Source organism: Manis javanica, chromosome 12, assembly GCF_040802235.1.
Source record: "Manis javanica isolate MJ-LG chromosome 12, MJ_LKY, whole genome shotgun sequence".
Lineage (NCBI taxonomy): Eukaryota > Metazoa > Chordata > Mammalia > Pholidota > Manidae > Manis > Manis javanica.
This window is the reverse complement of record NC_133167.1, coordinates 82,485,079-82,557,167: the sequence shown is the minus strand read 5'-3', so window position 1 is coordinate 82,557,167 and position 72,089 is coordinate 82,485,079. Positions and strand designations below refer to the sequence as shown.

The window sequence follows — 72,089 nt, the reverse complement described above, 5'->3', positions numbered from 1 at the left end:
CAAAGATATCCTGAGAAGGAAGAATAAAACAGGGGGGATCTTGCTTCCCAACTTCAAGCTCTACTACAAAGCCACAGTAATCAAAAGAATTTGGTACTGGCACAAGAACAGACCCATAGATCAATGGAACAGAACAGAGAGCCCAGATAATAAATAAACACATATATGGCCAATTAATATATGATAAAGGAGCCATGGACATACAATGGGGAAATGACAGCCTCTTCAACAACTGGTATTGGCAAAAGTGGACAGCTACATGCAAGAGAATGAAACTGGATCACTGTCTAACTCCTACACAGAAGTAAACTGGAAATGGAACAAAGGCCTGAACATACATCATGACAGCATAAAACTCACAAAAGAGAAAACATAGGAAAAAATCTCTTGAATATAAACATGAGCAACTTTTTCCTGAACACATCTCCTCAGGCAAGGGAAACAAAATCAAAAGTGAACAAGTGGGACTATATCAACTAAAAAGATTCTGTACAGCAAAGGACACCATCAGCAGAACAAGAAGGCATCCTACATTATGGGAGAATATATTTGTAAACGACTTGTCTAATAAGGGGTTCACATCCAAAATATATAAAGAGCTCATTACCAAACTGTTAGGGAGGACAGAGTGCCTCAACAACCCCAAAACAAATAACCCTATTAAAAAATGGGCAGAGGAGGTAGAGAAAGACAAATGCTAAATGATTTCCGTCATTTGTGGAGTATAACAATGAAGCAAAACTAAAGGAACAAAATGGCAGCAGACTCAGAGACTCCAAGAAGGGACTAGTGGTTACCAAAGGGAAGAGGTGCAGGAGGGTGGGTGGGGAGGGAGGGAGAAGGGGACTGAGGGGTATTATGTTTAGTACACATGTTACGGGGGATCACGGGGAGAACAGTGTAGGACAGAGAAGGCACATAGTGGATCTGTGGCATCTTACTACACTGATGGACAGTGACTGCATTGGGGTATGGGTGGGGACTTGATAATATGGGTAAATGTAGTAACCACATTGTTTTTTCATGTGAAACCTCCATAAGAGTGTATATCAATCATACCTTAATAAAAATTTTTTTTTAAATAAAAAATGGGCAGAGGATCTGCACAGACACTTCTCCTAATAAGAAATTCACATGGCCAAACAGGCACATGAAAAGATGCTCCACATCGCTAATCAACAGGGAAATGCAAATTAAAACCACAATGAGGTATCTCCTTACACCAGTTAGGATGCCCAATATCCAAAAGACAAGGAACAACAAATGGTGGTGAGGACGCAGAGAAAGGGGAACCCTCTACACTGTTGATGGGAATGTGAATTGGTTCAACCATTGTGGAAAGCAGTATGGAGGTTCCTCATAAACCTAAAAATAGAAATGCCATTTGACCCAGGAACTCCACTCCTAGGGATTTACCTGAAGACAACAAGATCCCTGATTCTAAAAGACATACGCACCCCTGTGTTTATAGCAGCACTATTCACAATAGCCAAGACATGGAAGCAACTTAAGTGTCCAACAGTAGATGAATGGATAAAGACATGGTACATATACACAATGTAGTGTTATTCGGCCATGAGAAGAAAACAAATCCTACCATTTGCAACAACATGGATAGATCTAGAAGGTATTAAGCTCAGTGAAATAAGCCAGATGGGAAAGACAGGTACCAAATGATTTCACACATTGGTGGAGTAAAATAACAAAGCAAAACTGAAGGAACAAAACAGTGGCAGACTCCAAGAAGGGACTAACTGTTACCAAAGGGAAGGAGTTGGGGAGGGTGGGTGGGGAGGGAAGGAGAAAGGGATTAAGGAGCATTATGATTAGCACACACAATACAGGTAGGTAACGGGGAGGGCGGCATAGCATTCAAAGACAAGTAGTGACTCTATAGCATGGACAGTCATTGCAATGGGTGGGGGCTGGTGAGGACTCGATAATAGGGTGAATGTTGAAATCACAATGTTGCTCATGTGAAACATCCATAAGATTGTATATGAATAATACTTTAATTTTTTTAAAAAAGATGATGTTTTAAAGATTATATAGTCCCTTATAGTTATAACTATTTATTAAACCAATACGAATTTTTCTAACCATGAGGTTCAACAAAATGTTGGTTCTTTGTAACTGGAAGTTACTCCTCATATGATGAATCCTTAAGGTACTTGGATGGCATTCAATAACCATCCCCATTATAGCAGCACTAAATTTATATATGTGCAATTACACTCCTATAACAATGAGCACAACTAGTACCAAATTTTGGTTTCAAGCTACCACTAAGAAAAGCACAAGTGCTACTTGGAGAAATAACTGATTCAAGGTACTGGAGAGAGAAAGTGTAAGATGAGCTGGAAGAGCTTAGTGTGCCAGAAAGTAAGATGCTCAAAATGCAGTGGGCAATATGGCAACTAATAAGTGTGAAAGGAATGAAAGGGGAATTAGAAAATTTTTCAACCATATAGTAATAATTGATTCATACAAGAATCATTAATGGGTGATTATCATGAGAAAATTTGTTGGGATATTCACACACTTTCAAAGTGTCTCCCTAGTGAAATATCTTTCCAAGTATTTGTTCAATTCCAAAGGGAAAATGGTATTTACAATGAAGAAGGCTGACAGATAACCCCTTAACCAAGGGATCAAAGTCAACAGCACTAACAGCAGTAGAAACTGACATGGCCCAGATGATGCACGGAGCAGAGCGCAACATCACATACACAACTCCTGCCAAAAATGCACAGCCTGAATCTACATGAGGACCCACTTCAAAAATGGTGATGCTATGAAAGCAGAAGTGAAGTGAGGAAATCTCCTAAATAAAGAAGACAAAGAGATTTGACAATTAAATGCAATGTGTGATACTGGCATCAGATCCTCAATTGGAAACAAAAGGTTATTAAGAATGTTATTCCTATTATTTGGAAATATTTTATTATAGACCATATACATTAGATACTAATAATGTAGTAATGCTAAGATTTATGAATGTGATATTTGTGATTAGGTAAAAAGGTAAAATAATGTCCCTGTTCTTAGAAAACACATGCTGAAATACTTTGTGGTAGGGTCATTAAGCCTGAAATTTAATCTAAAATGATTTCATGATTTAGATAATAATATTAATGATTTTATAGGAACACTTATATATGAGAGAAGGAAAACTAATGTGGAAATTGTAAACACCTGGTGAATATAGGTAAAGGGTGTATAGGAATGAGGAATGTGAGTTCTTGGAAGAATAAAGGGCTAGTATTGTCCACCACTTTTAATTTGACAAAACACCTGAAATACATTTCTCTTTGGATTCATGTGTTTTACTCATTTTTCCAATTTACTGCAGTATACTACTTAGAGAGTAATATATAGTACTATACAGTAACATATACACATATACATATGTATGTACAATATATATATACTGTATTTATATATATACACACATGACATATAGTATCATGTCATACTATATACATACTATATACTGTATATAGGATATGTTGCAATATCCCACTTAGAGAACGAAGTTTAATTAAGCATCACTTTTTGCTACATTGATTGGATACGTTACTTTACAGACTTTTCTCCTGACAATATGTCAGCACTGTTGGCACTTCTTTGTGGTATGTTCTTCCTCCATTTTCAGTTTTAGCTGAAATAGAAGCTCCTCTGCGATCCTACCCTGTCTCCTCCAAAAGACTTCGTGTGCTCCCACGAACCTTCAAATAATATTCTGACACTGCTGTTTCTCCTTCTGCCTACATGTGCCTATCTGTGATGGTGTTTCTGAACTACCATCCAACATTCCTTTTCCCGACCCATAATTTGGAAACAGGAGTAGGGGATTTATTTTCCTTCAGATTATATCTCCTCCCTGCTGACTTCTCTCACCTCACCACTGCCTCAGAATATCCAGACAAGACAACCGGCTGCGGCATCTCACCCCAGTTCAGACCCGGTGCTCCCACCAGCCAGGTGGGTGGCTGTGGATGTTTACGGCTCTACCTCTCAGTCTTCTCATCAGTAAAACTGTAAACTGTCCTTCACATAGTTGTAGTCAGCATCACATAAGTTAACAAATGTCAAACTCTTAGCACCCTGACTAGCAAAAAAATGTAAAATGAATGTTACCTGCTGTCATCACCATCAATGCTACAGCAGCGCAATCAGCAGCTGTCCAGAGACAGAAAATCAGAACTAATGAAATGTAAATGTTTCTAGTCGCTGACATTAAGGTGTGTTTAATGAGGTATGTACCATAGTTAACTCTTATGACCAAAGTTTCAGAGAGTCTCATAGAGGGAAAGTCACAGTAATTTTAGTCCTGAGTTCACAAAAAGCAACCATTAATTCTTAACCTAATTAATGACATTAACTTTCACAATAATATGTTCCAAAAGCAGAGAAATCTATTAACCAAATAAAAGTATGACTCATATATTCATGGGTCCATTCTTTAGCTGGCATTCATGGGGCATCTACCATCTATCAGGTACTCTTCTGAGTCTTGGTGACATTGCAATAAACAGAGTAGACAAATTCCGTGCTTCCATGAAACTCACATTGAATGAACATACAGTCATTCAATGCAAAAATAAATTCTGTATGTTATACATCACATAGTGATAAATGCAAAGGCCAAAAGGGTCAGAAAGAGACAGAGAATAATGAGGAAGGTGCTACTTAAATTGGTAAGTCAGAGAAGGCCTCCCCCAGGAGTTATCACTTTGGAAATTCCTGATTAATTTCATCTTCTTATGTTTTGAATAATATAGATATTAAGTCTGCCAATATACAACAAACTCATATCCTTCATTGTGTAAAATCTTGCCCAAGATCACTGTGTCCAGATTTTTAAACAGAGGAACATTCTTGGCTAGTTATGGATTAATTCCGATCCATAGCATACCTGCAGCTGTTGAGCACACACACCAACTTCAATTAGTTCCAGCCTGGGAAGCACCACTTAGCTCCCAGTGAAACAGAGATGTCAGCTTCGGGTGACTAGTTTATGCTAGCCTGAGCTACATTTAGGCAATTTATGGGACATAGTTTACTCCAGACTCATTTATCAGTCTACAAAAACCATTGTATTCTGAGTTCTGTGTCTGTTCAGGATGCTAATGGTTAGTGGTTCTCTTCTGTGATTAGAGTGTGGCTGTGACATTTCTTTTTCTTCCCCACCCCACCTTTCTTGGTTAACCCTCACTTCAAGTATACTGCAAATCATTAAAAGTCTCTACCTTTTTCCAAAAATACATAATATCAATTATTCTATTTTTGAGGGTCACATCATATTCTATAAGGAATCTCCTCCATTTCATGTGGTCAATGATTCTGTGATACGCTGCCCAGACTCACCTTTAAGAATGAAGGACCTAGTCTCGCCCTCAGCCCTATTCTGGAAGAGCCTTGGTTGAAGAGAGCTATGTTGCCCAAGGTTACTTCCCTGGACATCCTGCATCTAATGACTGGTCAGACATAGGCATATAAAGGCCCAGTCCCCTCTCCTCAACTCAGGACCACTCTACAAGGCCTGTCCACACCAAGATCTCCCCGTGGGCCACTGTGGCATTCACTGAGCTCACATCCCAGCCCAACCATTCCTGCTGCCCAGTCTCACTTCTTTCTCTTATCTTCCATGGATCCTTCCTCCAGAGCACTCTCTAATGCGCTATCACATTCCAGGGAGACTAGCATAAATTCAATGCTTCCATTAAAGACCTAAGGGATGCAAAGGTGTTGATCCCCATCATATCTCCATAATTCACCAGTCACTCACCTTAGATGGACTGTGAAGAATAACAATGGATTACCTCAAACTCAACTAGGCAGTAGTAGCCCAATTGCAGCTGCCTACCAAATACATCATCTTTGCTCATACAAATTATGACAACTCAGGCACATGACTTGTCAAACACATTTTTTTCTTAGCCTCATAAACACAGAGAACAGACTGGTGGTTGCCAAAGGGGTGGGGGTGTGGGGGATGGATGAAATAGGTGAAGGGGATAAAGAGGTACAAACTTCCAATTATAAAACACATTAACCACAGGGATAAAATTACAGCATAGAGAATATAGTCGATAATATTGCAGTATCTTTGAATGTTGACAGACGGTAACGATACTTAACATGGTGAGCATTTAGTAATGTATATAATTGTCAAATCACTATGCTGTACACCTGAAACCAATATAATATTGCATGTCAACTGTAGTTCAATAAAAAATACATTACTTTCTAGCCATAAAAGAAAAGAAGATCAGAAAGAGTTCTGGAAATAGATAAGAGAAGACATATGCAGTCCTGCCCAGGAGTTACATTAATTCTTCTTCCATGCCATAATATAGTTTTAAGAGACATTGACTGACTAGGCACATCACAGAAAATCTTACTGGTCCATTATCCCTGAGAGAGCATGCAGACTGGATCAGATGAAAAAAAAAGTGACAAACACACTGCAGGCCTAGGTGAAATACATGGATGCCAGAGGGTGGGAGATAAACCCTATGAGCATTCAGGTCCAGCCATATCAGTAACATTTTTAGGAGTTTCATGGTCGTAAGCATGTTGGGACATTCATTCCAAAGAAAGGACAGATTGTTGCAACTTGAACATCCTACCACAAAGAAGGAAGAAAGAAGTACACACAGAAGGTGTTTCCATGTCTGGGAATTTCCATAGCCAGGAATACTGCACCAAATCGTGTGCCAGGCAGCATTAAAGATTTCCAGCTTTGAGTAAAAACCAAAGCAGGAAAAGAATGTATACAATGCAGACTGGTACAAGTACCCCTGTCACTTGAGTAACATAACCCACCAGTATGCATCGCATTAGGGTTATCTGCAATGGGAAAGGTGCCGTATGGTATTTATAGCAAGCCCAAATGAAGAGTCACAACACAGATAGATGTTCAGGGTTTTGGAGTAAGGCCATGCCATCTACAGCAGATATTTATACATCTTTCAAGAAGTAGATCCTGTTATTCTATTGGGTCCAGGGTGAAATGCAGTGCCTGACCATGGACACCAAGTAGCCAGGAGGCCTGAACTTCTCATAAGCTGGGTACTGTCAGACTACAAAGTCATCAGGTCAGATAGTTCTAGGACTCACACATCATGAGATGGACACAGCAGACCCAAGACCAAGCATTAACAGGACCAGGAGACACAAGACAGCTACATGAGCAGGTAGCTTAAATCCTGAAGTAATCTACCGTTGTAGCATTTGGCCTATCATACCCATCACCATACTGGGGATCCATCACAGGGTTGATGCAAAGGAAGACAACAGACACATGTTCTGGGTTTGGATTCGGCTTTTTCTTGGAAAAATATCCACGTTTGGTTATAAATGGGTTTGCCCTATGTGTGGATAAAAGCTGAAAACAGAGGGAGGTTATATTATAGCCTGACTTAGATGAGGCTCTTAAGAGTGACAGAGGAAAATCCTTCCAATAAGCAGAGCTTAAGGCAATGCGTTTGGTCATGTTCTTTGTTTGAAAAGAGAAGTATCCCAATGTGCAGGGACCGCTGAGCAGTAGCAAATGGCTTGACTTAGAAGCTCAGTAGTCAAGAAGAATAAAAGCTGGGAGGGCAGGAAAAGGAGCCCTGGGTTAGCAGGATTTGGATGGACATGAAGTGTGAAGATCTTTGTGTCAAATGTTAATACCTGTAAAAGAGCATCCATCATGGAAGATACACGAAATAATCAGGTAGACAATGCAATCAAGCCCGTTGATGTCAGCCAATTTCTGTAATCAACCTCCCTGGCACTAGCACAATGGACACTGGAAAGAAACAGCTATATTGGCAGGGATAGAAGCTATGCACGGGCTCAACACTTTATCTCCATTTACCAAGGCTGATCAAGCTAGTGATCTGACTGAACGTTCAATCTGCTAGAAGCCGAAACCAATGTTAACTGCCCAGAAAAGCACCGTCCCTGCAGGAGCCAAACAGCCACCTGGCTGCTTGTTGAATATATGGGCCCTTTCACCTGAGAAGAAGCTGTAATGCATTTGACAGGAACGGACACATGTTCTGGGTTTGGGTTTTCTGCCTGGAGCACACCAGTCATCAGTCTGAGCACTTAAAGCATTCGATTTATCAGTGTCATCCTACATGACACAGCGTCAGACCAAGGGGACCATGTCAAAGACAGCAGGTGCAAGAACGGGCACCTGGACCTGAGCATGAGACCATTTGTCATATGACCTAGCACACCAATAAAAAGCTGCAGGCCCCACGGAGTAATGGGGTGGCCTGTTGAAGGCACAGCTGAAGGGGCAGCTTAAATGTGATACTGTCAATGTGGGGTTCCAGCCTCAAAAAGATATTGCGCACTCCAATTCAATGATACTTAGGTTGTGCTACGTTTCTGCTGTTCGAGTACATGGGCTCAGGACCAGATATACAGAAGCAAGAGTGGAGCCGCCGCTCACCACTCCCAGTGGTCAGTGCGGATGCTTCATGCTTCCCATTCCTGCATCTCTGGGACCTGCATTATACTTGAGGCCCTGTTTTCCAAAGGAAAAATGGTTTCACTATGGAAGCAAAAAGATTCTAGTTGTAGTATAAGCTTTGGCTGACATCTTAGTCATTTTAGGCTCTTTGAGCCAAGAGAGAAGCTTATAAAAGAAAGAGCCGCATCTTGGCCATGGTAATGAACCCTGATCATTGGGAGAAGGTAGGCCTTCTTTTTTCTACACAATGGGGACACAAGATGTGATCCACTTGCCTGAGCTTGATGGCAAATGGAGGAGGGCAAGGGAGGCTCAGGGTGCGCAGGGTCAGGCCGCCGAGACTGGCGGGGCACACGGGGAACGGCTCTGGTCCTTAGTCCTGCACTAAGCAGAGGTTGACTTCCAGAGTGGAGGTTAATTGATTTTATGGCCTTGGGAATATCACTCGGAGTCTCTGGTCCCATCTCTAAAATGAGGTAGACTAAATGATCTTTAATGTCCTTTAGAGCTCTAAAAGCCTGACATCTAAATATATAAATCCCAAAATCATTATTTCTGTGACATGGCATTTAAGAGGGACATCTCTGTTTTATTGTTAATTTTGTTACCAAGAAAAAAAAATGTTAAGTCCGTATGAAAAAAATCTCAGGTCCTTGCCCCCCCAAAAAATGTTTTTTAAGTCCTATTAGTTCATTGTTTCTCGCCCCTTTGTTCCTTCCTTATTGACCTTTAAAAATTTTTTTTGTGTGTGTATACAGTTATATAATCATCACCCAGATCAAGATATCAAACATTCTCACTAATTTTTCCCTCTTCACCTATTTCACCGTTTTTTAAAAATCCTTTTCTGGCATGTACCTTTTTCTCCCGCCCCTAGGAGGCTTTGAACAAATGACGGTACTCAGCACCGACACACGACTCTTGTAATGAATGATTTCAAACATTTCATGTTTCTCCTCCCTGTTTCGCTTCTTTGCGATCTCTGTTGCATCAGACAGACTTTCTGTCTTGTTCTCCTTATTCAGTATTCATAATTCAGTTTATGACTAGAGCTCCTCAGAAATACATGCATGTTCTCACCAAATGCTTTTCCTTCCCTAACGCGCATGCTCTACCACCTTCCTGCCCCATTCCATTCAGCCGGCATGCCTTTCTCAGCATTCTTGTAGAGGTTGCCTAAAACGACCCCTGTTCCCTTTCCTATCCCTCCCTGCTAGCATCCAACAGGCCCACACATTTGCATGAAGAAGAAAAGACATGCCCACACATTGCACAGGAGCAATTAGGAATGAGCCATTCTGGACGTCTGAAGAGGAGCCCCAAATAGACATGAGCTGAGTGTGTTCAGGGCTCACTCTGCCAGAGGAGTTCCCTCAGTTAGTTCTCCCAGGCTGTATTTTCAGAGTCATCTGTCACAGCTCCCAGGCCAGAACTCATAACTCATGTGCTGTGCTCTCCATCAAGACACAGTTAATGTCAGAAAGGGGTTACTCTCTAAAGGAGATCTTGACTCATGTCCTGACTGCCAGGCCACAGAGCCGCTGAAAGGAAGAGCATACGGCTCACCTGCATCAAAGCTACAGTGACAACCTTCCACACTGTACAATACATGTATATCTCCTCTTCTCAGGCCATCCCTCCAAACCAGTAATGTACTTTTAAATGAGGGATGTTAACAATAAATACGTATTGCCATGTATGGTGGACTCCAATGCTATGTGAAACAGAGACATCGTGGCAGAGGGAGAAAGTGAGAGTTGGTAGGTTCCTACATTAGTGTCTCCCACATGCTCCTGGTTGCTTGTCCGCTTCTGGAAATGTGTTTATTCCTTGTCAGTCAATGAATGAATGTCAAAGATAGTTTTGGGGTTGTTTTTCAGATCCTCCCATTAAATCATACTGAATCTGTAAGAGAATAAACCCCAACTCCTTTAAACCAAAATACCATGATTTGGAGTATTCTTTTTCCTAACCTTGTTAACTGCCAAATGTTCTCAATGCCTGGTTCTTAGTTTTAAGATGAAAGCATTTTCCTCTCCTTTTCCTCTCAGAAGGTCAATTTACTAATCCAGAATTGTTTACCTTCTTTGCTTATTGACACGTCACATCACAACGGGTTCACCTACTCTGTTGTCAGAGCACTGAACACAGACATGAAGGTGGGAAGGTAACATTCATGCCATAGTATGTGCCAGCAAACAAACAGGAATGCTGGCTATGAAATTCCTTGAGGATGAGAAAATGTGCACCTGTGTGCCTCAAAGCCTTGTGTCTCGAACTGCCGCTCCCCTCCTGTCAACCTTGCACAGTGAGGGGAAGAAGGTTGGGAATGTCTCCAAAGCTCTCAGAACAGCACAAAATGGGACAGCAGTGCCACCAAGGGACAGAGAGAGCAGCAACTAATAAAAACCAGTACACAATGCCTTACACACAGAGGATGCTGGGTTAATCACCATCAACCTACAGTTTAAAATATACTGGCTGCAATGTCGATTTGAGAGACCAGAGAGGTGTTGCGTTCCAACCATCTCTTTGAAATTCACACCCAACTTCTTCCATGGATTGTGGCCCCAGGATGCAGGTGTTAGAAAGGTTTACATTTGGTGCTAACTGAAAAATTGGGTCTCTCAGTCCTATGGAGAATATAATGTCTGCAAGAACAAAGATGATGAATGGACCGAGTGTGTTCCTTCACCCTACCAGGCTCACATGCTCTCATGTGACAGTGAAGGGAAATGACAGCAATTCCTTTAACTACTGACAAGAAACTGTGGTCATGGGAGTACCATCCTGGGCAGAGCAGATGATACCATAACCCCCTCACTCTGCCATCCCCCCTCCCTGGGGAAATGCCCTGTGCTTTTCGCCATGAGAGAGCCATGTCTAACAGGACACTGACAGCAGCACATTATATCCTGAAAAATCACGAGCTGTAATGTGGCCAAGCACCGTAAGGAATCACCACAGGGTGCCACTTTCTGCTACTAGTTAGGCATGAGCCTTACCCAGCAATGATGTAACACTTTTTAGAGTTTTAAGAATCTGTCAACCACCCAACACTCTCTATCATCCATAACAGCATTTCATGGCATTTGCATATTTGTATAATACAAATACAGTTTTCAAACTGCCTGCAGATATATTCTTGATTAAATTCATTCAATATTGTTTAAGACCTTACAATAAGCCAGGAAAATAACCCTCACACATAAACATACAACAGCAAATTAGGTATTATTAGCTCCATCCAGCAAAGAAGAAATGGAAGGCGGGGATGTAAAGTAATATCCCAAGGTCACAACATGGCAGTTTAGAGAAAAGGTTGGCAAGCAATACAGACAGAACGATTTGCCAAGGTAGTAAAGGTCTGTTACCAGATTACTCTCAATTACCAGCACAATGAATATGTAAAGGAAAAAGGTAAAGCCTCTGATAACTCAGAAGCTTCTATGCACTTAACTGCTTCAAATTTAACATTGAAATTAAACCTCTAAATTTAACTTCTTTCTGTTTTTCCTCCTCCTTTTTCTGTCGGAAGTGTGTGAATGAATAAAGATATCACCAAATCTGGTTATCATCAACAGGAATTCTTACCCTTTTTTGCATCACTGACCTCTTTGATGAGCCAGTGAAGTCAAAGAATTCCATCTTAGACTACTGTTTTCAATGAATAAAATAAAATATGTAGGATTCAAAAGATAATAATCAAGTTGAAATACAATTATAAAACTATCAAAACAACTGCAATTTAAGGATAGTACTTATGTAATGCATTAAGAGACACTAGCTGCATGTCTAATAACTATTCTAATTTAAAAATAGTGATAAACATCAAAAAGCCTCCACAGGGATCTGGGTGATGCTGCGGTTGTGGCTGCGTCCACCCCACCGTTTCCTGGACTTGCCATTGGAATGAGGAGGGAGATGTCTAGGCTGGCATGTGCATACAGTGAGACAACGAATTTGACCGGATCTGTACTGTTGGAACTCAACCAGGAGTTGGGAGGGGTGCAAGTTGTAGCACTCCAAAATCTTATGACTATAGACTATCTACGGTTAAAAGAACATATGGGATGTGAACAGATCCCAGAAATGGGCTACCTTAATTTGTCTGATTTTTCTCAGACTGTTCAAGTACAGTTGGACAATATCCATCATATCATAGACAAATTTTCACAAATGCCTAGGGTGCCTAAATGGTTTTCTTGGCTTCACTGGAGATGGATGGTAATTATAGATTTGCTTTGTTTATGTCACCGTATTCCTATTATGTTAATATGTGTGTGCAAATTAGTTAGTAGTTTAAAACCTATACATACTTAAGGTACTCTACAAGAAGATATGTCAAAGAAATAATCAATCCTCCCATGTTTTCTTCCATATGCTACCTCTATAGCTTTTCTTCTTCCTTCTTAATTACAACGCTTAAATAGAATTCGTGCCTCATATAGAATTTACCGAGTATCATAATTCCTCCAGGTGGTAAAGATACCTCGAGACAAGTGCTGGGCATAGAAGCCACAGGGCATAAATCTGCAAAGAAGTAAAAAGCTAACCTTTTCAAACAATATGGCATCTCTCTCACTTACCATCTTTACATTTCCCTGTATGGCCCGGAAGATGACTGGTTAGCCAGAGACGGGTAAGATTCCTCAAGGGAGGAACAACCTAAGACAGGCACAGTCGCAGGGGGGCCATCAGGTGAGAAATTGGGGATCAACAGAGGTGAGGCTCAGAACCTCATCCCCCCTGCTTTGAGAGAAATCTGCATCCATGGATGTTTTGCTGCCCTTGTCTAGCTTGGATTAATACTTAGTCCACAGGCACACACTTAATCATCTACATTTGCCCTCTTACAGCACTAAACTATGTTTTCTACCTTTATCTTGCATCTACCTACCACTTCAGCATTTTATTAAAAATAAAAATAATAATAATAATAAAGGGAGAAATGTGGGATCAACATATAAATCAAGTATAAAAATCAAACGAATATTCATATTTGATCTGATTGTTTATAGTTCATAATGCGTGATCAAAACCGAAAGTTTCTGTGATGAATGCCCTTGTACTGTTCACCATGTAAGAATTTATTCACTATGTAAGAATTAGTTCACCATGTAAGAACTTGTTCGTTATGCTTCAGAAGATTGGAGACTGATGAGAATTAGGCTTGAGATGGATTAATGATTGTACATTGAGCATTGACCCCCCTATACTGAATTTTATTGTTGTTAACAACCATTTGATCAATAAATATGAGAGATGCCCTCTCAAAAAAAAAAATAGTGATAAAGCATAAATGGAATTTCCAGAGATCTCCAACAGCTATAATGTGTTATGAAAATATCTGTGATTTCTGTTGTTGATAAGGTCACAGACACTCTTAAATACCACTGTGCTACATATATAATTGAAGGAACTGTTAAATTTCAGTTAGTGATTAATTATTAAAAAGATGGAATTTTTATGGACCATCTGAATTCCATCCAAGGGCTTTTTATGGCCCATGGACCCTACATTTAAACCTCCCGCCAGTGGAGGAAGGAAAGGATAGGAACATTAAGGATGTACATCAAATACTCAGAGTAGCCTGAATTAGCAGTGGGTTCATCAGCCCAGATAATAACACTGTTTTGTGCATGTTTTCTAGATCCCCACAGCTCCTAGAGCAACAATAAATAGCAGTCAGATGTCAGGAGCGCCTGTTGACTGACTCATGGATGGTCAGTCCCGTCTCAGGGCCTCCCTGCCTAGTGGATTTCCCCTTTTTCCTCCTGCAGATCAGCGGACTCTCCTTAACAGAATGAGCATGTGGTCTCAGCAAGCCACAGGAATAAGAATGAAACAGTCCCTTATCTCCACTGGTAGGTGGGAAAATTACAATAGCAAAATGGGAATAAAACAAATTAAAAACGTATCAGAGAGAATGTTTCACTTAATATAGTTGCAACTTGATGAACTGTTTCTCTTCCTAGTGGAACACTTGAATTTATATGACACTAAATGGCAGGAATAAATCAGAAGCATTGTTCAGTTGGGGGAGGGAGGTAAATAAACTTGAACAAATCTAAACTGTAAGTCAAAACGGCACAGATACCTCTGAAGAAAGACAGCTATTTACTCTCAATGGTTTCATTATGCAAATTATGTTATTTGTTTTCTCGCCTTACTCAAAACAAACAGTGATGCCAGAATAAAAAGCAAATTGTATTCCTATCAAGTGTCTCATCAATATGACTTAAAATATTACAAAATTTACTCTGTACTGGCCTTTTTTATACTACCCATTGATCATTTAATTTCAAAGGTTGATGGGACAACTGCCATATCATCACCAAAGTTTTTTCTTAATACATAGTCTGTGCTCAAGGAAGTATCATGGAGAATCAGGGCTTATAGTAAGAACAAAATGAAGGTGGTTTTTGTAGTCTTTCTGCCATTTAAATAAGCTATTTCTGGTTTTGTACCAGGAAGTTTCAATTTCATATTATGTCTCTATAGTAACAGTGAAAAGCCAAGTACTCCTGAGTTAATGAAAGAGGAAAAGGAAGCATATTAAAAGAAATTGTTCTCTGGAGCCAGATCTCCTCATGCGGTAACCCGTCTTTTCCAGTTGAGGAGCCCCTTTCGCGTCCATCCCTGTCCTTCTTGGACGGCCACAATTCTCGGTTTTGTTTCCTCTCTCCTCTGCTCAGACCCTTCTTCATTTTTCTGCCAGGATGCTTTTCCTTCCACATCTCCCTTGTTTCTAGTCCTCGTTTCTTCCTAGAATAATCCCAAGGAGAACAGCATGAAATAATGACAAATTTAACATAATGAAAACGTGACTTTGTAGTAAGTTAGGAATCATCCCTTACTTTAATCCTGGTATAGACAAGCAAACATGGAAAGGATATAAAAATATATGAGAGAAACATTTTGAATTCAGCAAAATCTATTATTGACCTTTTTCCTTTTAGGATTTGGAAAGACTTAGTGTTTAGCTGTAGACAACCTCAGATTTCAACTATTTAAGAGTCACTTTATGAGTAAAATCTTCCCTCCCACTGATATCCATACCCTGGCCCACCAAAAGGCATCTTCTTGGACCAGAAAAAAATGTTTTCTTCGAAATCCAAGCGATATTACTGCTGGCACTGAAGATAAAAGTAGAGTAGGAGAATAAGGTTTCAGTACTAACGTGAGTGATGGACATGAAAAGACAGTCATGCCATCTTGGTCTCTTTCCTATTCCAGTGGCTGGTGCACATGGCATGAGTGGAAGACAATAAGAACAGGAGCGCTGGTCTTCATCCTGCAGCCCGGGGAGAGATTTCTGAGCTAGAATATGACATGACCCAGCCTCACTTTAGTAAGATTATCAAAAAGGAGAAATTGGGAGAAAAGAGATATTAAAGAGCAGGAGACAACCTAAGAGAATTACTTCTTTTTGTCTGATATTCATGCTGCCTTTGGAGTTTCCCAGGTCTTTGTGAATAAGGACTCCGCCATTCAAATCTCTATCTAGTCTACTTCTACATATTGATAACTATCAAAGAATCACTCAGTTTACAGTGTTAGGACAACTAGTGTAAGCCCTATTTTACAGATTAAGAACTTGAGATCAGGAAGCTTCTTTATTTTGTCCAAGGTCATATAGCCAGTGGTAAAACTGGGATCAAATTCCAAGTTGACGCATATCCAGGGATCTGTCCAACATTTTATGGTCCAAGGAACCGAGCATGTTGCTAAGGCTCAGAGTAGATGCTTATAAATTTTTGGCATTTGACTAATTTCGGTAATATTTATTAAGACAGTATGTTTGGTTTTTTTTTTAAATGTTAGATCTAGGAGATATATCTTAAAAATACTTCTACATCTTAAAATTCAAAAGGCTTTCTAACAAGAGGAAACCAGATTACTCAGAATATTCAAATTAAATTTAAAAATAAAACCTAATGAACGAATTTAAATGATTATCCAAGAAAACTATTAATATGTAACTTTGTCATCTAAGCAAAAGGTTTGTGAAATACGTTAAGGAAATATGTCTATTTTCTTAGTCTCTAAATTACTTTGGAGGATTTATAGAGAATGAAACACTCTTATCATTCCAAAAGAGAAAAATTTATTTCACATATTCAAGCAGATTCACAAGTAATTTGGATTGAATCATTTATTATAGACTTGTTCAACCAGGCAGATTTATCTCTTCTCCCTACACAAAGTCCAATAAAATAAAAGTAAAGGGATCAACATATGAATACAAAATGACATTGGCTCCTGAGATAAGAGTAGATGAATGATAGGTGACGTGATTTTTGGAAGATCAAGTATGGATGGATGAGTGGTGATTAACTTAGCAGAGAAGGGACGCTGCATCCTTCGACCAGCTCGAGGGGCAGGGGTGGCTGCTAAAGGGGAGCAAGGCCTGTCTTGGTTTAGAGGGGCTGGGGCAGTTCAGGAAGCGGGGCCACCAAGTACTTCTCAGAACAGGGCTGTGGGGTGGACTGACAACAGAGGAACAGGGAAAGTTAACAATCAGTCCCACATGTGTTATCTTCTTCCCAAGCCCACATGGCAAGCTAGCTGTCCCTCCTGTGCACAGGCAGAAAAACAGGAGATTCACCTCAGAAGAAACAGAATCAAAGAGGCTCTGGGCTCAGGGACACAGGGACGCTGAGGTTGGGCAGAGTCTTGACTGCACACAGGGGTGACCGAGCTATAACCTACATTACTGACGTGGCCCCGGGGTGTTGGCAGTCAGGCACCTACGTCTCAGACAGCACAAGCAAGCTGCTTTTGGAGCAACCCAGCCATTCCAAGGGAAAGGAACCCAGGAATCGCTAAATGTCCACATAATCACCCGGGGAGGCTCAACAGCTGACAACACACAGACACGTGTGGTGCTTCCAGTTTGCTTTTTTCAAATTTCATTCATAAATAGAAGAGACCAGCAAGGATCATCAAACATGGTGGTAAGGCTTTAAAATGAAGGACAAAATTAAAAGAGAAAAAAAATGGCAGGGCAGAGGGAAATCTGAGGAAAGAGAGATGAGTATATATAGAGGTCAAAGGAAAACTTCAAAAAGTTTACAGTAAGTAACCTGAAAGCAAGGAGGAAAAAAATTCACACCCATGAATTAGAAGAGATTGCTATAGTAAAAATTTTTTTCAGAAAATAAAAATATCTATCTCCTTCAAATTTCTCTTCAAATGTAACATTCTCAGTGAGGCCTGCCCTGAGGTTTGTTTTGTTTTTGAATGTAGTGCTACCTACCTCTCTTGGTACTTACAATCCCCATCTGCCTTCAGCCATTAGATAATACAGTCCTCAAGAGAAGGGATTTGTGCCATATTCCAGCACCTAAAACAATCCCTGGCATAGCATAGTAACTCAGTAAGTGTTGGTGAGAGAATGAGTGAATGAGGAAAAAGTCCTTTGAAAATAAAAATATAATGGCAAATATAAAGATTGAATAGGTTGAAAAATAAAATTGAGGAATTTACCCAGAAAATAGAATACACTGACCAAGAGTAGTAAAAAAAAAAAAAACAAAAAAGGAGAAAAAATATGGAAGACATAATACAAGAGTGTTTTTCAGAATGAGGATGTACATTCCCAGATTTAAATGACCCACTTAGGGCCCACAAAAATAAATGTGAAGGACTCACGCCACAGTGCATCACTGCGAAACCTCAGAGTATCACAGAGAAAGAGCAGATCCCAGGAGCTTCAGAGAAAAAGAAGAATCACATATGAAAATTAGGATCCAAGAATGATGAGACTTCTCAGCAGCACCACTGGAAACAGAAGACCGTGGACAAGTACCTGTGAATTTCAGAGAGAAAATGATTTTCAATTCAAAATTCAGTATCGTGCAAAACTGTTAATCAAATGTGACAATACATAATTTCAGACATTCAGTTTCCCCAAAAATATAATTTCTTTTGACTCCTTTCTCAGGGAGCTATTGGGCAAAATGTTTCACCAAAACCCCATGTAATCTAAGAAAGTGTAATCAAGAAATTCAGTAATCCTAAAAGAAACAAGAAGAAGGACAGAATTCCCAGGAACAATGAAGGGAGGTGTCCAGGACAACGGGTGTGCAGCAGGCTTAGACTGTAACCAGTTAAGATTAGTGCAGCTGGATGCAGGGTTCTAGGAGGCATTTTATATGAACCTGACCATGTGGAGAAGACTTTTATAGTTCTTCTGCAAAGCATGTGGCTGATGTAGTCATAGGTAAAAAGAAACATATGAAAACTCATTAAAATAAGAACATTTAACTCCAGGAAAAAACAAAAATACTTGTGGTAAAAAGGAAATGTAATATACCACAGTACAGGGCTCTGCTATAACCAACAGTCATGATAATAAAAATCCTAAACATTAATTGAAATAGAAATGATGACATAAATGTACTAGGAGGATGGAGAGAATGATAATGTGGGGGAGGGAGGAGGGCAGGGAGGAAGGAGGGCACAGATGACATTAGAAAACTAAATCGGCATAAGAACTCAACGAATAATACCTAAAGTTGAAAATCAAGAATTCACAGTATAAGTATCTTACTTGGAGATGTAGAGGCACCACTAGAAGAAACGACTAACAAGTTGGAAGTGGCTGCCTGCCTCTCAGAGGTGAAAAACTGCGTTTGGGAGGGTGGGCTGAGGGGATGCTGGCTGTCGCTGGGAAAGGCCAGCGTCTCCTGTGTGCCATCTTCTGACCCCCAATCAGCCTAGTTAAAAAGGGCCTTGGGTCTGGGGCACTTCCTCACCAAGAGGTACAGAGCCCACACAGCCCCCTACTGTGGCTGACGTTGCTCTGACTCTTCTCTGTGTGAGTGAAGCATTGTTCCACCCAGTGCTTGACTGTACCCTGCTTTCCTTGACAGCTGATAACACGTGGGCAGAGGTGTTTGGGGTCCTGGGATCAGTAACTGCACCCCAGGACTCCACTGCTTTAGGACTGGTGACCATCACACAGGGCTCCACACAGCATTTGTATTATAAGTTTGACTTTCTAAATTAAATACAATTACTATTTTAATACACATAAAAATTGATTGTATTATTTCAAGTAGTAGCACTCTAAATAGTACTGGTATAAACTCTTCTGATGTTGAAATTACAATCAGCATGCACATTAGTTTCCATAACGCAAATGATGCCCAGTTTGTTTACCATTGTTAACCAACAACGTATTTGGCTTACAATGGAGAAAAGCAGGATTTCTGATTATGCAGTTTCAACACATTAAAGCTTTTTTGTGGGCACATTTTCCAAATCCATCCATAAAAGAACGTGGCAAAACTGATTTAGCTGGTAACAGGTGGGTAAAAAGTAAAACACAAGACAGTTTTTAAATAAGCACTCTTTGTGCATATGTTTTCAGATGGGATACAAAACAAGATATATATACTCAGAAGAAGAGCATGGGTTCAGGAAGTTTGAATTGGAATCTGGTGATTAATTGGATATAGGAAATGCGACGTCAAGGAGGAACGTTTTTGTTTTACCTGAATAACAACAGAGAGGGTGGTGATGTCCTTCCCTGAGAGAAGGAACAGGGGAGAAAGAACAAGTTTGAGGAGAAGCGGAAAGTCCTCTTTTGAACACGGTCTGAGGTGTGTCGGTGGCTAAGTGGAGTTAGGGTCAGAGCTCAGGAGAAAGAGCATGACGGACACCAGAGCTTAAGGACACCAGAGCTTAAGAACCTTCCGCACGAGGGTGGCTTGGGAGCCTGGGTACTTGAGAGGCGGGCAAGAGCAAGGAGAGCGGGCAGAGTCCGAAGAGAGAGGCTACGGCAGAATGTGGAGGGATAACAACATTTCAAGGATGAAAGGGGAACCTGAAAAAAGAAAGAGTGGGAGTGGGAGGAGTCAGAAAGAGAAAAGGGATACCAGCGGAGGACGACCGGCCTGACAGCAGCCAAAGTGGAGTAAAATTTAGGAAAGAGTGTAGGTGATTGACGTCTGCAGGGGGATGACGAGTCCACGGGGTCAGAGAAGGTCATTAGTGATCTTGGTGAGAGGGATTTGGTGGATGTGTGGGAAAGGAAGTCCTTTGCACTAGGCTGGTGAGAGAATGGAGAAGAGAATATGGCCACAAGGAACATGGATGACTCGACCAGCAGGAAGGAGAAGACGCTGAAGGACCTGGGGCAGCTGCTGGAAGAAAAACAATAAAACCTTAAACAGAACCTTAAACCCTCATCTGCTTGCCTAGGCACCTGAATCCTTGCCTACCCTCTCCCTAACCTACTTTTCAGAAAAACAGGTCTTGTTTTCAGAAATTCCAGATGCTGTCCAGTGTCCTCACCAAACCAAAAAGACCACCCAAAGCTAGTACTGGTCAGATGCCCAACTTCTAGTCTTGTCACTGTGAGCAACTCCTTTCTGTGCGGGTCTCATTTACACGCTGCCCACCTCCCACCGACACCAGCTGGGAGCTCATCCCACCACAGCTGAGCCCGTGAGTCCAACTAGCTGAGGAGCTCCATGACGCCCCCTTGCCCATGCAGCCCTCGGTCCTCACTGGCCACAGAGCCGCCCCATGCCTCGGAACCACTTACAGTAACAAGAGTATCATGATGTAGTGCTAATTAGATGCCAGAAACCATGCTAAGTGCTTCATAGACATTATCTGATTTCATTCTCCCAACTGTTTTGTTATCCCTTTCATTTCCAAATGAGCAAATTGATGCTAAAAAGAAATTAAGAAACTTGCCTATATTCACATTTAATAAGTGGTGGGTCCAGGGTTTGAATTTAGGTTTTCTCTCACTCCGGGGCCACACCTATGATACCATGAAGCAGAACAGACCACATGGATGCATTTATCTTCCACGAAAACCAGGCCTCTTGGAGCGAAAGGATTACGGCCTGTGGTTCCAGATCATCACCATGTAATAGTCGCCCCCCCCCTTACAAGCCAATGGGCCATTGAAGCATAAAACAAGGAGCCTTGCCCTCAAGACTTTTAAATCTAGCTAAGGTATCAAACCAAGAGATTTGAAAATGCAATAAGCTATATAAAGTAGGCATATGATTAGTGGTCAAATGACTAGTATAGATTAGAAATGCTGTTAGGAAAGTAAAAGGAAGAACAGATTCAATCAAGTTTGGGAGGATTAGAAAATGCTTCAGAGGAAGACCTAGGCTAGACCTTGAAAAATGGCTCCAATTTTAACAGGAAGGGAGGAGGATATGAAACCAATCAGCAGATATGAAATCGGGACTGAAATGTTAGTGACGGCAAACACAGGAAATGAGCAAGTCACTGCTATCTGATCCGGGCAGAGCCAGCTTTTCTTAGCACGGGGAACACCTATCCCCAAAGTGGGGAGTTTATCCTTCTCAGGCTCCGTGAAGGACTTCCCACCCCACGATGGTTTTATTTTCTTCAGAGTTAATAAACGGCTTTCATTTTTGTGGGATGCCGCCCCATCCTACCATTACACAAACCCCAATTCAAGTTATTTCAGGATGTTGATTTCTCATATTTCCTGATATGACTCATGCGGTGGCAGCTTGAATAGGCTCGAAACCTCTAATTGAGGCAGCAAAAAAATAGTGAATTAATCCTTTTGTATCTGTATTGCTTCCAATTTTATGGAAGAATGAAATGCAGGTAGTTGTATTTATATATGTTATGAGCCAGATCAGCTCATTAGATTTTCAGGGAGTTGAAGCAAACTAAAAGACCATTTTTTAAAAAATTTTAACTGATTAATTCATCAAAACCCCCACTTTGATAAATGAACAGAGGATTTCAGAATATTGTCTTATAAATGAAACTCTCTTTGGAGGGAGGCATTATTATACTCCTGGTTATTATACATAAGAGTAATAACTACTGTATTTATTTAAGAAATGATGATTAAATAATGAGGTGGTATCTTTGTTTCAGTTTTCGTTTTCCCAGTTTAGTGAAAATGAGGCACAGGAAAATATCTGACTAAACTTGAGAGCAAAGAATTCAGAAACAATGCAGGGAATGATCCTGTTTGATATTTACAAGATGCTTATGTTCTCAATCATCCTCTCAATCCCATTCTCCGTGTTGGTGATTAAGTTAATGACCACATGTAAGAACACCCAGCACTACCTTCAGTGTTGTACAGACCTTTGAATGTACAGCTTTGGGTTTTTAAAGAGGGTGTGATTTTTGACTATCTGGGAATCTCAGTGCATGATTAGTTAGATTCAGCAATCATCACCTGCATATAATGTCACAATAAGCTCTCCTCCATTTACAGTCAAACGTCCACTGTTATTTGCCAGGTATCGAATACTTATGTGTTTAAACACAGTGAACAAATTTTGTGCCTGGAAAATAATGGGCTGGATTTTAGTTCATTTTGGGGGAAAAAAAGACAGAACAGAAAGGCCATGTGGAGTAGAAGTTGTTCTAAATATATGGCATTGAAAAGATTGTGTTTTTGCTTTGAATCCATATTCATGTCAATGTCTTCCACAGAACACCATGAGGCTTTAGTAAGTGACTGTTGGATTGTTTTTGCAATGGAAACACTAAACTGGATGACTCTTGTCAATCAAGGCATTGCTGTGTAGCCAGGTTTTCAACCATGGCCAGATTTGTTTCTCTGTCACAGGTTTACAGGAGACGCTTGCAGGTATCTGTTTGGGTAGAATCACATGCATAGATGTTTTAATGTTTTGACAAAAGTAAGAACATGTTTGTTTCTTTTGTCTGCTTGTTTGTGGTATGACTGGTTGGAGAAGATCAGAGAAATAGCATAGCTGACAGAGGAGAGTAAGGAACTTCCCACTCTCCTCTTTGTGTGGCCTGTGTGGAGGGAAGGATGATGGTGACATGCTGAAGAGCCTGACTTCACGAAGGCCAAGTCAGACCCTGACCCCAACTACTGATGCCACAAGGCCTAAACAACAAAGCCCGTTATGGGGTGCGGCACCGGAAAAACTGTGTTTCAGGGACACTGTGCAGTGCATCCACAGCAGAAACACTGACATTTTCAGGGAGGGTACTGCTAGCAAAAAAAAGCAAGTGAGATCCAAATGAGAAGGCAGGACTAGATACAGGCATACCTGGCAGATATTGCAGGTTCAGTTCCAAGACCCCACAATACAGTAAATATCACAATAAAGGGAGTCAAGTGAATTTTTTTGTTTCCCAGTACATATAAGTTATGTTACATGATACTCCATTAAGTGTGCCATAGCATTATGTCTAAAAAAATCAATGTACATAATTAAAAATACTTTATCGTTAGAAACTGCTCACCATCACTAGAGCCTTCAGCAACTTGTTAACTTTTTGCTGGTGGAGGGACTCACCTCGATGTTGAGGGCTGCTGGCTGATCCAGGTGGTGGCTGCTGAAGTGGGGGTGGCTGTGGCAGTGTCTTAAAATGAGACAAAAATGAAGTTTGCCACATTGATCGACTCTTCCTTTCACAACTGATTTCTCTGCAGCATGTGGGGGCTGTTTGATAGCCTTTATCCACAGTAGAACTTCTTCCAGAACTGGAGACAGTCCTCTCAAACCCTGCCACTGCTTTATCAGCTAAGTTCATACAATAATTCTAAATCCTTTGCTGTCATTTCAATGACTCACAACATCTTCACTGAGACCAGATTGCATTTCAAAAACTACTTTCTTAGGTCAAGTTTTATCCTGAGATGCAGCAATTCAATCACAGCCTCAGGCTCCCCTTCTAGTTGTAGTTCTCTTGCTGTTCTCACCATGTCCGCAGTGACTTCTTCCACTGAAGTCTTGAACCCCTCAGAGTCATCCACGACGGCTGAAATCCACTTCTTCCAAACTCTGTTCATGTGGATATTTTGACCTCTTTCCATGAATCGTGAATGTTCTGAATGGCATCCAGAATGTGAAACCTTTCCAGAAGATTTTCAATTGATTTTGCCCAGATCTACCAGAGGAATCACTGCCTATGGCAATTATAGCCTACAAAATGTATTTCTGAAATGATAAGACTTGAAAGTCAAAATGACTCCTTAATGCACGGGCTGCATAATGGATGCTGTGTTAGCAGGCATGAAAACAACATTAATCTCGTTGTACATCTTCACGAGAGCTCTTGGGTGACCAGATGCGTCGTCAAAGAACAGTCATATTTTTAAAGCAATCCTTTTATCTCAGCAGTAGGTCTCAAAAGTGAGCTTAAAATATTCCGTAAACCACATTATAAACAAATAAGCTGTCATCCAGGCTTTGTTGTTCCACTGATAAGAGCACAGAATAGATTTAGCATAATTCTTAAGGGCCCTAGGGTTTTCAGAATAGTCAATGAGCATTGGCTTCAACTTAAAGTCACCAGCTGCATCAGCCCCTAACAAGACAGGCAGCCTGTCCTTTGAAGCCAGGCACTGACTTCTCCTCTCTAGCTACAGAAGCCTTAGATGGCATTGTCTTCCATTAGAAGGCTGTTTCTTCTACACCGAAAATCTGTTGCTTATTGGAGCCACTTCCATCCATGATCTGAGGTGGATCTTCTGGATAACTTGCTGCAGCTTCTCCATCACCACTTGCTTTACCTGCACTTTACGTTATGGAGACGGCCTCTTTCCTCAAACCTCATGACCCAACCTCTGCTAGCTTCTGACTTTTCTTGTGCAGCTTCCTCGCCTCTCTCAGCCTTCATAAAATTAAAGAGATTAAGGGACTTGCTCTGGATTAGGTTTCAGTTTAAGGAAATATTGTAGTTAGTTTGATTTTCTATCCAGAAGAATAAAACTTTCTCCATGTCAGCTACAAGGCTGTTTTGCTTTCTTATCATTTGTCTGCTCCCTGGAGAAGCACTTTTAATTTCCTTCAAGAACTTGCCTTTGCATTCACAAAGGGAATGTTTGGTCCAAGAGGCTGCACTTCTGGCCTGTCCTGGCTTTCCACATGCCTTCCTCACCAAGCTTAATCATTTCTAGCTTTTGATTTAAAATGAAAGGAATGCAACTCCTTTCACTTGAACACTTAGAGGCCATTGTAGGGTCCTTAACTGACCTAATTTCAATATCGTGTCTCCGGGAAAGGGAGACTCAAGGAGAGGGAGAGAGAGAGGGAATGATTGATCAGACAGAACACACACAACCTTGATGAACTTTGCTTGCCGTACAGGGGTATGGTTTGTGCTCCCCAAAACAATTAGAATAGTTACACCAAAGATCACTTCTCACAGATCACCAGACTAAATACAAAGATAATGGAAAAGTTTGAAATATTATGAGAATTACTAAAATGTGACACAGAGACACAAAGTGAGCAAAATGGAAAAACGGCGTTGGTAGACTTGCTCGAGGAAGGGTTGCAACAAACCTTCAATGTGTAAAAAACACAATGTCTGCAAAGCACAATAAACCGAAGCGCAATAAAAGTGAGGTATGCCTGCAATGTGAGCAGCTTTATTCCTGGGCACAACTGAAAAACCATCCTCAAAAATTCCAGGGTTAACTGGGGGAGCTTTTAAGAGGAAGTTGACTTCCTACCTGAGCAGGGGGTGGCTTGGAGGAGGGGGTGGAGGAAATCAGTCCGTGAGCATGCTCACGCTCTCTTTTCGCAGCAGTGGCTGGCTTCTGGATATTACATAAATATGAGATGTGTTCATGAACTTAATGTTAACATGTCAATATCCCCTCCAAAGGGAGCCAGGCGAAAAGATTTATCACAGACAAGTGTGTTTGAAGACTAGTCAAAGCATGAACCTCTCAGCATGCACAGCAGTGATCATGAGTGATGAATATCTGATAGAGCTACTTAACTTTCCTCTATACAATTAGTTTTGTGGGGACGTTTTGCTGCTTCTGTGCACTGAGGAATCACTTATTCCATCATCACTTTGGAAAAAAGTCTCCATAAGGATGTGAAACATTCTCCTTTTCAAAGCTAGGACGTAGATAATTATTTACAACTTGTTCCGACTACTGTTGTATCTGGTATTGATGCAATTAGCTCAGGTCTTCAACTAAACAACCGACCCAATGCTTATTTACCATGTTGCTATTCTAGAACTTTAATCTGCCTGCTATAATTTACTTGCATCTTACCTAACGAAAGACTGAATACTGTTCAACCAGCCTGGGATGGAAGGAAACACGTCCGCCCTCAGCACTTCCTTCCCCCACGGTACTGCAGCTCTGAGCCACTGCAATGTGGCAACACAAGGGAACAAAAGGCATGTGAATTAGAAATTAAAAAGTAATAGTATCCTTATTCATAGAAAATATGATTGTAAACATAGAAAATCTAAGGAGTTTACTGAAAAATCCTCTATGACAAGGAAGAGAGTTTAGCAAAATGTCAGACTATAAGACCAATATACAAAAATCAGTAATTGTATTTCTATATCCTAGCAATAGATAATTTTAAATGAAAATTTAAATATAGCACTTAAAACAGCATCAAAACAGGTCAAGTACTTAAGACAAGAATGTGGAATGTACTTAAGGCTTCTACACTGAAGCTACAAAACATTGCTACCTGAAATTAAAGGAGTCCTAAATAGAGGTATATGTAACATGTTAACGGACTAGAGGATTCAAGATTGTTGATATATCCATTCTCCCTATACTGATCTACAGATACACAGAATCCCAATCAAAGGCAGCAGGGATTTTTAGTAGACATTTACAGGATAATAACTAAAATGCTATCGTTTGTGCGTGTGATGTACCACCCAGACCTCCTTTTAGAAATAAAGAAATTCTATTCTTTAGAGACTGGTAGCGTCACCTCCAAAAAGTCCTCAGATGTCAGTCCCATGTGGGATTGCCTCAGGGGGAGAAACTGCTTCCCCAAGGTCATGTCCCTTCCCAGGGCTGCCTGCATGCAGTATTTGAGAGACATAAGCCTTAGAGGCCTGGCCTCTCAGTCCAACTCCAGACACCTTAAAAGTGACCCATCTCCTAAATCCCTTGCCACATCAGTTGAGGTACTCTTGAAACTGCATGGCAGGTGACATCTCTCTGACAAATCCTGTTTCTCTCGCTTCCTTTACGAGTGTTTAGCCCCACAGCATTCCCTAATAAACTTTCTGTGTGCTCATTTCTATCTTAGAGTCTGCTTCCCGGGGGACTCACCTGTTATAGAGTCAAGGTATATGAGCCACAGGAACCCAGGGTTCATTGCCAGGGACGACTGCCTAAACAATTAGGGTGGTCCAAAAACAGGATGCTCTGCTCTGAAAAGCGGTCAATTTCTTGCAAGGAAAGATCTCGAAATGATTGCCAGACATGTTGTAGAAGATTCCTGATTTAACAAAAGATTTAAATATGTAACTGAAGAGTATCTTCCAATTCCAAAAGCCTACTGTTTGTTATATCTCAACTCATTTTTTGACTTGGGACAAATCCTTTCTTCACTTGAGTCTGTTTCCTATTTAGGAAAAGAAGAGTATTAGATGAACACTGAAGTCCCATGGCTTTACAGTCTAAAATATATAGTTGCAACAAGTTTCTTACAAAGGCAGGGCCAGTGTAATCCAGTTTCACAGGCAATGAAGAGGATTTGAAAGATTTAGACTATGGCTATTATAGCAAGAAGGGAATACAGACCACTTTCTGCTAAACTGCTGATTTCCTAGGGGAAATCCAAACTCCTCTAAAACTTGTGTTTGCCAGTCACCAGCCTATTACAATTCATTCTCATTTAGTGACTTCCTGATAGTCATCGAACTTGCCCACAATGTGTTTTCCTTAAAATGCCATGCCAGCTGGTACATGCAACCATCAACTTGCTTGCTGAAAAGTTTTCTGGTGCTCAACAGGAACTTCATGAGAAGTATTTTATTTTAGTTCCTGATATCTAAAAGATCCATATACTTAACAAAAGAGAAAGGGAAACACACACACACTTTCTCTCTAAAGTCCTTAAGTCTATGATACTGATAACATGGTATTATATAATGATACTATTAGTATTAGACAATACTAATATTTTTTGTTGTTGTTGTTTGCAGAAATTAGCATTGATTTCATCAAGCTGCATTGAAAATCTTTCTACAGAAGTTTACCAATGGAAAAAATAAAAGAAATTAAAAAAAATATGTTACAACCATTTGAAAAACAACAACTGATTATCAAAGATGAGAAGACTGGTTCTCAGGGAGAATTTCAAAAGGACTTTCACAAAATATATTTAATATGTGTGAATAAATTTATCTCCCCTCTCTAGTGATGTACTGAAGGTAATAAAATATATGATTCTAATTTCCTGAATAAGGATACAAAGTAGAAAGGTTACTACATGCTGTAGGCCATTCTGAGAATCAATGTCTGAGCAGGAAAAAAAGAATAACTGGGCGTTCTGGCTTGAGAGTGAAATACAGTCACTTGGACTTAGTTTTTCTGTTGAGGGTGCGTATGTGTCTATTTTAGATTTACTTCACTGCACATGTTATTTGTATTCTCCTGTGCTCAAGCCACTTAATTTCCTCCCAAGTAGTAGTTAACACAGGAAAGCAAACCTCATCTACATGTGACATCATACACCCAGTTTGCTTAGCACATATTATTCGATTGAGCTACTCATAGTATAATAGAAGAGGCAGGTACTTTAATGAAACCAAAAAAAAAAGGAAAGTGTTCAGTTTGCTCTATGTCTCTACCAGGCAGGCCCCTGGAAGACTGCCTAGAAGGCATTTGATGACCATTTCTGTTTTGCTCCTTTAATACTGTTCTTCACACATGGCTGCGGTTCCACACAGTTTCAGGAGATGAAGTCTGTGTCCGGTGCCATAAGAGGGTGGAAGTCCTGCTCCATCTGTTGGGTTATGACCTGCTGTGCTTGGTCCCAGAGTTGGCTTTATTCCCAAAAGGCAGGTGGGGAGTTGATCTCACAGTTGCTCCACATGAATAACAGTAGAGGCTGCTACATTCATTTGCGCCATCTCACTCAGCTTTTACAGGAATGTTATATATATATATTTTTTTGAGAGGGCATCTCTCATACTTATTGATCAAATGGTTGTTAACAACAATAAAATTCAGTATAGGGGGGTCAATGCTCAATGTACAATCATTAATCCATCTCAAGCCTAATTCTCGTCAGTCTCCAATCTTCTGAAGCATAACAAACAAGTTCTTACATGGTGAACGAATTCTTGCACAGTGAATAAATTCTTACATGGTGAACAGTACAAGGGCATTCATCACAGAAACTTTTGGTTTTGATCATGCATTATGAACTATAAACAATCAGGTCAAATATGAATATTCGTTTGATTTTTGTACTTGACATATATGTTGATCCCACATTTCTCCTATTATTATTATTATCTTTATTTTTAATAAAATGCTGAAGTGGTAGGTAGATGCAAGATAAAGGTAGAAAACATTGTTTAGTGCTGTAAGAGGGCAAATGTAGATGATCAGATGATCAGGTGTGTGCCTATGGACCAAGTATTAATCCAGGCTAGACAAGGGCAGCAAGACATCCACGGATGCAGAAGATTTCTCTCAAAGCAGGGGGGATGAGGTTCTGAGCCTCACCTCTGTTGATCCCCAAATTCTCACCTGATGGCCCCCCTGCGACTGTGCCTGTCTTAGGTTGTTCCTCCCTTGAGGAATCTTACCCGTCTCTGGCTAACCAGTCATCTTCCGGGGCCATACAGGGAAATGTAAAGTTGGTAAGTGAGAGAGAAGCCATATTGTTTGCAAAGGTTAGCTTTTTACTTCTTTGCAGATTTATGCCCTGTGGCTTCTATGCCCAGCACTTGTCTCGAGGTATCTTTACCACCTGGAGGAATTATGATACTCGGTAAATTCGATATGAGGCACGAATTCTATTTAAGGGTTGTAATTAGGAAGGAAGAAGAAAAGCTATAGATGTAGCATATGAAGGAAACATGGGAGGATTGATTATTTCTTTGACATATCTTCTTGTATAGTACGTTAAGTATGTATAGGTTTTAAACTACTAACTAATTTGCACACACATAGTAACATAATAGGAATACGGTGACATAAACAAAGCAAATCTATAATTACCATCCATCTCCAGTGAAGCCAAGAAAACCATTTAGGCACCCTAGGCATTTGTGAAAATTTATCTATGATATGATGGATATTGTCCAACTGTACTTGAACCATCAGACAAATTAAAGCAGCCCATTTCTGGGATCTGTTCACATCCCATATGTTCTTTTAACCATAGATAGTCTATAGTCATGAGATTTTGGAGTGCTACAACTTGCACCCCTCCCAACTCCTGGTTGAGTTCCAACAGTACAGATCCGGTCAAATTCGTTGTCTCACTGTATGCACATGCCAGCCTAGACATCTCCCTCCTCATTCCTATGGCAAGTCCAGGAGACGGTGGGCTGGGTGCAGCCACAACTGCAGCATCGTCCGGATCCCTGTGGAGGCTTTTTGATGATCATCCCCCGGCACAAGTCCCCCAGAGAGTGCTGATGCCGGAAGCTCCTCCTCATATCGTATCTTAGTTCATTTTCTGGGTATCCAAGCTAGGCCTTGATCTTCTGCATAGAAACGAACAGACCCTTTGCCCACACTTTGACATGCCCTCTATACCACTGTGCAGAACTCATTGGAGGTCAGCACACAATAACTGCTTTTTTTTTTTTTTTTTTTTTTTTTTAATTAAGAGAAAGGAATATTATCAGAAAAAAGTACCTCCATAGCTGATCATCTGACACCCTTTAAGTGATCAACATTAAGGATATTTAAAGCATGCGTTGATCTTTGATTTACCAATAGTTTTATCCTGTTAAGGAGTAATCCCCCTTTTCTTTCTTTCTTTCTTTTTTTTTTTTTTAAATTTTTAATCTACACTTACATGAAGAATACTATGTTTACTATGCTCTCCCCTATATCAGGTCCCCCCTAACAACCACATTACGGTTACTGTCCATCAGCTTAGCAAAATGTTGTAGAGTCACTACTTGTCCTCTCTGTGTTGTGCAGCCCACCCTCCCCTTTCTCCCTCCCCTCCATGAATGCCAATCTTAATACCCCTCTTCTTCTTCCCCCAACTTATCCCTCCCTGCCCACCCATCCTCTCCAGTTCCTTTCCCTTTGGTACCTGTTAGTCCATTTTTGGGTTCTGTAATTCCACTGCTGTTTTGTTCCTTCAGTTTTTCCTTTGTTCCTATACTCCTCAGATGAGTGAAATCATTTGGTATTTCTCTTTCTCCGCTTGGCTTATTTCACTGAGCATAATACTCTCCAGCTCCATCCATGTTGCTGCAAATGGTTGGATTTTTCCACTTCTTATGGCTGAGTAGTATTCCATTGTGTATATGTACCACATCTTCTTTATCCATTCATCTACCGATGGACATTTAGGTTGCTTCCAATTCTTGGCTATTGTAAATAGTGCTGCGATAAACATAGGAGTGCATCTGTCTTTCTCAAACTTGATTGCTGCGTTCTTAGGGTAAATTCCTAGGAGTGGAATTCCTGGGTCAAATGGTAGGTCTGTTTTGAGCATTTTGACGCACCTCCATACTGCTTTCCACAATGGTTGAACTAATTTACATTCCCACCAGCAGTGTAGGAGGGTTCCCCTTTCTCCACAGCCTCGCCAACATTTGTTGTTGTTTGTCTTTTGGATGGCAGCTATCCTTACTGGTGTGAGGTGATACCTCATTGTAGTTTTAATTTGCATTTCTCTGATAATTAGTGATGTGGAGCATCTTTTCATGTGTCTCTTGGCCATCTGTATTTCTTTTTTAGAGAACTGTCTGTTCAGTTCCTCTGCCCATTTTTTAATTGGGTTATTTGTTTTTTGTTTGTTGAGGCATGTGAGCTCTTTATATATTCTGGATGTCAAGCCTTTATCGGATCTGTCATTTTCAAATATATTCTCCCATACTGTAGGGTTCCTTTTTGTTCTATTGATGGTGTCTTTCGCTGTACAGAAGCTTTTCAGCTTAATGGAGTCCCACTTGCTCATTTTTGCTGTTGTTTTCCTTGCCCGGGGAGATATGTTCAAGAAGAGATCACTCATGTTTATGTCTAAGAGGTTTTTGCCTATGTTTTTTTCCAAGAGTTTAATGGTTTCATGACTTACATTCAGGTCTTTGATCCATTTTGAGTTTACCTTTGTATATGGGGTTAGACAATGGTCCAGTTTCATTCTCCTACATGTAGCTGTCCAGTTTTGCCAGCACCATCTGTTGAAGAGACTGTCATTTTGCCATTGTATGTCCATTGCTCCTTTATCAAATATTAATTGACCATATATGTTTGGGTTAATTTCTGGGGTCTCTAATCTGTTCCACTGGTCTGTGGCTCTGTTCTTGTGCCAGTACCAAATTGTCTTGATTACTATGGCTTTGTAGTAGAGCTTGAAGTTGGGGAGTGAGATCCCCCCTACTTTATTCATCTTTTTCAGGATTGCTTTGGCTATTCGGGGTCTTTGGTGTTTCCATATGAATTTTTGAATTATTTGTTCCAATTCATTGAAGAATGTTGCTGGTAATTTGAGAGGGATTGCATCAAATCTGTATATTGCTTTGGGCAGGATGGCCATTTTGACGATATTAATTCTTCCTAGCCATGAGCATGGGATGAGTTTCCATTTATTAGTGTCCCCTTTAATTTCTCTTAAGAGTGACTTGTAGTTTTCAGAGTATAAGTCTTTCACTTCTTTGGTTAGGTTTATTCCTAGGTATTTTATTCTTTTTGATGCAATGGTGAATGGAATTGTTTTCCTGATTTCTCTTTCTATTGATTCGTTGTTAGTGTATAGGAAAGCTACAGATTTCTGTGTGTTAATTTTGTATCCTGCAACTTTGCTGTATTCCGATATCAGTTCTAGTAGTTTTGGAGTGGAGTCTTTAGGGTTTTTTATGTACAGTATCATATCATCTGCAAATAGTGACAGTTTAACTTCTTCTTTACCAATCTGGATTCCTTGTATTTCTTTGTTTTGTCTGATTGCCGTGGCCAGGACCTCCAGTACTATGTTAAATAACAGTGGGGAGAGTGGGCATCCCTGTCTGGTTCCCGATCTCAGAGGAAATGCTTTCAGCTTCTCGCTGTTCAGTATAATGCTGGCTGTGGGTTTATCATATATGGCCTTTATTATGTTGAGGTACTTGCCCTCTATTCCCATTTTGCTGAGAGTTTTTATCATGAATGGATGTTGAATTTTGTCAAATGCTTTTTCAGCATCTATGGAGATGATCATGTGGTTTTTGTCTTTCTTTTTGTTGATGTGGTGGATGATGTTGATGGATTTTCGAATGTTGTACCATCCTTGCATCCCTGGGATGAAACCCACTTGGTCATGGTGTATGATCCTTTTGATATACTGTTGAATTCTGTTTGCTAATATTTTATTGAGTATTTTTGCATCTACATTCATCAGGGATATTGGTCTGTAGTTTTCTTTTTTGGTGGGGTCTTTGCCTGGTTTTGGTATTAGGGTGATGTTGGCCTCATAGAATGAGTTTGGGAGTATTCCCTCTTCTTCTATTTTGTGGAACACTTTAAGGAGAATGGGTATTATGTCTTCTCTGTGTGTCTGATAAAATTCCGAGGTAAATCCGTCCGGCCCCGGGGTTTTGTTCTTGGGTAGTTTTTTGATTACTGTTTCAATTTCTTTGCTCGTAATTGGTTTGTTTAACTTCTGTGTTTCTTCCTTGGTCAGTCTTGGGAGGTTGTATTTTTCTAGGAAGTTGTCCATTTCTTCTAGGTTTTCCAGCTTGTTGGCATATAGGTTTTCATAGTAGTCTTTAATAATTCTTTGTATTTCTGTGGAGTCTGTCATGATTTTTCCATTCTCATTTCTGATTATGTTGATTTGTGTTGACTCTCTTTTTCTCTTAATAAGTTGGGCTAGAGGCTTATCTATTTTGTTTATTTTCTCAAAGAACCAGCTCTTGGTTTTGTTGATTTTTGCTATTGTTTTATTCTTCTCAATTTTGTTTATTTCTTCTCTGATCTTTATTATGTCCCTCCTTCTGCTGACTTTAGGCCTCATTTGTTCTTCTTTTTCCAGTTTTAATAATTGTGATGTTAGACTATTCATTTGGGATTGTTCTTCCTTCTTCAAGTGTGCCTGGATTGCTATATACTTTCCTCTTAAGACTGCTTTCGCTGCATCCCACAGAAGTTGGGGCTTAGTATTGTTGTTTTCATTTGTTTCTATATATTCCTTGATCTCTATTTTGATTTGTTCATTGATCCATTGATTATTTAGTAGCATGTTGTTAAGCCTCCATGTGTTTGTGAGCCTTTTTGTTTTTCTTTGTAGAATTTATTTCTACTTTCATACCTTTGTGGTCTGAAAAATTGGTTGGTAGAATTTCAATATTTTGGAATTTACTAAGGCTCTTTTTGTGAGCTAGTATGTGGTCTATTCTGGAGAATGTTCCATGTGCACTTGAGAAGAATGTATATCCTGTTGCTTTTGGATGTAGAGTTCTATAGATGTCTATTAGGTCCATCTGTTCTAGTGTGTTGTTCAGTGCCTGTGTGTCTTTACTTATTTTCTGCCCGGTGGATCTATCCTTTGGGGTGAGTGGTGTGTTGAAGTCTCCTACAATGAATGCATTGCAGTCTATTTCCGTCTTTAGTTCTGTTAGTATTTGCTTCACATATGCTGGTGCTCCTGTATTGGGTGCATATATATTTAGAATGGTTATATCCTCTTGTTGGACTGAGCCCTTTATCATTATGTAGTATCCTTCTTTATCTCTTGTTACTTTCCTTGTTTTGAAGTCTATTTTGTCTGATATTAGTACTGCAACCCCTGCTTTCTTCTCACTGTTGTTTGCCTGAAATATGTTTTTCCATCCCTTGACTTTTAGTCTATGCTTATCTTTGGGTTTAAGGTGAGTTTCTTGTAAGCAGCATATAGATGGGTCTTGCTTTTTTATCCATTCTATTACTCTATGTCTTTCGATTGGTGCATTAAGTCCATTTACATTTAGGGTGACTATTGAGAGATATGTACTTATTGCCATTGCAGGCTTTAGATTCGTGGTTACCAAAGGTTCAAGGTTAGCTTCTTTAGTATCTTACTGCCTAACTTAGCTCGCTTATTGAGCTGTTATATACACTGTCTGGAGATTCTTTTCTTCTCTCCCTTCTTATTCCTCCTCCTCCATTCTTCATATGTTGTGTGTTTTGTTCTGTGCTCTTTTTAGGGGTGCTCCCATCTAGAGCAGTCCCTGTAGGATGCCCTGTAGAGGTGGTTTGTGGGAAGCAAATTCCCTCAGCTTTTGCTTGTCTGGGAATTGTTTAATCCCGCCATCATATTTAAATGATAGTCGTGGTGGATACAGTATCCTTGGTTCAAGGCCCTTCTGTTTCATTGCATTAAGTATATCATGCCATTCTCTTCTGGCCTGTAGGGTTTCTGTCGAGAAGTCTGATGTTAGCCTGATGGGTTTTCCTTTATAGGTGACCTTTTTCTCTCTAGCTGCCTTTAAAACTCTTTCCTTGTCCTTGATCCTTGCCATTTTAATTACTATGTGTCTTGGTGTTGTCCTCCTTGGATCCTTTCTGTTGGGAGTTCTGTGTAATTCCATGGTCTGTTCGATTATTTCCTCCCCCAGTTTGGGGAAGTTTTCAGCAATTATTTCTTCAAAGAGACTTTCTATCCCTTTTCCTCTTTCTTCCTCTTCTGGTATCCCTATAATACGAATATTATTCCTTTTGTATTGGTCACATATTTCTCTTAGTGTTGTTTCATTCCTGGAGATCCTTTTATCTCTCTCTATGTCAGCTTCTATACGTTCCTGTTCTCTGGCTTCTATTCCTTCAATGGCCTCTTGCATCTTATCCATTCTGCTTATAAATCCTTCCAGGGATTGTTTCACTTCTGTGATCTCTTTCCTGACATCTGTGATCTCCTTCCCCGGACTTCATCATCCCACTGCTCCTGCATTTTTCTCTGCATCTCATCCCATTGCTCTTGCATTTTTCTCTGCATCTCCGTCAGCATGTTCATGACTTTTATTTTGAATTCTTTTTCAGGAGGACTGGTTAGGCCTGTCTCCCTCTCAGGTGTTGTCTCTGTGATCTTTGTCTGCCTGTAGTTTTGCCTTTTCATGGTGATAGAGATAGTGTGCAGATCTGGTACAAGTGACCGCTGGAAGAGCTTCCCTTCTTGTTGGTTTGTGGCCTTCCTCTCCTGGGAGAATAGCGACCTCTAGTGTCTTGTGCTGGGCAGCTGTGTGCAGACAGGGCTTCTGCTTCCTGCCCAGTTGCTTTGGGGTTTATCTCCGCTGTTGCTGTGGGCTTGGCCTGGCTGGGGCTGTTCCTCCAAAATGGTGGAGCCCCCGTTCTCAAGGAACTGGGTTCTTGCAGGTGTGGATGTGGTCTGGATGTTGTCCTGTGTCCTGTGGTCTCTATTTTAGGAAGATTTTTCTTTGGTATATTGTCATAGCTCTATGTGTTTTTGGGAGGAGATTTCCACTGCTCTACTCACGCCGCCATTCTGTCTCCGCCTCCTACTAATATTTTTTAATAGTGCTTTATGGTTTACAAATAACTTTTATGTGCATTATCATATTTACAGGTAGAGAAGTTACACCCCAAAAGTAGTAGTAATTATTATTATGGACACAAAGGACAGAATAGGAGAACTATGTTTACCTTGTAAAATAAAATATCAATAGGAGGCATTGGAAAATAATGCCAGTCACATGGAATATGAGGCTTTGAAGTGAATATATCTAATTTCTTTTTCTGAAGGATTTTTAAAACTGAAAAGAAAGGAGTCACATGTAACAATGAGGACCTGCAGTGGGTGGGTGTGGAGGCAAACACCCACTTAACAATCTATTAAGGTTCCTAGAATAAAAGCACACACCTACTGACATTTCATAGATTATCTCAATGTTGATATGTCAGAGATCAGCCCAGAAAAAGTTTTGTGGATTTTTCTTCCTAGACCATTGAATATATTAAAAGTCACATCAAATCCAGGGATGCTTTTTGTAAAGTCCACACCAACAAAACAGCCACTATTGCCGCTCTCTTCAACCAGCCTTCCGAATCATCACACAGAGCCTTTGTATTTGAGCCTAAACAGCAAAGTGCCTTTGGGGTCATTAGTAAATGACTCTCGTGAATTTCAATATAACTTAGGGGTTGTAACTCCAGGGGAAAATCCTGGGGCAAAATACATTTGAAACTGAAATCAGTCAAAAGGAGAAATAAAGTGGGAGAAACCCATTTATTTCTTACAGGCAGTCATCCACTTCTGCTCTCCCATGTCTCTCGCAACTCAGCTGCAGAAGAAACCCAGCCTCTCTGGTCCAGATAAGCCCTCCCTCACCCTTGTAATCACCTGCTGATATGGAGATGGCCTACTTCTCTCCACCCCTTGGAAACACCTGTTGATACAGAGATGCACTAAAGCCAAGCAAGAGATTCTGGAAATATTGCAAATTTACCTCCGGGAGTATATTCAGAAGAGAATAAAATGCACACAAATTAGATCTCATATTTTAAAAACAATTCTTAGATATGTCTACCTTATCTGCAAAAATACTTTGTTGGTTTACATCTTCATTGGGATAAGTGGCAGAAAAGAAAAAACATTCCAGTTGGCAAACAAACGAGACAACTGTCCAACACCTATTCTCCATTTCAACATTCTCTCAGACTAAAAATACATAGTATAGCCCTAGATTTATCTTAAATGTTCTAGAATGTGAGACCAGAGGATGAAAATACATAATGTCTAAACAGAACTAAACACTATAGCCCCAAGTAGCTGCTAGATGATTAATGTTAATTCTGGCTATGACCCTTATGCTTTGTGAGTTGTAGTTAAAAAACAAGAGCGAAGTGTGGGTAAAATTGTAATATTTCCAGACTATCTAGCCTGGCTTTAGTGCATCTGCATATCAACAGATGTTCCTCAGGGATGGAGAAAAGTAGTTCATCTCCATATCAATGGGTAATTACCTGGGTAACCAGGGCTTATTCTGAACCTGAGAGCTCAGGGGTAGGGATGGCTTGCTTCTGCCGGAGCAGGAAAGAGAAACGGCTCCAGACCGCAGTTTGTAAGCAATAAACGGGTTTTAAACTTTATTTCTCCTTTTGACTGATTTCGGTTTTGGGGGTATTTTGTCCCAGGAATTTCCTTTCCCCAGAGTTACACAGGCCAAATACAATACCAATACATGTAAGATGACTGCATTTGCTATTTTTTCAGGAGGAAAACTATCTTAAGAAGTGAAAGGTGGTCCCAGCTCAGGATAGTTGGCTGAGTGTACAGTGCTGCCTCCCTTTCCAACCAAAATTCCTTTACCAAACAGAAAACACAGCAAAAGAGAGAAATGAATCCATCTCAAAAACAGAAAATAAAGAAGGGAGACACCAAGAGGACTCGATGGAAAACCGGGCTGAACAAGGAAGCCACAACCCAAGATGCAACTAAGAAAGGGAAGGAAGCTGAAAATAACAGGAGAAGGAATGGTGCCCCCATGTCGGAAGGTGGCAGATACCAGAAGCAGAGAAGGGTCCAGAACATTCACATCCACCTGTGCCACCCTGCTGTCCCCAACCTGCCTAAGGGCCAGGCAACAGAAACAAGGAAATCCTCCATCAGGTCAATGGGAGGGGGCAGACACTGGGTGGGGAGACAGGGTGGTGTCTCAGGCAATGGTCAACAGCCAGGGGACTGGGGAGCTCGGGGCACAGAATTCTCTCTACGTCTTATCTCACTCAAAAAGTGGTCCTTTCATCCCCTCAAGCAGGCTGCAATAACAGAAGCAGGCTTGTCTGAGTTTAATAGAGAATTTCAGTTACAAAGATGGGCAAAGGATCATCAGATATTTAAAGAAAGCCAACACCATGAGAGAGCAATATGAAATTTAACAGAGAGAAAAAAATGTACACCAGGAAAGAAAATATATAGTCTGAGTAGGACAGGACTTTTGATCATTGTATATAATATTCCCCAAAAGATACAAGAGAATATTTCATTCTCAAATAATATCAACAAGAGTGGAGGAGACTGAAATTTTGACTATAGAAATAAAAACCAACCAGATGAATAAATACATAATTTGCAATTCACAGAAGTTATAGTAGGAGAAAGACTGATCTAATTTAGTACTCATACATGCTGTATGAAAAAATTTCTAGACGATGCGGTGATGGGGGATGGGAAGGGAGGGGACAGAAAGAAAAGGAAAAAAGAAAAATATTTACAAATATCAGAAGAAACAGTGGGATTCAAGAGTAACGATGAATGACAATTTAGAGTTTTCGAAACATGTTGATAGGATAGAGCACAAAACCACAAGAGTCAAACTAAAATTCCAAACTATATGAAAATGAGAAATGCACAGAGGTACCTGTTTTACTAGTGGGGAACACTGAGATTCTTAATAATTAAACTTTAGCTGAAAACTATGTAAGTTTGTATGATAGCAATTTAGGTATAATTATTCAGAATTATCTCCCAAATCATTAGAGGGACACAGAAAAAAAAACAGTCTAACAAAAGGTTGTAAAGGAGGTAAAGAGAAATATACAGCAAGTGAGGAAAATAGGAACCAAATAAAATTTCAGGAAAAAGTTAAATGAATCATTAGTTATATATGCCAGGGTTAAACTCATCTATTAAAAGACAGCAATTCACAGATTAGGTTAACAAAAAAAACCTCTCTATGAATGGTTTATCATCAACATCCTTAAAATGAAAGCATAGGGATAACTTAAAATAACAATATGGAAAAATATACATTATGCACTATAACAAGAATATAAGACAGAAAAATTTAATGTGAACATCTTAAATGCTTCCTTAATAAAAGGAGGTCTACAGTAAGGACACACAGTAATAAATCTGTAAGTATCTAATAAAATAGCTTTGAAGTTTATATAGAGAAAAACTATAAATAAAAAGAGAATAGTAAGAAATCTTAAAGAAAGATGCTAACAAAAAGCTCTCACAAAAACTGACAAAACAAGAATTCAAAAAATTAGAACACTTAAAAGATTATACACAACAAAGTATGTTTTTTTCTAACAACACACATTGATAAAAAATTAACCATACACTATTAAACCATAAAGGAAATGTCAACAAATCTTTAAAAGTAAAAATCATAGCAACTACCAAGGACAGTGCAAAAAAGTTAGAAATTAGTGGTCACAACAGAAAAGTGAGTCCAGCCGTCATGCCAAAACAAAAAGAAGTATGTAACTGAAAATCGTTAATCACATTCGAATTACTCTTTGGTCAAAGGGGAAACAAAATGAAAACACAAACTCTCTGGAACTATTGAGAGTGAGAGAATGAGAAAATGAGGATACAGCCAATTAGACCAAAGCAGACTGAAAAATGCTGAACTAAGCTTTCAATTAGCTAAGAAAATGCTCATAAAATTAGAGCAGAATTATTAGAGGAAAAAAAGCAAGTTAATGAAATTAGGTAACAAGAAAAGTTTCTCAGTAAAACCAAAACTTGATTTTTTTTAAAAAGATCAGCCATTTTTGAAACTTTGGAAAGTATAATTTCAACAAAGAGATAAAATGTAAACTAACCACGTTGTGAATGAAAACTGGAAATAAAGAGAATGAGTTCAAAATTCTATTTAAAAATACTATGTTACTTATAAATCAGATGAAAATAGATACTTTGATGAAAATAATTCTCAAAACTGGCTCATGAAAAAATAGAAGATGTAAATAGATATAGAAGAAATTGAAATTTCAATGAACTAACTTAGAAATTGTGCAGTATCAGGATGGATTTACAGATGAATTCCGTAAACCTTTCAGGAACAAATGATTCTAATTTATACAAATTATTTCAAAACAATTAATGAACCAAAGAAGCCAATTTCAAAAGGCTACATATTGCATGATTCCAACTATATGGCATAAATGGAAAAGGCGAAATGATGAAGACTGAAACAATCAGGATTGCCAGCATTTGGATGGGGAAGAAAAGGATGAGGAGCACAGAAAATTTTTCAGGCAGTGAAAATAGTGTGTATGATGCCATAATGATGGATACGTGTCAGTACACATTGGTCCACCCATGGAATGCAGAACACCAAGAGTGAACTGTAACGTAGACTACGGATTTTGCATGATAATGATGTGTCAATGGAGGTTCATCAACTGTAACAATGTACCACTGTGGTAGGGATGTTGGAAGTGGGGGTAGTGCTAATAGGGGTATAAGAGAAATCTCTGTACATGCCACTTAATTTTGCTGTGAACCTTAAGCTGCTCTAAAAAAGTAATGTCTTAATATTAATTAATTTTTTTAAAAAAATGTAATAAGCTTCCTATCCCATTGTTGAAAGCTGACATAACACTACCAGCAAAACCAGAAAAAGTGAGTACTAGGAAAGGCAATTATGGGTCATTTTTACAGATAAACATAAAGAAATTTCTAACTTAGCTAATGCAATACTGAAGCACATTAAAATAATAGACTTACTGGGGAGGGTGTCTCACTATGTTCTGGGAAACTGAATATATATAGTCATTCATAAGGGTCCTCATAAGATACAAAACAGAAACCACAAGGTGATTTTTAGAGATAATTTAATATAGAGAATTGTTAACTAGGCAGATATTGAAGAAGCAAACAGGCAGAAGGGAACACTAAAATATCATGGACAAGGCAGCTGTAGAAAGCAGCTGCCACCCATAGGGTGTGAAGAGCAAAGGGTAGAGGTTAGAATTGTTACAGTACAAAAGCTGAGGACTTCTCAGCTGGAGCTCAGATTGTCCAAGACAGGGTGCTCGCTGCCTGGTGCTGGTGGGTCTCAAGGAGCACAGTCCCACCAGTTCCAGGAATGTTGCAGGAACTACAAATAGGAACCAACTGCTGCTAGTGTAAAAAACTATCACTGCTGGGTTGTCCCTGAAAGAAACAAGACGCAAAAAGGAACTGGGTCCTTTCTTCCTCCTCCTGCCTTTCAGGTGGCCTCCAGTGTCCCTTAATCGGCAGAGCGTACCAGGAAGCCAGCTGGCAGAAGAAACGTGATTTACAGAGTCCCAGACCCAGCATATCTGACAGAGGGCACAAGAGTGGGCATGAAATTCAGTACTGGCTGAATACCAGCATATGTACATGTGCATAAACTGAGGCCACACTGTACTTGCCAGAGCTTGGATTTCCTCTATACATGCAAATCAAGGAGTTTTTATTTGTTTTATTGCTCTTCATCATTGCACATGAAAACATGAAGAAACAAAAATAGCCCGGTGGAGATAATTTTGATAGTTGCATTATACATAAAGAGAATTTTTATAAAACTCCGAATCTGAACCATATTTCTCTTCACTTATACTGCTTATCTTTATTTGGATACACTTATTTTAATTTCACCCTTCATTGGTTCAGTTATTCAAATAATTCACAGATGGGTTTCTTGAAGTAAAACTTGTTTTTTAATAAGGTTTTTTTTGTGTGTTTAAATAAGGCAAGTGGTTTAGTACAAACTGTAGTTTCAATTAACATACTCCTGATGGGCTTTTAGTGAATTGGATTTTTAACTAGCTGGGGTGCTTTTTTTTTTTTCTCTTTACCTAGTTCCTTGGGAGCAGGTCTCTGGGTTGGGAAAAAGCATTGATTCACTGGAGTCATGGATTCACAAGCAATAAGTCTGCTTATCCAATGGTCTATGTGCTTTCCTACTGCACCGACCAGGATCCAGTTCCAACATACACTGGGCCAGACAATCAGCCATCTATCATTTGATAATTCTTCTCCATTTTGTAAAAAAACTGTATCCCATCCCATGTTCATTACTGCCCATTCCTGTTGCTCACATTGCCCTCTCACTCTATGCCCACCAACACTGTGACCATACACTACAATTAACACTGTGACACTTAAAAAAAAAAAAACAGAAACATTGAACAAAAACCATTTGTAGTCTTTCTTCAGCTGTTCACCTCCTCTGAGTTACTACCTTTCTCTGCTGCTACTCATAGCAAAGTTTATTTACAAAATTGTCTGCATGAACTTCTTATGATTTTTCTTATATCTATTTTTACCTTGACATCTGTATGATTATGAAACAGTTTGTATTTGAAAAGAATGTGTATTTCACCAAAGAAGATATACAAATGGGCCAATAAAGTCATGAAAATGATGCGCGACATCCTTAGCCACCAGAGAAACGCAAATCGAGACCACTGGGAAATGCCACTGTACGTCTGCTAGGATGGGCATAACAACACAACAAAACAAAACAAAACATGATAACAAGTGCCCCATGAGGATGTGGAGAAACTGGAATCTTGCTAGTGGGAACATAAGGTGGTACAGCTACTTTGGAAAATAATCTAGCAGTTCCTCAGATTAATTGTAGAGTTACCATACTTTACAGCAATTCTACTCCTAGGTATGGACACAACAGAAATGAAATATATGTCCATGAAACAACCTGTAAATGAATGTATATAGTAGGCAAAAAGTGAAAGCAATCAAATGTTCACCAAGTGATGGATGGAAAAATCAAACATGGTACATCCATTCAATGGAATATTTTTCAGCAGTAAAAAGGAATAACGGACAGACTAAAAGTGAAGGGATGGAAAAAGATATTTCATGCAACTAATAAGGAGAAAAAAGCAGGAGTGGCAGTACTTGTATCAGAAAAAATTGATTTCAAAACAAAGGAAGTCACAAGAGACAAAGAAGGACATTACATGATGATAAAAGGATCAAACCAACAAGAAGATATAACCATTATAACAATACAGGAGCACCTACACATGTGAAACAAATACTAACAGAATTAAAAGGGGAAATAGAATGCAATGCATTCATTCTAGGAGACTTCAACACTCCACTCAGTCCAAAGGACAGATCAACCAGACAGAAAATAAGTAAGGAGACAGAGGCACTGAACAACATAATAGAACAGATGGACCCAACAGTCACCTACAGAACTCTACACCCAAAAGCAGCAGAATACACATTCTTCTTGAGTGTACATGGAACATTTTCAAGAATAGATCATATACTAGGCCACAAAAAGAGCCTTGAGAGAATGAAAAAAGATTGAAAATTGTACCCAACCAGTTCTCAAACTAAAAAGGTATGAAACTAGAAATAAATTACACAAAGTAAATGAAAAATCTCACAAACACATGGATGCTTCACAACATGCTCCTAAATAACCAATATGATCAATGACCAAATAAAAAGAAAGATCAAGCAATATATGGAAACAAATAACAATAATAATTCACCCCACCAACAATGCAAAATCTGTGAGATGCACCAAAGGCTGTGCTAAGAGGAAAGGCATATTGCAATACAGGTCTACCTCAGGAAAGAAGAAGAATCCTATATGAGCAGTCTAAACACACAATTAATGAAACTAGAAAAAAAAGAACAAATCGAGGCCCAAAGTCAGTAGAAGAAGAGACATAATAAAGATTAGAGCAGAAATAAATAAAATTGAAAAGAATAAAACAATAGAATCAATGAAAGCAAGAGCTAGTTCTTTGAGAAAATAAACAAAATAGAAAAAACCCCTAGCCAAAACTTATAAAGAAAAGAGTCTACTCACACAAACAGAATCAGAAATGAGAAAGGAAAAATCACTACAGACACCACAGAAATACAAAGAAATATTAGAAAACACTATGAAAAATTATATGCAAACAAACTGGATAACCCTAGAAGAAATGAACAACTTTCTAGAAAATACAACCTTCCAAGGCTGACAAAGAAAGAAACAGAAAATCTGAATTGGCCAATTACCAGCAACAAAAATTGAACGGGTAATCAAAAAACTCCCTAAGAACACAAACTCCTGGACCAGATAGCTTCACCGCTGAATTTTATCTAAATATTTAGTGAAGACCTAACACCATTTTCCTTAAAGTTTTCCAAAGAGTAGAAGAAGAGGGAATAATTCCAAAATCATTCTATGAGGTCAGCATCACTCTAATACCAAAACCAGGCAAAGACACCAGAAAAAAAGAAAATTATAGACAAATATCCCTGATGAACATAGATGCAAAACTACTCAGCAAAATATCAGCAAACCAAATTAAAAAATACATCCAAAAGATCATCCATCATGATCAAGTGGAATACATCCCAGGGATGCAAGGATGGTACAATATTCAAAAATCCATCAACATCATCCACCACATCAACAAAAAGAAAGACAAAAACCACATGATCATCTCCATAGATGCTGAAAAAGCATTTGACAAAATTCAACATCCATTCATGATAAAAACTCTCAACAAAATGGGTGTAGAGGGCAAGTACCTCAACATAATAAAGGCCATATATGACAAACCCACAGCCAACATTATACTTAACAGCGAGAAGCTAAAAGCTTTTCCTTTAAGATCAGGAAGAAGACAAGGATGCCCACTGTCCCCACTGCTATTCAACATAGTACTGGAGGTCCTCGCCATGGCAATCAGACAACACAAAGAAATAAAAGGCATCCAGATTGGCCAAGAAGAAGTTAAACTGTCACTGTTTGCAGATGATATGATATTGTACATAAAAAACTCTAAATAATCCACTCCAAAACTACTAGATCTAATATCTGAATTCAGCTAAGTTCCAGGATACAAAATAAATACACAGAAATATGTGGCATTCCTATACACTAACAAGGAACTAGCAGAAAGAGAAATCAGGAAAACAATTCCATTCACAGTTGCATCAAAAAGAATAAAATACCTAGGAATAAACCTAACCAAGGAAGTGAAAGACCTATACTCTGAAAAACTACAAGACACTCGTAAGAAACATTAAAGAAGATACCAATAAATGGAAACACATCCCATGCTCATGGATAGGAAGAATTAATATTGTCAAATGGCTGTCCTGCCTAAAGCAATCTACATATTTTAATGCAATCCCTATCAAAATAACAAACAGCATTCTTCAACGAACTAGAGAAAATCATTCTAAAATTCATATGGAACCACAAAAGACCCCCAAAAAGCCAAAGCAATCCTGAGAAGGGAGAACAAATGCTGGGGGGGGATTATGCTCCCCAATTTCAAGCTCTACTACAAAGCCACAGTAATCAAGACAATTTGGTACTGGCACAAGAACAGACCCACAGACCAGTGGATACAGACTAGAGAGCCTTGATATAAACCCAACCATATATGGTCAATTAATATATGATAAAGGAGCCATGGATATACAATGGGGAAATGACAGCCTCTTCAACAGCTGGTGTTGGCAAAACTGGACAGCTACATGTAAAGAGAACAAGATTGGATTATTGTTTAAACCCCATTACACAAAAAGTTAACTCAAAATGGATCAACAACCTGAATGGAAGTCATGAAACCATAAAACTCTTAGAAGACAACATACGCAAAAATCTCCTGAATATAAGCATGAGCAACTTCTTCCTGAGCCCATCTCCTCGAGAAAGGGAAGCAGAAGCAAAATGAACTCATGGGACTTACATCAAACTAAAAAGTTTCTGTACGGCAAAGGATACCATCAACAGAACAAAAAGACATCCTACAGTATGGTAGAATATATTTGTAAATGACATATCTGATAAGGGGGTAACATCCAAAATATATAAAGAACTTGGATGCTTCAACACCCAAAAAGCAAATAACCCAATTAACAAATGGGCAGAGGATATGAAGAGACAGTTCTCCAAAGAAGAAATCCAGATTGGCAATAGACATATGTAAAGATACTCCACCATTACTAATTATCAGGGAAATGCAAATTAAAACCACAATGAGATACCACTTCACACCACTAAGGATGGCCAGCATCGAAAAGACTAAGAACAACAAATGCTGGTGAGGATGCAGAGAAAGGGGAACCCTCCTACACTGCTGGTGGAAATGTAAGCTAGTTCAACCATTGTGGAAAGCAATATGCAGGTTCCTAAAAAAACTAAAAATAGAAATACCATTTGACCTGGGAATCCCACTCCTTGGAATTTACCCCAAGAATACAACTTCTCAGATTTAAAAAGACATATGCACCCCTATGTTTATTGCAGCACTTTTTACAATAGCCAAGATATGGAAGCAACCTAAGTCCATCAGTAGATGACTGGATAAAGAAGAAGTGGTAAGTATACACAGTGAAATACAGCCATAAGAAATAAACAAATCCTACCATTTGCAACAACATGGATGGAGCTGGAGGATATTATGCTCAGTGAAATAAGCCAGGCAGAGAAAGACAGGTGCCAAATGATTTCGCTCATTTGTGGAGTATAACAACGAAGTAAAACTAATGGAAAAAAATAGCAGCAGGCTCAGAGACTTCAAGAAGGGACTAGTGGTTACCAAAGGGGAGGGGTGGGGGGGGGTGGGTGGGGATGGAGAGAGAAGGGGACTGAAGGGTATTATGTTTAGTACACATGGTGTCGGGGGATCACGGGGAGAACAGTGTAGCACAGAGAAGGCAAATAATGAATCTGTGGCATCTTACTACACTGATGGACAGTGACTGCATTGGGGTATGGGTGGGGACTCAATAATATGCGTAAATGTAGTAACCACATTGTTTTTTCATGTGAAACCTTCATAAGAGATGTATATCAATAATCCCTTAATAAAAAATTCAAAAATATAACATACTGATATATACCAGAACATGGATAAACCTTGAAAACATTATGCTAAATTAGGGGAACCAGACACAAAGACAAATATTCCATTTATAGGAAATGTCCTGAATAGGCAAGTTTATAGAGACAGCAAGTAGAATAGTGGTTGTACAGGGCTTGGGAGCATTGGGAGTGAAGGAAAATGGGACTAGTTGTTAATAAATATCTTGGTTTCTTTTTGGAGGTGATAAAAATGCTCTAACTATATTGTGGAGATAGTTACACAGCTGTAAATATACTAAAAACCATTGAATTGTCTATTTTCAAATGGGTGAATTGAATGGTATGTGAATTATATCTCAATGAATGCTTTTTTAAAAAAAGAATAAAAAAGAATGTACATATGGTCCACACATCTAGTTTCAGAAACCTAACATTTCTGCCATGCCCTCTGTATGTCCTTTGTCTTTTTCTTTTGAAATGTAGGAGTTATTTACATATTCTGGATATTAACCATTTGTTAATTAAGTGTTGCAAATGTCTTGTTGTGATTTGGTGCTCATATTATTTACATTATTTAATGTCTATTTTGATGAACAGAAGCTCATGATTTTATTGAGTCTAATCAATGTTTTCATTTTGAGATAATCCTACATGTGACTGCTGAAGAAATTCTCCCCTAAAATGTTAAAAGTTTTGTTTTTCACATTTAAGTCCTAACTATGCCTGGAATTGAATTTCACACATGGCAAGGGGTGGAGATCCAATTATATATATTCCAAATAAATAATTAATTGTCCCTGGTGACTTAATAAAAGTTTTTTTCTCACTCATCTGTAATGCCACCTCCCCCAAACGTTGCATTTCCCTAAACTAATGCATCAGTTTCTACACTTTCTTTTTTGTTCCACTGATCGATATTCCCATGCTTTCTTAATTATTAGAATGTTATAGTAGGCCTGTGTATTTTGTTTCTTAGGTGTGTTTTGACTACTCTTAATCCTTTATTCTTCCTTGTTCCTTATAATTTTAGAATCAGCTTATCTAGCTGTATGATAATTACTGTTTGGGATTATTTGGAATTGCATTGATTTATGTTTATATTTGGAAAGAATTGAGACCTTTATGTTATTTGGTCTTCCTACCTAAAAACATGATCTATCTCTTCATTTAGTTAGGTCTTCTTTAAAATCTTCTAATTAAGTTCTCTAGATTTTCTTCATTGAGGTCTTGCATATCTTTATTTAATGTATTACTAGGCCTTTAATCATTTTAATTGCTCTTGTAAATGGTTTCTTTTTTCATACATATCTTCTAACTCTTTGTTCTTGTGTATAGATGTGCATTGGGCTTAGATATGATTCTTATATCCAATGTTGCAATACTGTTGCTAAACCTGCTTATTAATTCTAATAATGTGTATGTTATTGGGGATTTTCTATGTATTATATATATCATGTTATTCCTAGAAATTGTACAATGTAGGGAATTTGTACAAAAAGGAAATTTGTCTGAGGAATTTGTTATACCTGGAAATTGTACAATGTAGTGAATTTGAGTCACATTATACCTGAAAATTGTACAATATATGGAATTTGTCTGAGTCCTTCTAGCCTTTTCATTAAACTATCGATGAATTATTAATTCATTAAACTAAGTTCTTCAACTACTGATTATTTCCAGTCCTTGATAATGAATCACATTTTGATAATTATGTGATTATATAATGATTTGATAAAGATTATGTGAAATACTTGAGCAGCATGATGTCATAAATTGTATTTGATACATACTAACTACCTAGTTAAATTCTTCCATTAAATCCCTCGAATAAATTCAAGCTAGTAACATGCTATTTACAATATCCGTACTTCCCTATGCTAAATGATACACTGTTTCACATACAATCAATGCTTTGTGATATGTCCAAAAGCTACTATTGCTCTCCCCACTCCACCACCATGAATATATCATACACCGTTCTCTTAGAGTGTCCTGTTTTTCAGACTACTTTTTCTTTCTTATTCATTATTGCAATGTCTTCGTAAGTTGGCCTCTTGCCTATACTTGAACAGATCTCAGCTGGTTGGACTACAGATATCTTATAATTGGGGCCAGGACTTAAGATCAGGTAAACAATTATTGTTTTTGCTCAGGCAAATTTACATTGAGGAATTTGCTGCCAGGTTTCTCTGGAGTAATGCAGTAAATCTGCTAACAAACATACGTAATACAATTAGCATTTGAAAAATATTACACAATAATATATTTCTATAGAAATTAAAACCAAAGCTAATAAAATATAAGTAGGATGAATTAAAGCTCTTAATTAAAAAATCTTAATAAAAACTGAAAGAGAGATTAAAATGTGTACTATTAGTGATCTCAAAACCTGATTTTCTAATTCTGAGTAAAATAACAGGGTATATGAATCCTTAGGTCATTTCCTGTGCATGTACACAAAGGGGAAATAAAGCTTAGAATAAAGTTGATACTGAGAATGGTTCACTCACTTTGGCCTTGAGGGAGGTGGTTGATGACTTTGACCATTGAGATTCAGTGAAACTGTGAAGATGAAAACCTAATTGCAGTAACTTGCAGGAAGTATGAAATGCAAGAAAGGTGGAGAGATTAAGTATACTGCCAGCAGCTAGAGGCAGATGTAGGTCAAGGAGGCTCTCTTCTCAAAGAAAGGAGATAATGCACCATATTTCCACACTTAGGCAAAAGACCACGCAGGTAGCAGAAACTGCTACTTCAGGATTGAGAAGCGCCAACAGCAGGGGCAAGGTCCTTGAAAAAGTTGGAGGATGAGACTGAGTGCAATAAGTGGAGGTTTTGGCTTATACAGGGGCAGAAATAGACCATCCATTATAAGGTGGATTATATGATATAGGAAATAAGAATATGCCACCCCAAAATATGCTACTTTGGCATAAGAATTATTTTGAACTAGGGGTAAATGAGAATAGATGCAGAAAGAAGTTGTCGTGGGGTTTCCCTTACCTGACTAAAAACAGAAACATGAGAAATGAGGACTGGTGTAACTCCCCTCTCCAAGGGAAGTTCCATGGCATCGTGGGCTTCACAGAAGACAGAAAGACAGACAGACACAAACAAATCTCACTTTGTTTTCCCGTAGAGTAACCTTCCCACAGTTTGCCCCACAGTAACCTTTTCCTTTGCCTCATCACTTCACAAATTTATTGTTGTCAAGATTCTATGTAAGTATAACTCTGGGGGAAAATATGTTCCCAGCCTGGGGCAAATAACCTTTGAAGCTGAAATCAGTAAAAGGGAGAAATAAAGTGGGAGAAACCCATTTACTGCCTACAAGCAGTAGTCTACTTCTGCTCGCCCTTGTCTCTTGTGACCTGGCTGCAAAAGAGACCCCACCAAACCTCTCCTGGTGCACGTTCGCTCTCTACCTCTTGTAATCACCTATTAATATGGAGATGGGTTACTTCTCTCCTCCCCTTGGAAACACCTACTGAGATGCACTACTGCTAGATGAGAGATTCTGGAAGCATTGCAATTTCACCCACAATAAGCCTGAGTTCTAAGCATGCCTTTGAGTTACTCATCATTGGTTCTCCCACATGTATACACAATGCAGTTGTTATTAATGACTCCACTTTCCTCTTGTTAATCTTTCATTAGTTTATTTCTCAGACCCAGTCACTGAACCTAAGAAGGTGGAAGAAGTTTTTTCCCCAACAGTGGATACAAGTGAAATGCCCCTCTTGTCTACCTAACCTACACCCACATATTAAGTTTCAGCTCAAATGTAATTTCATCCAGTAAGTATGCCTGGACACCCCCCCCCCCACCAACCTTATGCATGCCCAACTGACCTTCTCTGTGTCCCCAACCCTCTGACAAAGTGCTATGTCACTTTTCATGACATACTGAAATGATCCCTCCCCAGGTCCTTCTTACTCATGACCTGGTGCTCCTAGACAGAGCCCCCAGTGCCTCAACCCAGCACAGTGGTAGCACCTGGGGGACCTTCCGTAAATGTTATAAAGTAAATTGAAACTAAAGAAAGGCAGCAGATATAAAGAAATAGGAAATAATAAAATATAAGGTGTCACCATTTACTAGGGATCCCATTCAGATAGAAACCACAGGGAATTTCCATCCTTAAGATGCAGAAATAATGAAAATTAAATTAGTAAAAACTAAATGGAGAAGACAGGAGAGCCTGGCAAAAGGAAACATGTCATACTTTGGTATTAAGCAACCTTCAAGTTCAATTTCAGAGCACCAGCCTTCAAAGAAAAATGAATTGTAAATTCTCTCACAAAAATCTAACTTGGAAGTGTGCTTTTCAAGGAAACAATTTTGGATCATTTTTCAATACCATGTTTATTTTGAGAGAATCAAAAACACTGTTATCTTGTCATCTGTTCTCCAGGGAGATTTTTTCCCTGGTCATTTCTTTGCCTTTCCTATCACCTTCATTAAAAAAAAAATGTGCTGTCACAGGCACTAGATTATAACTTATAACTTATAACTTTTTGTGCATAGCCACTGACTGCATTCAAACTGAAAAGGAAGCAGGAGAATCAGGCTGGGATTTTCTCTTATAGCCTCGCTCACTGTGGAACTGGACCTCCAACCTCCCTGAAGTCCCAGGCTCTGCACTTAATAAGCAGTCCTAAATCTACTGTGTTTCTCTGAGAGGGGCCTGCTGAGCCCAGGAAGACTGCTTCCTTTGGATCCCTCCTGGGCCAGACACCATCCTCAAATGTGGCAAAGAAAGTAAAGAATTATGCATCTGATTCTGGTGTCCCTCAGAGGGCACTGGGTAGTTAATTTTCATTTTCCCCCCACTGTCCCCTCTTGGTTCTTACCTAAAATACCTCCATTAAATATTCCTCACTGTTTCAGAAATCAGGATTCCTCTCTTTCGGGGTTTCCTAAACTCACCCTATTGTGCAAGTCACCTGCCTTGCTCTGGAAGATACAGATTCTCCCAGGACTTTCCCTCAGAGATCATGATTCCGTGGGTCTGGGGTGGGCCTCAGCTGCTCTATTAAAATGCAAATGTTCCAAAGGAGAGATGACAGCTTAAGCTTTTGATTTGTTTATACCTCTCCTCTTGGAGAGAAGCGTTTGAGGTGCTTACTCACCAGACTAAGGGAAACCTAATGCTTCCGCGTGATGAGGAGCATCCTGAGAGTCTGCCACTGCTCGCGGGAACCACGGATCCTTGGTCCGCACAATGCGCACTGCTGGGCTTCAGGAGAGGAGCCCTAGGGGGTCAAGCAACAGTAGGTGACACTCTCGGCCCTTCATCACGGGCTGTGTGAATTGCGCAACTTAGTTAGGCTCTGGGCTAACACATTTGTTCAACCAAAAGTGTTGGATCTGACAATCGTGGAGGATGGCTGCCTACTGTGGGTAAAACTGCAGTATTTCCAGAATCTCTAGCCCAGCCTTAGTGCTTCTCCATATCAACAGGTGTTTCCAGTGGGTGGAGAGAAGTAGTCCATCTCCATATCAATAGAGTGAGGGCATATCTGGCCCCAAGAGGTTGGGTGGGGCCCCTTTTTGCAGCCAGGTCACAAGGGACACTGCTGGGCGAGCAGAAGTGGACGACTGCTTGTCGGCAATAAATGAGTTTCTCCCACTTTATTTCTCCTTTAGACTGATTTCGGTTTCAAAGGTATTTTGCTCCAGGCCAGGAAAATATTCCTTTACCCCACCCCCCCACTCCAGAGTTACACTACCTTCTATGTAAACAGGCCCATTCATCCTGACCTCTCTTATGAGGCTTCCAGGGAAAATCGCTAAATTTTGTGGGGCAACTATCCCACAGCACTGAGAGATCCTTCTCTGAACCAACACAAAAATTTTGCATTTCCTTTTGCCATTTGTTACAGGTTGAACTGTATCCCCTAAAAAAGGTATGTTGGAGGCCTGACCCTCACCATCCCAGTACGTGACCTTATTTGGAAACAGGCTCCCTGCAGATGTCATCAAGTTAAGATAGGGTCATACTGGATTAAGGTGGGCCCCAATCTAATAACTTGTGTGCTTATAAAAAGAAAATTTGGACACAGAGACACTGGGAGTTTGGTCATGTGAAGATGGAGGCTGAAACTGAGTGGTGCGGCTACAAGTCAAGGAATGCCAGGCAACCACCGGAATCTAGAAAGCGGCAAGGAGGGATGCTGCCAGAATCTCAGGCAGAGCGTGGCCCTGCCGACCTTGACAGCAGACTCCTGACCTCTAGAACTATGAGAGAATAAGCCTGTTGTTTTAAGTCACCTAGCAGATAGTACCACATTACAGCCACCCAAGGAAACTAATTGACCATTTACCTGATAAAACACAATCCTAGAATTGTGAATAATTAGACCTATATTTAAATTAGAGCTAATACTCATCCACTTACCCATGTCTTTAAAAAGAATTCTTAAAAAGGAAAAAAGCAGAGTTTAGAAAGTGTATCCAGAAAGCAACATCCCCCAATCCTGCCACCCACCATCACAACTTCCACTCCCTGTGACACTGACAGCAAATGTTAATACACCTCCCCAGCAATTTACAAACAGTGGAAAAGACAGGGAACTGAGCGTGTATAAATGGAAACATTTGGCATGCTAATCAACTGCAAAAATAGCTTTATCAGACTGGAATGAGACAGGGTCTTGTCTACATGCCTGCCAGACAAAAATATCTAATGTTCTAGGACAAAGAAATACTCTGGAGTTTTGCTATAGCATTACCTGTTATAAATCGGAATTCAGGATACACGTCCATCCTGGATGTCGTCCAAATTGGTCTTGTTACGGGAGATTCGTGGGGAGTCTTCTTTGAACCTATCAAACCTCAAACCTGGGAACAAAGAATGTCTTGACCAGCCTGGCTCCTACAAAGGCTCATTTTGGTCAGTGTGGAAGCACTAAAATAAGTAGACCAGGAAGATGGGGGAAAGTAGTCTTCCAAAGTGGACTTCCTACACATTATTTGTTTTCTCTCTACAAGCATTGGCTGCTAGCCTTCAACTTTCCCAAAGACATAGAAATGAGCTCTTCCCATTGCTTCTTGCACTATTGGACAATTCATTTGCTGAGGAATAAATGATTCTATACATCCGGTCTCCCAAGTAAGATGTGGGGGGACCTGCTTTGTAAGACTTTCTTTTAGGAAATAAACCACTGAAGGCAAGTGAGACGAAAGAGGTCTGGAAGAGGGCAGCACGGCAACAAGGAGCTTGCCAGCAAGTTATCAGGATATTCGGTGCCTCTCTTATTTTTGTGTGTGATTCCTAAGGAATATCTTGACCCTGTGTTTTATCTTAGTGAAATGGTGAAGGGAATTGTTGCGGTCTGCAAAGGGTTTCTTTTAGTCAGCCCTTATGAAGATTTTAAAGAAAAATATAATTTCCATACTAACAAAAAACCCCAAATCAATACCTTTATTTTTTATTGTCATTTCCCTTCAGTGATTAGCCATGAATGACTTAATTTGAGTGTGCAATTGTCCAAGTTTTGAGTGGGATGGTATAAAATACATAGCAGAGAAAGGTCAAGTCCATAGTCCCCAGTTCAAGGAGAAATTGTACTGGTGAATTTACCCAGGGCCCCCCCAAAATAAAAGCTACCGACTTGCCTGGAATTGACACTAATTTCTGTCTCTGGATTTGGCAAAATAGTCCTAGAGCTGGAAGTCAGATCTAACAGAAATCACTGCATCAGCATGGAGCATGATTAAATATTTACATGGATCGTATAGTGAGTCCCAATCAGATTACAGGTTCAAAGAGATTGACAATGTCTATTTATGTAAAAAAGTGCTCATCACACCAAAATCACTCTACAGGCATTACAGTTATTACCTACAGGATAAAATACACCTGCAGTCTGCTCTGAATTTTGTATTACATAGAATAGGATGAAATAAGACACTTTTCACAAACGTAAAGCATTTTTCCTGGGTTCCCACCACTGCTTCATAGCAACACACACACACACACACACACACACACACACACACACACACACACACACACTCCAGAGGCATTCATGACTTTTTTGTCATTTGACTTCTCCGGCCGACCTGCCCCTTCAGTACAGACATATTATTTTTACCAGAGAGCACTGGAATCTTGAAGTACAAATGAAATACACTAGGCATATATTTTTACTCAAGTCTGTTTTCATTCATACAGTAGCCAAAGTCTTAATAGTCTCTCTAGATAGACTAGTTCTTCCTGAAGCATCATATGGGACCCTCCCATACCCAGCCTTGGGCTGAATTCTCTACCCTATCTCTTGGGCTAGAGAGACTTAAAAATCTTGTATGTAAAAAAACAGAGACCCACCAGGCAAATTAAAGCTAAAAGTTTTGCTTCAAAGACTTCTGAGTCTTTACTCTGGCATTTTCCTATCGTGAATATTCTGTCAACTTGCACCTTTCTGCTCTGGACACATTATACATTTGATCATATTATGTTCAAAACTTAAAATCTTTAATAGACCTGCCTTTACCCCCTTCTATCTTCAAAGAACCACACATTCACACATAAGAGGAATCTTCATGTACCTTAACACAAGTCATAATATTTTTAACAACAGAAGTAAAGTCACACAGTGGATGAGACAAGGGCTCTGTAGTCAGACTGCTCTGAATTCGCATCCAGCTCAGCTACTGTCTGAGTGACTTAGGGCATTTCACTTAACTAGTCTGCTTCCTAGTTTCCTCATCTATAGGATGAGAATAATTTATATATCTTTCTCATACGCCTGTTATAAGGATGTACTGGGAGCAGTTAGCATGGTGTTGCCTGATACACACCAAGGCCGAACAAATGTTGGCAATTATCGTTATCATAGATTAAGCACTCGGAGAGTATGCTCACCGCCATCCTTACTCTTGCCATCATCTCTGTGCTTATCGTCATTACCATGGTTTTCATCACCCTCATCGTCAAATCTTATATTTGGGACCTACTGTAGACATTGAACAGAAGACCCTCACTTCAAAATAAGGAAATGGGACACAGTGAGAGGATTTGACTCACTTAAGAATCATCTCTATCCTTCCATTGTTTCTGTGTAGTTGTAATATATCTAAAATCCATGCTTTTATTTATTACAAATACCTGTTCCTCTGTATTCTCCTTCAAATTCTTTATAATGAACAATTAAATTTAAAAATTAGTAAAACCCACATTATTGGATGAAACCAGAGATGGGTGCCATCAATAAACCAGATTTCAGGAATTTCTGCTGGATATAGTACAGGTGGGATGAGATTGGAGGAAGGGTATATGTGTTCATTTCTTAGCATTAAACAGAGCAGCTTATCATGGAAGTCTGTGGGAGGGGAGGCTTTCAACCGAAGAGAGAATTCAGAAGAGTAAGGAACAGCATCGGGACTAGGCTTAGGCCACTGGGGAGAGAGCCAGGCAGTGTCCTTTGAGGTTTTCATTCTACTAGCAACATTGAAAGGTTCTGGGAACACTTCTTGATATTGACGGCTCCAAGGCAAAGAGAAATTTAAAAATCAGAAACTTTGCTTGAGATTGTCCCCTGGAATAGAGGTCAAGATAAGTAGAGGAGAACATAGAATAGAGGCCTAAGAGATGGTATACAGAGGGGTAAGAGCTTCCTAAGTAATGGATCCGTAACTGTGGCATATTGTTAAAACCTTATGTGATGGCTATTTAGGATCTTAGAACCTTTTGAATTCCCACTTTGTACTTTACTGGCAACTCTGGAGCCTTCTATAAATATTTGAGGCAGGGACACATGCAAACATTAGCCCAACTCAATTCCTACTTGATTAATAGCCAGGACTGAACTTCCTTCTCTAAGGAAAAGCTAATTCAATGTCCATGAATAAAACACTAGTGTTCAAAATAAGTGAATCACTATAAAAACCTTGTACCATTGTACTACATGTGAAAGAGAGTTACCCCAAAAGTCTGAAGACATTTTAGAAAATATCTGGTTCTCTTCTCAATAAAATTCAAGAGCCATAATCTCCACATAGTTGGGGAAACAATCACAAAGAAAGAATAGACTGAAATCTGGAAGCACTGAATGGAACCGAGAAACATAGTGACAAACTAAAAACTGGACAATGGCAGTAAATACAATATGGAATTCTACAGAAAATCAATTAGTGATGGAGAAGATAAATCAAGAAATTCCCCTAGAAGTATAGGAAGAAGATGAAGAGATAAATACAAGAAGGTAAATGATGAGGGTCATAAATAATTCTAGAATATGCTACCTTCTATAAAAGAAAGCATCAGAAAAACAAAATAAATATAAACAGAATCAATAGAGAAATATAAATGTTGTTCCCCATCTGAAATTTATACTGATACAAGTGTTTCTTGCTGCTCAGGAAATTTCATGAACAGAGACTAAATAAACTACACTGAAACCAACTTAATCATGTAGAAATGTCAAGTTTCAGAGATGAAAGGCTCCCACGGGCATGCTGAAAAATATTAGATAGTTAACAAAGGAATAAAAATCAGGTTGGCTACACATTCATTTTCTTCAAACACCAATAGATGCGGGAGTAACATTTATAGATTCCTATAGGAAAAAAAACATAGTAATCTAAAAATTCTATACCTATTTCAGTGGTCATTCATACACAAAAGCAGAAAAAAGGTGTTCTTAAAAATGCAAGAACACTAAGACGATTCCTACACTGTGTATCATTCCTAAATGAACTCCTTGAAGATATATTCCAGAACAATAAAAGAATAAGAAGTAAAATTTTAAGATTGATAACATAGAAATGGCATCCTGAATCAGTAGAGAGACCATCTAAAATGGTGTCTCAGTAGCAGTGTCCAAATTGGTCTCTTTCAGCTCATCATTAAATTCACAGAAAAAAATTGAAGCCCTCATAAATTCTGCAACCTCTCACTGACTGAAAGATAGTCAAGAAAAGGGGAGAGGAAGAGAAGAGATAAAGTTGAATCTAAGCTCTGTGGGGAAATCAGGACTGTAGTGCCTTGCACTCTGGCTTACATGTGTATAAAAGACATCACTCCGAAGAGACACAACAACCTATGCTGCGCCCAACACCCAAATGTGCCTGTCATTAACCTATTCTACAGAAGAGGAATCTTTCAAATGAATCAACACAATAGCTCACCTAAACTTTACTTAGTCAATAATCAAAATAGAGAGAGAAGCCGAGATTCTGATCTCCTGTTTTGCATCGATTTGAAAGCAGTGTCCTACTGCATATTAAAGACTTCTATTGTGCTAAAGTACAGGAAACTAACTGGCATCACTCTGGCTTTTGTGACTCATAAACATAATGCTCTTTTAGGATCATTTTGGCTGGGCAGATTTCCTAACCACAGTTTAATAGCAAAAGGCATTTAAAATAACAATCTCAAGTCTTTCCAACCGCTCCAATTAGAGTAAAATAAACTGTCCCTTAGAATTAGAGGCTGTACTTTCTCAGGCTATGGAGTATCTCATTGGTTTCTGATATCTTAACTATGAAGGAAAATAGCAATTACTAATGTTTCATTTTCATTTTACTTCTAGCTATCAAAATTCCTTCTAGAACTGAAGCCACCTGCCTGGTCATGTACTTTAAGTTGGATCATCTGCTCATGGTTTAGCTTGGCTTTCATTCATTTTCTTAATTAGTTATTTTAGCTTTCATTGGGTTTCTGGGAAAGGTTTGGTTTTTCTCTGGAGTGACCAATATTTTCATGTTATTGTCAGTTAATATCTATTCAATTCTACACTCTGCTAGAGCAAACAACAGATAAGAGTCTTCCTTATCTTTATATTCTAAAGAACAATAGATAATCAAATTCTTCTATAGTGTCTTTATAATCCTTTGTCCATATCATTTACCAGTGGAAACAGTCCCCCATCCTAAATCAGTCCATTAGCAAAGATACCTAATTGGTGGACCAGCAGGCTTGATGCTGGGGTCCATTTGATTATGCCTGTATTGTTCACTCCAAGTTTACCTCAGTCAACCTTTATTTCTGGTTTAAAAGTACATGAATGGAGTTACTTTCTGAGACTTTAAAGACAAAATAATTAGTTAAGAGGAACCAAAATAAACAATGGTGATCCAATGTCTTTTACTTGGATATAATAATTTTACATACACACAATATACACATTAATCTAATTGACATGTGTCCTTAAGGTATCTTCAGTAGGATAGCTAACGCCTTTCCGGCAACATTCCTTAGAAGTTATTTGCTGCCTTAGAATAGAACCTCTCTGGGAATAGAACCTGTGTGCATGGAAGGACCAAGAATTAAGTCATTTGACAATACAAAAGAAACTATGAAGCTAGATTCTGTCTCAGCCCAGTGTATGCACTTTTTTCTACCATTGTGACTTTTTGTGTTCCTTGGGGTCTAACCCATATCGATTTCTCTGCTCTTCCACCGTACAGACAGCACTAGATGACAGCATGTTGCCTTTCTGACCTCACGTCTGTTTTTCCTACTTTTAAGTTAGCTCTGATTTTGTCTCATTTTGTGTAGTTGGCCACAGTCTGATTTTAATTCTTGGCTTGATTTAACCTCCCAAACTTCCACCATTTGGATGAAGACTTTTATTTATGAACTAGCCACATCCATGAATCTCTTTCCTCTCCAGAACCTTCTAACGCATGAATCCTCTAACAGAAGGCTAGAGACAGAACCTCAGTCCTGCTCCTCATCCTCAATGTTTTTTGTATCAGCATTTCCTGATCCTTTTCCATCACTTTAGCTTCTTGCTGACAAATTCCCTACATTGAACAATTTCCAGGCATAATATGAAATGCATACATATACATGTTCATGACTACACATACACATGCAGCCTGTGTGTGTGTGTGTGTGTGTGTGTGTGTATAAAGCTTTGGTTTTACCTTCTTAAAAGTCTCTAATTTTGTTGGAGGTTCCTCAAAAAACTAAAATTAGAAATACCATTTGACCCAGGAATTCTACCACTAAGAATTTACCCTAAGAATGCAGGAGCCCAATTTCAAAAAGACATATGCACCCCTATGTTTATCACAGCACTATTTACAATAGCCAAGACATGGAAGCAACCTAAGTGTCCATCAGTAGAACAGAGAAGATGTGGTACATATACACAATGGAATATTATTCAGCCATAAGAAGAAAACAAATCCTACCATTTGCAACAACATGGATAGAGCTAGAGGGTATTATGCTCAGTGAAATAAGCCAGGCAGAGAAGGACAAGTACCAAATGATTTCACTCACTTGTGGAGTATAACAGCAAAGCAAAACTGAAGGAACAAAATAGCAGCAGACTCACAGACTCCTAGAAGGCACTAGCCGTTACCAAAGGGAAGAAGTGGGGGAGGGCAGATGGGGAAGGAGGGACAAGGGGATTAAGGGACATTATGATCAGCACACATAACATAAGTAGGTCACAGGGAAGGCAGTACCAAACAGAGAAGACAAGTAATGACTCTCTAGCATCTTACTGCACTGATGGACAATGACTGGGGGACTTGATAATATGGGTGAGTGTTGAGACCACGTGTTGTTTATGTGAAACCATCATAAGATTATATGTATATCAATGATACTTTAATAAAAATGTCTCTAATTTTGTATTTCTGCTTCCTTTTTCTTACTCTGTTCTTTTTCTTTCACTTTATAGGTATAATTCTCAGGATATCAAAATCTGTTTGACTTTTAAACAGGAAAACTCTCTGAGTGAGAACCAATTACCTTTTCTCTGAACTGAGGTTTGTGTGTGATTCTGGAGGCTACAGTTGTAATCTCACTGCTACAGTCCTGCCAGGTCCCAGAAGAAAGGTTAAAGTCAACTCCAGAGGCCTGCAAGAAATATCCCCTCACAACCTTAACAATATCACTAGAGCTAAGGTTTCATATCACCTCCCTCACTGAGAAGCAAGCAACTCACGGACATCTCAGTCTGCACACACGTGCCTTCCCCAGTTTGGGAATAGCTCAAGCGTTCTGCTCAGACATTGTATCAATATATGCATAGGATCATAACAGCAAGGGTCACCAAACAGGACCGTCACCGTTCTAGGCCAGCCCCTCAGTACCTGGATAACTCTCAGCATTGCGGTGAAAGGCAGTGGGCACGCAGCATGATCTGGCACAAAACACAGCATGATCCGGCACAAAACATCAGTGTTACACTCCGAGTCATTCATGCAAGGTTTACTTTTGTCATATCTTAGCTGCCAATCCAAGACCAACCAGGAGAAAGCAGTACAGGCTAATCAACAGAAGCTTTCAATTTTCTTTAAAGGGAAAAAGACCTCTGTCCATGTCCGAGAACAAAGGAGCCTTCTCCCACGCCGCCGCCTTCCGTCCGTCTCAGCTCCCCTGCACCTCTGAGGAACCCCTTCACTTTCTCTCCTACCAACTCCTCCAGTCCTCCTTGATCATAAAAATGTATATAATATATAAACTGGGAAAACATCTAAATTTCAGTTTTTCAATTCTGCTTTAAATTCTTAAACTACTTTCTCTAGCATTGTTACTTAAGGCAAAGTTTCATTTTAGACAGCATTTTTTAAGAGCCCATGAGGCCTTGATAGGACGAGATATACTTATCGTGAGCTCTCAACACCACTTGCTTCAAATTACAGTAACATTTCCTACATACAAAAGAGGGCGATTTCTTCCAGAATATGGAACGTTCTTCTCCAAGGAAACTAGGAAGTGAATGATGGCCGCTCACTAACTGCTAGGAGAAGGATTCTAATTAGAACCTTGGCGCCTGGCATGCTGGGAATCCATTCATGCCACCGGCTGCATGAGGGGACAGTGTGGGAGCCCCTCTGTGCTCTGCAGGATGCGGAGGAAAAGGACCAAGTCACTGTTTGGACACTGAGGCGAGTTCAATCCTACTGAACAAAGTAAAGTAGCACAGGCTTCATTTGTCATTAAGCCACACCTCCAGCATTCTTGTGTGGGTGGTTGGATTTTCGGGGCTAGTTATTGCCAGATTACTCCAAACAAAAGTGTAAAGCCACCAGATTGGGCCCCCTGCCTTCCATCTGCGATTCCTTCTATAATGACCCCTTCACCCTTTCCCGCCCCTCACAGGGGTCCCCACACTGACCCCGCCTGGCCAGGGCTCTCCTCAGAAGCCCCCTAACACCTCCTCTATGCCTTCCTCCCCCTGCACTTGCTCTTCATTCCCCTTTCCAACAGAAATGTGTTTGTACTTAAATCTCTCCATATAAACAGCATTAGGGTTTCTGAATCTTTGGACACTTGTTCTCATTTTACTATTTAGAACCACGCCAGATTTATAAAAGTTGTTTGAAACCTTTTAATTGGTAGCTAGCAGCTCAGCCTCAATTTTCTGTATGACAGAGTTTTTCATGCTCCTCATGTTGTCAAGATGAAGAAATGTATGGTTGATGTTAAGATGTATGGTTGATGCACAGCTGAGGATGTGCTCACAACAGGGTCTGTCCTGGTCCCTAAGCACTGAAGGCACCCCTGAGGAACCCTGGCATCTGCAGCTATGGCGGACACCACAGAGCACCCACAGAGGACCACACAGTTGTCAGGGCTGTGGACCCCAGTGGCCTGAGCTAAAGAGACTTCATGCCTCCCAGTGCCTCCACTTCCCCCTCACTGGGTGCCCTATACCACCAGACCCAGGATCACAGCATGACCCAGTGCACCCCACCCACAGGTGAAATCTTCCCTTGCCAGAGTAAGTCCGTAAACTCTGGATGAGGGGACTGCTTCTTCAAATGTGCAAAATGCCTATGCGGGGTTACAGGGATCACGTGCAATTAGGGAAGCTTGACTCTACCAAAGGAATACAGTTAACTTCCAGTAGCTGACCCCAAAGAAATGGAAATCAATGAATTGCCCAACAAAGAATTCCAACTAACTATTCCAAAGATGCTCAGAGAGCTACAAGAACACAGATAAACAACTTAAAGAGATCAGGAAAGCAATGCAAGAGCAAAAAGAGAAGTCCAACAAGGATCTTGAAAACGCTTGTTTTTTTAAACTGAGAAATGTTAGAGCTAAAGAATATAAGGACTGAACAGAAGAATTCAACAACAGACTTGGCCAAGCAGAAGGAAAGAACAAGTGGGCTCAAAGACAGATAACTGAAATTATCTAATCAGAAGAACAAAAAGAAAAGAGTGAAATAGAGTGAAGGCACCTATATGATCCATAGGATACCAGCAAAAGAACCATGCACAAATTATTGGACTTTGAGAAGAACAGAGAGAAGGGGACAGAAAGTGTATTTAAAGAAATAATGGCTTGAGAACTTCCCCAGACTGAAAATGGATTTGACATCCTTAATCATCAGGGAAATGCGAATCAAAATCCACAATGAGCTATCACCTCACACCTGTTAGGATGGTTAACATCAAAAAGTAAGAAATAACAAGTGCTGGTGGAATATGGAGAAAAGGGAACCCTTGTGCACTGTTGGTGGGAATGTAAACTGGTGCAGCCCAGCCACTGTGGAAAACAATGGGGAGGTTCCTCAAAAATTAAAAATAGAACTACCTTAAGATCTGGCAATCCCAATTCTGGGAATATATCCAAAGGAAATGAAAACAAAATTTCAGAGAGATACCTGCACTCCATGTCATTGTAGCATCATTCACAATAGCCAAGATGCGGAAACAACCTGTGTCTGCCAACAGTTGAATGGATAAAGAAGATGTGGTATACACACAGTAAAACTATTATTCAGCCATGAGAAATTAGGAAATCCTTCAATTTGTGACAACATGCATGAACCTTGAAAGCATTTTCCTAAGTGAAATAAGCTAGACAAAGAAAGACAAATTCTGTATGATATAAGTTATATGTGGATATCAAAAGGCTGAATTCATAGAAACAGGCAGTAGAATGATAGTTACCAGGAGCTGCAGGCTGGTGGAAGTGGGGAGATCAAAAGACTGGTAAAAGGATAGAAACTTTAAATGATGCGATGAGTAAATTCTGGGAATCTAATATTGTATTACATACTTGAAAGTTGCTAAGGGTCTAGATCTTGAATGTTCTCACCAACAAAAGGAAACAGTAATTGTACAACCAGATGGAGGTGTTAGCTAACACTATGGTGGTAATCATTTTTGCAATATAAGGGTATCAAATCAACAAGATGTATACCTTAAATTTACATAATACATTTTGTGAATTACATCTCAGTAAAACTGAAAAAGAATGGATACTTTTCAAATGCACATGAGCATTTACTAAAGTAGATACTAAATCATAAAGTAAGTCTCAACAAATTTCAAAGAACTGAAATCAAACAAAATACATTCTCTGATCACATAGGAATTAAACTGAATTAAAATGAAGTAAGAGTAATAATAGTGTATGCCACGCAGCTAATGCAGTGCTTAGGGGAAAATTTTTATCTTTCAATGGATATTTTAGGGAACAAGGATTGAGAATGAGCCACCCAAGCTTCTAACTCAAGGATCTAGCTAAAGAGTAACAATTTTAGATCTAAAGTAAGTAAAGAGAAGCAAACAGTAAAAATAAGAGAAAAATCAATAAATAGAAAGTAGACATAAAATAGAGAAAAATCAACAGAGCCAAAGCTGTTTCTTTGAAAAGATGAATGAAAGTGATAAATACAAGAGCAATTTGGGAAAAAATAGAAAAAGAAAGATAACAAAAGACCAATATTAGGAATAAAATAAAGAACTTCCCTACAAATCTTAGATAATAAGTATAAAAGGGAATATTGGGAGTAAACTCAAGCTAATAAATTTGACAATATAGATTAAGTAGCCACATTCTTTGAAAAACAGTATTTACCAAAACTTACCCAAGGAGTAACAGGAAATATATTAGTTCAATATCTATTAACAAAATTGAGTTAATAATTGAAAGCATTCCCACAAAGAAAACTCCAGGCCCAGATGACTTCACTGATGGATTCCATCACCCTTTAAGGAATAATACAATTCCTACACACTCTTTCCAAAAACAGAGGAGGAAACAGTTTCCAACTCATTTTATGAAGCCAGCTCTTACCATGATTTAAAGAAAAAAATCTGACAAGAAATGAAAATTACAAGCTAATACCCCTCATGAATATCAATGAAAAATCCTCTATAAATTACTAGCAAAGTGAATCCAATATATAAATGGACGATAACATCAGGAGCACATGCCCCTCTCCGGCTGCAGTCTACACTCTTTCATACCCACCGTGGTGGCTGCAGTGGCTAACTGGGTACAATGTCTCACTGTCACCTTTTTTGCTCTTTTCGAGCTCCAACACCTGTGAAACTAAGTACCCTCTGTTTAAAATACTCCATATAGCCTGTTTCCTAACTAAACCAAGATAAACTGTTAAAGAAGAAGATATACTTTCCTTTGCCTTTGAAACTTGGTATTAATCTCCCTCTATCCAAAATACCTCTGCTTCCCCTTTCCCACCTCCTCTTACACAGAGCTCACTGGCTAACAACTACTCCTTCGCACTCAGCTTCAATGTCACATTCTCAGGGGGGCCTGCCTTTGTGTGTCCCACAGTGCATGACACCCCCCACACCGAATTCCTGTTGCCTATGAGCTGGTTAGCACTGGTGTCTCTGAATAGATAGATGGATAGAGAGACTGATCAATCCATATACAATATGGATCTCTATATATAACATTATTTCTAATATATGTTATATGGTTATATATTGTAGATAGGTAGACAGATAAATAATTATATGTGTAATATTATATGCCAGGATACCTCAAAGTCCTTCAGGAGTCCTGGCACATAGTAGAGCACATGACACTGAATAAATAAATGTGTAGAAGGGAGAAAGGAAAACTTGTTCCCGACTCTAATCCCCAGCCTGGGGAAAATGCCAGTTTCCCAAGCTATAATATTAAATACACGGAATCAGTAGTTATGTGCCTTTCATTGCTAATTCTAACAGAAATATGGCTTTTAGAGATATAGAATTATTAATTCATTAACAACTGTATGTTAGTATTTGAAGTGTGCCTGTTTGTTTAATGCAGCTTTGGGAAAACATAAAAATACCTATCAATGTTTAAACAAAAAGTCCACAGTCACTGCCATGATTTCACAAGCAATAAAGTGAATGAAGTCAAAATTAATTCCTAGCACCCAGCATGAACTGTTCATCAGTCTGGACAAGTGAAGAAGCCCTGGCTATTTCCCAGGCTGAGCTCATTCTCTCAGGCAGCACACGCACTGACCTACCACGGTGCAATGTGATGGAGGGTGTTACAGCGCCACGCACCTGCCAGTGATCGTCAGATGAGCTCCTGGTGACCTGCAGCCAGGCCACCCTCCGCACCGTATTTGCCCTCCACGTGAGAAGGAAGGAGTGCAGCTAGAAGGCTCCGGTCTGGCAGACCTGGCTCAGAGCATGACGCTGATGAAGAAGAAACGTCATAGCCCATGAAGAGCTCCTTAGCCACCTCAGCCCGCTGACCTCACACCGACCCGTGGTCTGTACTGTGCCTTTGATGTGCAGATGCCCTCGGATGGTTATTTCCTTGCTGAGCGCCTATGCTGCTGCTCCCAAACCCTCGTCCCTAACCTCATCCTGCTCAAACAGGGATCTATCAAGCAATTAAAGACAAAAACGGATGAAAGAACACTGAAGGGCCACCATAAAGATGCTCAGTAGAGGTGACAGCAAAGACAGACAGAGATAGAGAAAAGGGGAAACGCCTCCAGGCAGGAAACATCCTGTCCCCTATGCATCCCCCCTGACCTGTTTTAGACTCAGTATTTGAATCTTGAACATAGAAAGTAACTCTTGTGAACTCTATCCCTCAGATTGCTGCCTATGGAGTGTCACAGTGGCTGCTGGCTAAGGATCGCTGTAAATGTTGATAATAATAGTAGCAATCATAAATAATACAAAACAAGAGCATTGCAGCAGCTAGTATTCATGCTGCTCAGACTCTTATTTAAATAATTTAACACATTTCTAAGGACACTTGAAAGAATTTTGGATGACGTGCTGTCACTTGGCCACAGGGATTTGACAAGTGGCAATGAGCAGGGTATTCCTTGAAGATTTTGGGTTTTGTTTGTTACATTAGTGTGATATAACCTATCCTGACTAATATATAGCATTCACATCTCTGCTGTGAATTTTGCTCATAAGCTAAGTACTTGGATTGCCATGGCCAAGTTAACTCTAGCCAAAAACATTTGTCATTCATTGTGCTTTTGTGAAGATAGGTGTGTTTGGAGTAATTGTTTTTTTTCAGGGGCCTGATGAAATTTTGTTTATTGATCCAGCTTTTGATGTACACTTCTTTACACTTGCAGTCATAAAGTAACTGTTAGAAGCCTCAGGAGAATCACACAAATCCTAAATTCCAAATGGAAGGTTGTTGCAGTGAAAAAAATGAAACAGCTGCCCAGCTCTCATCCAAAGGTTTTTCCTATAAATTCTATATAAGAAATACCTCATCTCTCCCTTGCATTTCAGAAACAAGGCTGACTGGTCATGAAGCATGACTTAGAGATTTATTATTTGTAATTTAATTAAATTTAACAAATATGAAACATACACATACAAGATGTAGCGAGTATAAAACAAAAGCTTGTACATTGTTATGCATTATAAATGCTATAAAGCATTGTTATCTAAGTTAAGCTTTTTATAGTAGGGAGAATGAAACGTGGGTATGTTAGTTTTTCATATTCATAGTGCTTCCATCTTAATTCTTGACTGTGAGCAACAGGAACTCTCTCTGCAATTGGATGAACCCGTGTCATGTGGACACCAGGGGCGGGAAAAGGAGGAAATTCCTTCCTTGATATTTCAGAGAGGGAAAGAGGACACCGTGTCCTACTAGTTCTGTGCATGACGGAGTGGGAGAATTTCCTGAAAATGGGAGAAGGTGATGCCTTCAAGGAAAGCTAACTAACCTGCTAACAAACGAACTGCCAACAAATGCCCACTTTTCTTAGCAAACCAGAATACAAGGGAAAAGCACAGACTTTGTAGCAGAGCAAATGGAGGAACAATTCCTCCTTAACGTAGTATCACCCAAGGAGTATGCAAAGGTGTATTAACATGCTAGAAAGCTGTTTTCCAAATTTAACATTAGCAGTGGGGTTTTTCCCCCCTCAAACAAAATCCTTTACAGAACTCTGATGCATCACATGGACTTAGCGAGGAAGGTATTGGGGTCCAGAATTCTTTCCTTCCTCCAGGACTCCTCAACCGTTGTTTGAAAACTACTCATCAGGATGGCTGTTTTGAATCGGGTCTTGGATTTCTGACTGATTGAGCCTTTTAACTCTCCCCCTCTTGACCTCAGTTGTGTTGGATGAAACTAAACAATGAAGAGAAAAAAGCAAATGTCAAAAAACCCCAAACAAACAAAAATATAAAACTCAAATCTGCATTCTCATCATTCAGAATGGCAGTGCAACAAGGGAGATAGAAGAATAGACCCTCAGTAAAAGCAGCTTTGGGGTTACAAGGAAGACAGCTGCTTTTCTTGAGCGTGCTGCCTGCAGGCGGGGCTCACGGTGTGTGCCGCGCGGCTGCCCGGCCTACCTGCATGCGGGCGATAGCAGCCGCCGCAGGTGTGCAGCCTTGACAGCGCCCGGCCACGAGGTCGTTGCTGGCGGGCTCCACTCGGAGGCGCTCTGCGTAAGGGGGCTGTTCTCGCTGCTGAGCTGGCGTGCTCTCCACCTCAGGATCCAGTTTCTGGCCCATTCTGGAATCCTCACCCTCTGCTGCCCCAACAGGTTAAGGAGACGGTCTCAGGCTCTGCATCCCTCCTGATTGCACTTCTCCAGAGGAAGAGTGGAAGTGAGGGGGTGGAAGAGGGGAGGAGAGGTTGAGCATGTGACGCTGGGGCGCGAGGCTCTGGGGAGATGGCACATGTCTCTGAAGCCCCACACCTGGGAAGCATGGCTGCCAGTATGGATTTAAGATCCCCGTTGTGGTGCAGGCTCTCCTGCTCGGCTCCCAGTCGAGCTGCGGGGAGTATCTGGCAGAGCTGGTGCAGTGTTACCCAGGAAGGTCCCGCCATGCTGGCCTTCATCTCCCCAGGTCACAGCTGCTGCCAGGGCAGGAAAGGTGTGATGTCCACGTGCAGCAGGACCCCGGGCACTCCTTAGGTTGTGCCAGCAAACTACCAGGTCCCACCTCCCTCCTCCTGAGTGAGTGCCTGGGACCAGGAATTGGGGACAGGTGGCTGAGCTGGGCGATGAACCCAGGAAACACAAGCGAGGAAAGGGCGATTTGCGGCGGTCCAATAAGGGCATATCAGCAGGTGGGTTACTACTGCATGCAGTTGGCACTCAGCCCCCCAGGGCCCCCTGAAAATTGTGTGCCCCAGGAACTGGAGGCTGGGGCATTGGTTCCCTAACTTCTGCCTCCCATTGGGTTTAGTGGTGTTAACCCCACACTTCTAGTTATACATGAGCAGAGCAGGGCAAGTCCTCTAGGTTGAAGAGAAAGTCCTTGGTCTGACCCAGTGCCTGATAGAGGTGGGACACTGTCAGGAGGTCAGGAATTATCTACTCATAAGCAGTGGAACTCACCTGAGTCAAAGGGTTTGGGCTGAGGCATTCACCATGGCTGCTACACCCTTGCACCTAGAATAGGGCCCAGTACTATTCCCTAAATAACAGATAAGAAACACTGAGTAAATTAAACAATATAAAATATTTTATTATAATATAGATTAAAGCAATTTAAAACTAGGTGGTCAGACTGGTTGGGCAGAAGTTGTTGAAGAGAAGAAACACAGAAAAGCATAGAGAAAAGAGGAAAACAGAACTAACAGGACAGGTAGACATAGACACTGATAGTGAGAGGGAAATACACAGATAGGAGATTTAGTGTGGGAACTGGTCATTGGTTAAGAGGCCGAGAAGGCCGGCTGTCTGCTGTCTGCCAGAAGAACCAGGAAAACTGGCCCTGAACTTCAGCCCAGGTCTGAAGGCCTGAGGATCAGAGGGGTGAAGGTGTGAGTCCTGGCCTTGGTCTGGAAGCTGGAGAACCACGAGTGACCGTGTCTGAGGGCCGAAGACGGATGTCTCAGCACAAGCAGAGACCAAATTCCCCTTTCCTCCACCTTTTTGTTCCAGTTAGGCCCCCAGCAGACTGGATGATGCCCACCTACATTGGCGGGGGCCATCTGCTTTACTCAGCTCCCCAGTTCAAATGCTGCTCTTGTCTGGAAACATCCTCCAGAGACACGCAGAGCAATAACATCTCATCAGCTGTGTGGACATCGCTGAGTGCAGTGAGATGGACACAGAAACTGAGCCGGCACAGCTCGGCTGCGGGAGGAGAATGAAACAGACACGGGGCAGGCCCAAACGACAGACACCTCTACGTGCTGTGTCCTCATTATCTCACGCCGCAGCCGCTAGCCACCTGGGGCTACCTACATTAGAATTAAAATTAAGTACAATAAAATGAAATAAATTCATTTCCTCAGTTGTCCTAGATGCATTTGAAATGTTCAGCAGCCACGTGTGGCTAGCGGCTTCTGCATTGGACAGCACGTGGAGAACACATTCCTATTGCCACAGAAAGTCCCTTTTGGACAATGCTGCTGATCTGCATAAATCTTTAATTGCCCAAGTACTTTATATACTTTTTAACAAGCTCTTGCTTTCATTACATTATTTAACTCCCATTACTGCTTGGTGATGTAGACATAGTATATTATTATTTCCATTTTATCACTGAGGTAACTGAGGTCAAGAATGTTGAGCAGCTGGCAATACAGATCACCCAGCCAGGACAAGGTCACACAGCCAGGATGAGGTCATCCAGCCAGGATGAGGCCACACAGCCGTACCAGGACTGGGGCTTCCTGCCTCCCAGCTCAGGGTCCCTCAAACCAGTCCTAACTTAGAAACCCAGATAATGCATGATTTAATGTAAAAGCTGCTTCTCAGGCTATTACCACACAGGAACAGCCATTTTGGGGTTGCGATTTGAGTCCTTTTAAATCTCCCCATCAAGGAAATACCCATGCACCTCCAGCAAGTTGCCTTTTTGGGGTGTTTTACAGACTCCTTTGCCAAAGGGAACTGCATGCCCTTGACATACATAAGAGGCTGGATTGACGGGAAATATTTTACCACAAACTAGAGAAAAAATGGGGGGAAAGAAAGGCACTCCCACTGCTCTTCCAAAGTGACATGGATCT

General features: G+C 39.9%; 1 long non-coding RNA gene across 1 annotated transcript; it reads right to left on the bottom strand.

Annotated features, from left to right (window-relative positions):
• Positions 1-14,647: 14,647 nt before the first annotated feature.
• Positions 14,648-53,190, bottom strand: LOC140844798 (uncharacterized). The gene is made up of 6 exons (XR_012123294.1): positions 53,074-53,190; positions 27,537-27,705; positions 26,505-26,602; positions 18,134-18,290; positions 15,660-15,773; positions 14,648-15,244 (listed from the first exon to the last, which is right to left on the bottom strand). It is a non-coding gene; the product is annotated as an uncharacterized lncRNA (long non-coding RNA).
• Positions 53,191-72,089: the final 18,899 nt, after the last annotated feature.